At 44.1% G+C, this 66,434-nt stretch overlaps 1 long non-coding RNA gene across 1 annotated transcript; it reads left to right on the top strand.

The window, feature by feature from the left end:
* The first annotated feature begins 16,874 nt into the window (after positions 1–16,874).
* On the top strand, positions 16,875–34,295 carry LOC138752516 (uncharacterized). The gene is made up of 3 exons (XR_011350717.1): positions 16,875–16,954; positions 30,002–30,134; positions 33,123–34,295. It is a non-coding gene; the product is annotated as an uncharacterized lncRNA (long non-coding RNA).
* The last annotated feature ends 32,139 nt before the right edge of the window (positions 34,296–66,434 follow it).

Raw genomic sequence — 66,434 nt, 5'->3', positions numbered from 1 at the left:
TGCAGATACAATAAAGGTGTAGAAACCCATTACGAACAGCTCTGGATTCAAGCCCAGGTCACTAACACTGTAATAGCGTTGAGCTAATCGCTGCTGTTACAAGCCCAGAGGACCCCAAAACCCTGGAGCAATAGAAATTCACCAAGACAAATGGTTACTTAAACAAAAGTTGTTATTAATTATCTTTAAACATGAAAATAGAATCAAATTTTAACTTATCTCTATTGACTTAACCCTCTTCTAATTATAAGCGCACGTGGATGTAACGTGTATGTAAGTTCAGAAAAGTTATTTGGTTCACAGTCAAACCTCACTTCTCATTTCTCCAAGTTCACTGGTTACAGGCAAATCTTATGCTGTGCACAGAATTTAATATTTATTAAGTTCATCAGGCTTTGGTGCTTGAAAGGTAAATGGTTATTGCTCAGGAAGGTTCTTATCGATTTTCAGAGAGAGATGTGTTGTTCCACGACATGTCTTGCTGACAAAACTTGCCCCCTTCAGGGTTCTCCAGATGATGACCACTTTCTTTCAGGTCACCACAGAGTTCCCTTTTGTTTCCCTTATTCCAAATAAAACATTAGACAGCCAATCCTCTCCTCTTGCATGAACCACAAGGGCTTTGACCAGGTCGTCTTCCAAAAGGGGGCTTTCCATAAACTTCCTGTTCCAGTCCCAGCTGCTGTCTGCTGGCTGTAAAACTGTACAAGTGATCGCTGTGTGTGTGTCTCTCTCTCTGAGAGAAAGCCTGTTTTACTCTCTCTGCTTGCAAAACCACATGACACTCTTACAACAGCAAGTCCAACAAGCTCTCTCATCTGTTACCTTTTGTCAACAACAATCCATTAGTCAAGTCACTTGAGCATTCTCCAAAGCTCTTACAAAAGCTGTCTAGCATTGGGCAGATCTCCAGTATTTCAAATAAGATCTGTTTTAAAGTGTTTATATGTAACCTACTCTAACAAACCTTTCCCAACTTATCTCCCAAAAACATATCTACATATTCTGTCACACTTTGTTAACCATGTCGCATGGTGCGGCCACATTGTAATCGTTCCATAGGCCGTCCTCTCCTAATAGAGGGAGGGAGATGGTTCAGGTGAAGGAGGGAGTTTAAAAAAACAAGGTAATATCACAATGTGGGTAATAATAAATAGGATGTGACAAGATGGAGAGAATAGGGTCAATGTGTGGAGAGCCAATAAAATGGCCAATGGATGCACAGACCGTACACATCAGATAAATTAGTGGCACAAACATGAACAAATCCTTGGTCTAATGACCATTATAAAAAATATGACGGCAAAAGATGCAAATATTACATAAGGGCAGCATGGATTTCATAGTGGTTAGCGCGACACCGTCCAGCACCAGAGACCAGGTTTTGAATCCAGTGCTGGGGGTTTCCTCGAGGTGCTCCTGGTTCCTCCCACTGTTCACAATGTACTAGGGGGTAGGTCAATTGGCTCTGATTGGGCGGCACAGACTCATGGGCCGAAAGGGCCTGTTATCATGCTGTATATCTAAATATAAATTTCAAATGACATTGTTCTCAAAGAGGAGCAGGAAGGAAAATGATTGTGTGAGATACCTCTGCAGTTGATAATCGTATATCTGAAGGTGCGAGGAAGGATCTGAGCTAAAATTAAAGCAGCAATCAGTTTCTGTATGACAGGCATAAAATTGGTTGGAGTAGTGGGCAGATCCCCACTCCAAGCAGAAGCTCTGCTACTTATCAAACAAGGACTAGAAGACCATGTTGAAAAACATAAGGCTGTCATGGCTGAAATGAATCATGTCCACCCAACACGAGGGTGAACCAGTAACTGACATTTTTGAATCTCTCACGCTGCTTTAAGGGGACGGCCCACTTCCTGTCTGGGCCGCGTTGGTCTAAGGGAGTGACGTCAGCGCGTTGCGGAGTCACTGCCTGCCCAACAACGTGAAACCAAGAAGTGGTGACCTCTCCCCAGCAATGTGCGTCGCCAAGCATGGGCTTCTCCTGAGAAGGGAAGGGGGACCCGCGCCACCTTGTTCCAACCAAACAGGACGGCATTTTTGCCTGTCTAACTGCAAAGTCGCTCAGCCCACTACATTGTCGGTAACTTTATGCAGGCTGGGTAAACCAAATTGGCAACGGTAGCCCTAAGAATGAGCCCAAGGGATGTGTTCAGTTGCTTATAGTGGTGGATTAAAGATTAGGCTGAAGCCTAGGAGCCCAGAAGGTGAGGGGGCCTGTCAAACAACAATAGAATTCATAGATACAACAATACAAATGTTACTTTAATGATGCCAAAGGGAACTAAGTCACAATATTAAAAGTATTTTAAAATTGGAACAACTTGTAGCTTTCAATGCTCCTTTCGATTGGCTTTCACCTATTCACTGAAATCCAAAAACAACAGGCTCGCTCAGGGTGGCGGTGCCAGTGGTTCAATGCAGGATCAATGGCCATCTTCATTACCCATAATCCCCCATGCCGCTCTGCCTGTGCCAGCACCAGGGAAACACACAAGCCTTCTATCCGTAAATTTGTAATTATAGCGTTAATTCCAACAATAACGCAGGGAAGTATAAATAACCCATATACCAGGAAATTTTATTTTCCATTCGAATACCATTGCATGGGGGTGGGGCGTAGGAGTACTGTTTATAAAATTGTTTGATCTGATTTGGCCTTCATGTATCGTGCTTCATTGAAATAAATACTGTATAAGATAAAATCCACTCAACAGTAGTGCTGCAGGTGAGCCACTGTTGGTTCAATTTCTTGGCTTCATCTGGCATTAAGGAAAGGGTAATATGGTCGTGAACGGTGATTATGGTAATTAATGTCAGCTGACTTCGACAATGGATCCATCTTCATATCAAGGATTCTGTTATCGACCAGATTCAAATGGCAGGAAATTTAATGTGTTAGTTCTTACATAAAACTGGGGCACAATTGCTATTTCAACTTGAACTTGCTCACTCTGCAAGGGCCCTCTGAATGACTGTGGCCTCTGCCCTTCTGCATTTCCCATTGGCCGCTGTCCGGTCAACCGTCAGGTGGCCGGTGGTGCACACCCGCTGTCGGGCTACGTCGCACGGTGCTTGAACAGAGCAATGGGCGGGTGAGAGGGAGGGGAAGGGGAGAAGGAGAAGCAGCGTGCGCCATTGTGATGCCCTCCAGTACTGTCACGGCTCGGAGTGGTGCCACCGCTCGGAAGCAAGGAAGATGTGTAAGGGCCGTGGCATTAGGGGCGCTGCTGGGCTCTCGGGGCAGTGGAGCCACGGTGGCTGTGGCGTTGCACCGTTCGGCATTGATTGGTCCGGAAACAGTGGCACTCGAGAGGCATCTGCAGGTACAGCCTGGGGAAGAGGGTCAGCAGGGACAAGGTGGGGGGAGAGGGGGAGTAGGTGGCTGAGTTGGGGTGGAGAGGGAATTGGTGCATTGGGAGATTCCTGCAGCATTGAGACCTTGACTTGTATTGTTGAGCTGGTAAAGCTATTTAAAAGATGGTGTCAGATGTTTGGACAGGGATGCAATTTCATTGCTGGCCACAGGCACTATTTCTTGTAGATACACCACTGGGTTGGAGTGCATGGGCCCACGGATGTCCCCCAACCCTGGGGGGCCTTACTAAAGCTCAGTCTAGGGGCCTGGGTGGTAGTTAATCCACCACTGGCTTCATAGAATGACACACTTTGGATATTACACCCACACTTATCTAAGACACTTTCATTTCATTTTACTGTATATTACACAACAGTACAATACATTCTCCTGTGAGCCCAATAAGCTTAGAGGAAATATATCAAGCACTCATGCCCACAGGTTGCCAACAGCCTACCTGGCCCACAACCCCGGCCAGACCCAGGTCTTGCAGCACACATTCCAGACGAGGAAGAGAGGCAGATGACAGATCATCAAAAGTTCCGAACAATTGGAGTTTTACTGTATTTTAGACACAACTACGTGCAATAAATCAGTAAACTAACTCAGGAGAGAGCAATAACAAGGAACAAAAGTTACGTCCAGTTTTGGAGAGACAGTCGAGACTTCAATAAACACATCGACGTTGGCAGGAGCGGCTGAAGTAGACTGGGAAATTAGTTTGACCAGTACAATGTTGGATAGGAAGTGGCTCACAGTTCAAATTTCTCAATAACTATACTTCCCATTGAGAAATGGAAACTCCATGAAAAAAGTGATCTATTTATGACTGATTATAGAACCTAAACATGATTTTAAACCAAGTAAAAGGTTTCTAAAGCTTTGAAGAACAAATGCAGTTTGACAATTGGGATAATTTTTAAAATAGGATAGGGATGCGTGGATAGTGCAATGTTATCCGGGGTGGGGGGGGTGGGGTTTATAGGTCAATTGGGTGGCACAGGCTTGTGGCCCAGAAGGGTCTGTTACCGTGCTGCATGTCTAAACTAAACTAAAAATTAATAAAGAGGAGGGCGATGAAATATCAGGGTAAACTGATAATAAATGTCAAGTTGAATTTTAGACACATACATACATAACAGGCCATTTCAGCCCGACGATCCATGCTGCCCAAATAACCTACAACCTCCAGTATGTTTTTGAACAGTGAGAGAGAACCAGAGCCCCCAGCGAAAACCCATGCAGATACGGGGAGTACGTGCAAACTCCTTACAGATAGCATGGGATTCCAACCCTGGTCCCGATCGCTGGCGCTGTAAAGACGATGTGCTCACCACTTCACCCAGCGTGCGAATTGTCAGGGCTTTGACAGGTATGGTAAATTGAGCTGGCACACAGGGATTGATGATGGGGAGTAAGGAAGAGATGGTGAACAAGTATTTTGTATCTCTCCTCATTGTCCCAATGGAAGCCAACATGAGATGCGGAGAGAGGGGTGAATTTGATGCCAGCTTTGTAGGTGACCCTTCACATTCTCATGGAGAAAGGCAGCGCTGCTGTAATGGCAGTACTGCCGCTGGTGTGGACCCAGGGAGCAGGGAGCGGAGGCATAGTGTTCCCACGGGGTCCAACCTCCCAGTTCGACAGCTCATACAGGATTTAAAAGGCCTGTTAAAGGAGCCGAAGGTAGTTTTATTGAAAATCCCATACCCACGGGGTCTGTGCCCAAAACAGCAGTGCCTATGATCGGCTGTGCTCACGAGGAGTTGTACTCCAGGGAAGTGGGGGACCACACCACCGCCTGCCCCCCACCCACTGTCTGAGAGGGAGAAGCAGAGGAGATGACCCATGGGACACTGACCACAGCGTCAGACCAGTGGCAGGTTGAAGGACGCACACAGGTGGAGGGGTGCTGGTGACATGAGGCAAGGCTGCTGGAGACTGTGGTCCAGGGGCTTGCAGCTGGCAGCGAACTGCTGGAGACTGGCTCGAAACTGGCTAAAGGGCTTTCAGGCATCGGAACCAGGAGGGCGCTGAAGGGTTCCTAATCGTATTGGAGGTTCGCATCTGGAACCCCGATGGTTTGGACTGGGCTCTGTGAAGCTGCGGAAGCGCTGAAGGCGAATCCACGGACACTGACTCTGGGGGGGGGGGGGGGGAGGGGGACTCTCTTTCTCTGATTGTAAGAGGTGCTTCAGCCCATTTCAGCTGACGGTGAATCTGTCTGCCTTACAGCAGGCAAAAGAAAATCTTGTGTAATCTGGCACTGGTTTTATTACATGACAATAAATGGAATCGTGGACATTCATTCCTGCACAAAAGTGGCCAGTTAAATGTCAAATTCACCCCAACCATGACACGACATCCACTGGTGGAGATCTGGCAATACTGGCAGAATCCAGCCCATTGTATGATTGTGCAATGAAAGCCCTGAAGTCTGGTGTGTCAGCTGTTGCCGTCGTGTCTCTGAATGCCAATGAGGAAAGGTACCATTGGACCCCCAGCAGGTTCTCAGCATTGCTGATCCCCTGATCTAGGGAACTTGCTCCACGGAACAGGAACTCGCTCACCCCTTTCTTGATGGCAACACAATATGAACTCATCAAACCCAAGTGGAAATAGTCCATTCAGTGCCCCAAGCCTTCTTCACTATTTAATATGGAGGACCTGGGAAAAAAATTGTTTGGCACAGACTAGAAGGGCCGAATGGGCCTATTCCTGTGCTGTAATGTTGTATGCTTCTATATGTGTGATTCTCTACCCTCATCTACCACTGCATTAACAAATTAGCAAGACACCACTTTCACCCTCAATTGACAAAGTTCCAAATACAACTCTCTACGAGTCCACATTTCACCACATTTCCGGATGATCCCTCATTATTAAACATTGACTCCTCCAATTCAAGACTCTCCCACGACGAAAATTTCTTCACTTCTGCCTTGTAAAGACCTCAGAGAATCTTTCACATAGTTTTGTTCCAAGAAAATTGCGAGCAACTTTTCTGAAATCAAAAGAAAATGGATTCATTGTACAATACAGGCTTCATTTAAAGAATTTACTGTGGATTCACGATAAATCCTTCTCTTTGTGAACAAAGAACACCACAGCACAGTGTAGGCCCTTCAGCCCTCAATGTTATGCCGACCCATATATTCCTTTAGAAAAGTATTTAACCCACCCCACTCCATAACTCTCTATTTTTCTTCATCCAGGTGCCTGTCTAAGAGTTTCTTAAATGCCCCTAATGTTTCAGCCTCCACAACCACCCCTGCAAGACATTCCAGGCTCCCACAACTCTCTATGTAAAAAACGTACCCCTGATGTCTCCCCTAAACTTGCTTCCCTTCACTTTGTCCACATGTCCTCTGGTGTTTGCTGATCTTGCCCTGAGAAACAGTTGCTGGTTGTCCACATAATCTATGCCTCTCATAATCTCTATTAAGTCTCCTCTCATCCTTCTACACTCCAAAGAGAAAAGTTCCAGTTTCATTAACCTTGCCTCATAAAACTTATTTTCCAATCCAGGCAGCAACCTGGTAAATCTCCTCTGCACCATTTATATAGCTTCCACATCATTCCTATAATGAGGTGACTAAAACTGAACACAATGTGATCTTACCAGAGATTTGTCGAGTTGCAATATGACCTCTCTACTCTTTCACTCAATCCCACTTTTAATGAAGCTCAGCCTCCCACAGACCTTCTTAACTATCCTATCAATCCATGCAGTGACCTTGAGGGATTATGGATTTGTACCCCAAAGTCCCTCTGTTCATCCATACTCATAAGTAATTGACCATTAACTCTGTTCTCAGCCTTCTGATTTGTTCTTCCAAAATGCATTGCCTCACACTTATGAATTGAATTCCATCTGCCATTTTTCTGCCCAAATCTGCATCCTGTCTATATCCTCTTGAAACCTACAACAACCTTCAGCTCTATCCACAACTCCTCCACCTTCGTGTCATCCACATCTTTCCACGTCTTCGACCAGGTCATTTATAACAAAATCACAAAGTGCAGGGGTCCCAGCATAGAGCCTTGCGGCGCTCCACTCTTCACCGACTTCCAGGCAGAATACTTTCCGTCCACTACTCTCTGCTTTCTTCCTGCAAGCCAATTTTCTATCCACACAGCCAAGGTTCCACTAATCCTCATGACTTTCTGGATGAGTTTCTTGTGGCGGACCTTGTCAAATGCCTTGCTAAAATCCATGTAGACCACATCTACAGCCCTACCATCACCAAGGTCTTTTGTTACCTTCTCAAAAAATTCAATTAGGCTCGTGAGGCACGACCTTCCCTTTACAAACGCATGCTGGATCTCCTTGAGTAGACTGGACTTCTCCAATTTCTCATAGATCTTTTTCTTAAGAATCCTCTCCAATAGTTTCCACACCACTGATTTAAGATTCTATCATTCCCGGGATTCTCCCTATGACCTTTTTTTAAATAAGAGGACTATATTTGTCATTTTCCCATCCTCCTGCACCTCCCCTGCCGCTGAAGAGGATTCAAAGATCACAGCTACTTCCCCAGCTATCTCTTCTCTCACTTCCCACAGCAACTTGGGGTATATCGCATCTGGCCCTGGACACTTATCAAACTTGACATTGTCTCTTCCTTAACCTCCACATTGTCCAGCACACAGGCCTGTTCAATTCCAACCTCACCCTGATAAATAATTTAGGACCTCCCCAACCCCCTCCGCTCCAGGCACATGTTGCCTCCTTTATCCTTTAGCAGCCCCATCTTCATTCTCATTATCCTTTTGTTCTTCACATACACATAGAATGCCTTGGGGTTCTCCTTAATCCTACTTGCCATGTTCTTCTCATGCCCCATTTGAGCTCTCTTAAGTTCTTTCTTAAGCTCCTTCCTGGCTACCAAATATTTCTCATGAGCCCTTCCTGTTTCCTATTTCTTATATCTAACATATCCTTCCTTCTTCCTCTTGATGAACTGCTTCACCTGTTTCATCAGCCAAGGTTCCCTTTTCCTACCATCTTTGCCTTGTTCCAGTGGGACAAACCTATCTTGAACCCAGTACGTGGTCCCTAAATTTCCTCCACATTACTTCTGTGCTTTCACCCTTCCAACTTACTCCTGCCTCATAATTAGCCCTTCTCCAGTTAAGCACGTTCCCATTTTGTCTGTTTTTATCCATGCTGAAGCTAAGGGAGTTGTGGTCACTCTCACCAAAATGCTCCCCCTCTAAGAGGATCACCACCTGACTGGTTCATTCCCCAGTACCAGATCTAGTCTGGTCTCTCCTCTCATCGGCCAGTCCACATACTGTGTCAGGAATCCTTCTTGAATGCACCTGACAAATTCAGCCCCATCTTATCCCTCTTGCGGTCAGGAGGTGCCGGTCAATATTAGGAAAGTTGAAATCACCCTGTATTTCTCACACCATTCCAAAATGTGCCTGCTGATCTGCTCTTCGGTGTCCCGAGGACTATTTGGGGGCCTATAGACTAGTCCCAGCACAGTGATAGCTCCCTTCCTATTTCTGACTTCCACCCACACTGGCTCCCTCTGCAGCCTCTTCCATTTGGAATCACTCACCAGGTCAAGGGAAAGGGAAACATTCAATGTTTGTTTCTGAACCATTAACTGTTTCTTTCTCCACAGATACTGCCTGTCCTGCAGAGTGTTTCCAGCATTTACTGTTTTAATTTCTCATTAACTATAATTAATAAGCAGTCAGCAAACAAAGAGGAAGGACCCTGACTTGTGTAATAAATTACACATACAGCAAATTACTCAAAAGAGTAACATTGTTTTAAAAGTCTCTTCCATTCATATCTATGTCCTCAGGTACAGCTGCCACACTTCAACAAATATGACACACTTACTTCTGAAGTTATAAATAATCTTCTCCAGCGGAATGAATCTCTGTACTCCATCGTGTAATACTAAGTTGAGATTTGGACTTCCATGCAACCGCGATACACCCAGGCTACCGAGAAAGCGACCTTCACAAATTGAATTTGGTGTTTGGATGATCTAAACTGTACTTCACTGGGTCGTATGGAAACTCTCCATTTGCAATTTATTTATGATATTCCCCCAGGTTTACCCAGAAGGATCTCACCTTCGTTCATAGCCAGGTGGAGTGGATAAATGTTCCAACCTCAACACCGCATCTGAAACAGGGATTCAAAATTTCTGATTTTGTTTTATGTAATTATTGCAGTGTGAGGTAACAAATGATGCCGGAGATTGTACCAGCAAGTATCTGGCATTGATCATCTCTGTCATGCTGTTCAGATCTTAAGAAGAAAAAAAATTAGGATACAAACCATCCTGACAAATAAAAGACTGAATTAAGATTATGGTACAGACAGCATGTGCTTTAATTTTTAGCTTTTAATTTAAGTTATTTTTTTCCTTTTATAGTTTGTTTAATATCTGGGGAAGGGGGAAAATATTTTTATGATATTATTATAATATATATTTTAAATGATATTGTGTGATAAGAAAATGTCATGTTGTTTATATATATATATTTGATTGAGTCTTTAAAATAAAATATTTTTTAAAATCTCTGCCATTTCCTTAGTCCCAATCGTTAATACCCTTCTGGCAACTTCTAATTCAGAATCAGAATCAGAATTTATTGTCATTAACATGTCACAGAATTTGTTGGTTTGTAGCAGCTTCTCGGGCCTAACATTTCTATCAACCACATTTCAAAATAAATAAAAGCAGTGCAAGAAAAAGGCAAAGACAAAAGTAAGACGGGAGCTCTGGTTCATTTCCTTCAGGAACCCGATGGCGGAGGGGAAGTAGCTGCCCTTGTGCAGCTAAGTGCCCGTCCAATGGTAGCAGAGTGAAGAGGGCAAGGCCTCTTCCATAAGGATAGAGGCTGCTTTCTTAAGACACCAACTCTTGTAGATGTTCTCGATGGAGTGAAGCCTGGTGCCTGCGATGTCGCTGGCCAAGTTAACAACCCTCTGGAGTTTTTTTCCTGATAGTGATGCAACCAGACAAAATGCTCTCCACCTGTAGAAGCTTTGGAGACAAACCAAATCTTCTCACAAAGTACAGCCTCTGGCGAGTCTTATTCGAGATTACATCGACGTGGATGCTCCAGAACAGAGATGTTGACACAATCAACTAACAGTTACTTTTATTCTTCACTTCAATTTTGTATTCCAACCATCTGATTTATAACTCTTTATCTATTCTCATTCTCAATTAAAATTAATTTGTTTCATTAACCAGTGTGGAGTTAAAGTACACAGTGTTCTGATTTAATCCAAGCACTGACTCTAAATCACAGACAAGATTAAACCCCATATTTATCACCAGCGAACCAACATGTCTTTTCTCTTGCTGAAGAGCCACATACTAAATATTTGAGAGTGGGTGAATCCAAAGGGGCAAAGCTGTGAATTAGTTTTGCTTCTCACAAAAGGAAGCCTTCTTCATAATGTACAATTCATTTGCAAAGAAAATTACCTCCCTAATTTGAGGACTATTTCTGCTTCCACAGTTAAGATTCAATCATTCCCAGGATTCTCCCTATGATCTTTTTTAAACAAGAGGACTATATTTGTCATTCTCCCATCCTCCTGCACCTCCCCTGCGGCTGAAGAGGATTCAAAGATCACGGATATTCTTGTTTATTTTAATTGAGGGTATTCATAATTTTTATATAAACATGTTTGCATGGGAACAGGAGGGATTGTGAGGGTAGAAATGAGTGAGATCCAGTAGCTGGAGCTGAGACTGCGATGGATAGAAATTGCCAGACAGGGAATCTTCAAGGCAGAGAATATACTTGATATTAATCAGGAATATTCTCATTAATATTAATATTTTCAGTAATATTAATTAGTGAGCTTAGCCCACAGTTTTACTCACTCTCCACCCATGACTGTGAGGCCAGGCACAACTCAAATGCCAACTACGAATTTGCCGATGACACCACAGATGGTGGTGGACTCGCAGACGGCAATGAGGAGGGAGATAGATCAGCTCGTTGAGTGGTGTCATGACACTGGCCTTGTGCTCAACATTATCAAAACCCGGGAGCTGATGGTGGACTTCAGGAGAAAGTCAGGGGAACACGACCCAGTCCTCATCAAGGGGTCAGCAGTGGAGAGGGGCAAAAACTTCAAATTCCTGGGTGTCAGCATCTCCAAGGATCTGTCCTGGAGCCTCTATGTCGATGCAATCACATATAACCCTGGTTTCCCGCCTAAATGCAGAACCCTTCTGAAGACAACTGTGAGACCCTACCCTTAGTTAGAACCTAATAAACGCATTTATTCTCCCTCCAGTCGTGAGAGCATTTATTCGCGCTGCAATTTTATTAGCTTATTGGAAGTGCTACTCAAGCCATGTTTGCTTCATAGAATCAGACTTTTTTTTAAATTTATTTTTCACACTATGAACCATATTAACCAAAATACACACAAACATTTCCCTCTTAAATATACACAGTGGCATTTTCTCTCCTTTTGTCCCCTCCCTTCCCTTCATCCTTCCCACCCCCCTCCAAAGCCATTAAACATTCAACATATCTTTGGCTTGGCTTCGCGGACGAAGATTTATGGAGGGGGTAAAAAGTCCACGTCAGCTGCAGGCTCGTTTGTGGCTGACCAGTCCGATGCGGGACAGGCAGACACGATTGCAGCGGTTGCAAGGGAAAATTGGTTGGTTGGGGTTGGGTGTTGGGTTTTTCCTCCTTTGCCTTTTGTCAGTGAGGTGGGCTCTGCGGTCTTCTTCAAAGGAGGCTGCTGCCCGCCAAACTGTGAGGCGCCAAGATGCACGGTTTGAGGCGTTATCAGCCCACTGGCGGTGGTCAATGTGGCAGGCACCAAGAGATTTCTTTAGGCAGTCCTTGTACCTTTTCTTTGGTGCACCTCTGTCACGGTGGCCAGTGGAGAGCTCGCCATATAATACGATCTTGGGAAGGCGATGGTCCTCCATTCTGGAGACGTGACCCATCCAGCGCAGCTGGATCTTCAGCAGCGTGGACTCGATGCTGTCGACCTCTGCCATCTCGAGTACCTCGACGTTAGGGGTGTGAGCGCTCCAATGGATGTTGAGGATGGAGCGGAGACAACGCTGGTGGAAGCGTTCTAGGAGCCGTAGGTGGTGCCGGTAGAGGACCCATGATTCGGAGCCGAACAGGAGTGTGGGTATGACAACAGCTCTGTATACGCTACCAACATATACAATACAATAAAACCATTAAACTATGTCATCACACAATGAAAATAAACAAGAAAAATGTGTCATCTACTTTTACACACTGGATCAAGTCATTTTGTCTTCTTATCATTTTAGGGGTGAAGATCCGTGGTAAGCACTCTCTGTTATGTTCCATGTACGATTCCTAAATTTGTTCAAATAATGTGACTTTATTTTTTAAATTATATGTTATTTTTTCCAATGGAATACATTTATTCATTTCCATGTACCATTGCTGTACTGTCAGGCTTTCTTCCGATTTCCAAGTTGACATTATACATTTTTTTGCTACAGCTAAGGCTATCATAATAAATCTTTTTTGTGCTTCATCCAGTTTGAGGCCTAATTCTTTACTTCTTATATTACTTAGAAGAAAGATCTCTGGATTTTTTGATATGTTGTTTTTTTGTGATTCTATTAAATACCTGATTTAGATCTTCCAAAAACTTTTTCACTTTCTCACACACCCAAATTGCATGTACTGTTGTTCCCGTTTCCTTCTTACAGCAAAAACATCTATCTGATAATGTTGGGTCCCATTTATTTAACTTTTGGGGTGTGATATATAACCTGTGTAACCAATTATACTGTATCATGTGCAACCTTGTGTTTATTATATTTTCATAATTTCAAAGCATAACTTTTTCCATGTTTCATTTTTTATCTTTATGTTTAAATCTTTTTCCCACTTTTGTTTGGGTTTATAGCTTATTTCATCATTTTCCTTCTCTTGCAGCTTGATGTACATGTTCGTTATAAATCTTTTAATTATCATTGTTTCTGTTATCACATATTCAAAGGTGCTTCCTTCTGGTAATCTCAGTCTGTTTCCCAATTTATCCTTTAAGTAGGCTTTCAGTTGATGGTATGCAAACATTGTACCATAAGTTATTCTATATTTGTATTTCATTTGTTCAAATGTTAATAAATTATTTCCCAAAAAACAATTTTCTATTCTTTTAATTCATTTTCTCTCCCATTCTCTAAAGGAAAGGTTATCTATTATGAAAGGGATTAGTTGATTTTGCATCAATAATAATTTTGGTAGTTGGTAATTTGTTTTTTTTTCCTTTCTACGTGAATCATCTTCCATATGTTGAGTAAATGATGCAATTCTGGTGAGCTTTTATATTGTACCAGCTTTTCATCCCACTTATAAAGTATATGTTCCGGTACCTTCTCCCCTATTTTATCTAGTTCTATCTTAGTCCAGTCTGGTTTTTCCCTTGTCTGATAAAAATCTGATAAATACCTTAATTGTGCTACTCTATAATAATTTTTTTAATTTGGTAACTGCAAACCACCTTGGTTGTACCATTCTGTTAATTTATCTAACGCTTTCCTCAGTTTCCCCCCTTTCCATAAAAATTTCCTTATTATTCTCTTTAGTTCATTAAAGAATTTCTCTGTTAAGGGAATTGGTAATGATTGAAATAAGTATTGTATCCTTGGGAAGACATTCATTTTGTGATTTTATTAAATACCTGATTTAGACCTTGGGAAGTCACGTGATGGAGTAGTGACCGGTAAGAAAATACCAGCCATCTCCAGAAAAGTTAAAAAAAAGCAAAGCCACAAACACAGAAACCATAACAATTTAAAATAAAAGTGTGGAGAAAATGGCAGCAAAGAAAGAAAAACCAAAAATAACGGGAAGAAAAGAAGAAAGAAAGATGTCAGAAGAGAAAGGTGAAGGCCTTACCTGTACGAGGAAGCCCGCCGTGGAGAGAGAAGCCTGCTCCCTGAGGTCAGTGGAAACCCGAACGCAGGACTACAAAGATGGCTCACGAAGCCAAACAAAAATGCGCGAATCCTCGCACATGCACGATGCACAAGACAAAAGCAACACCGACGGGAGGGGGGGACCAGCTGAGGAGTAAATCTCCACAGCTGAAACAGACAAGTATAACACGACAGCAAGAGGAAAACATAGAAAATAACGAGAACAAGAAGGAAGAGAATAAAAATAGGAAATCAAAGAAACAACAGATGACCAACCCAGAGGAAGAAGACCAACACCAAGACACCTTTAATAAAATTAATAAAACAAAAATACCCAACAAAATAAAACAAACAACCCAACAAGAAGATCAGAAGAGACAGAGGTGAAGGACACAGATCCTGGAGTGGACCCAGAAGAAGAGGAGGGAGAACATAGAGAAATGGAAGATGAAGGGAAGGGCAAGTACATGGGAAGACATTCATTTTAATCCAATTTACCCTCATGTTAGTGGTCATTCTTTCCAATGTTCTAAGTCTTCCTGCAATTTCTTTATTAGTGGCTGATAATTTAATTTGTACAGGTGGCTTAAATTATTATCTAACCTAATACCTAGGCATCGGATTGCTTGTGTTTGCCATTTAAATGGTGAGCCTTTTTTAAATTCTGTATAATCCACATTACTCATTGGCATCGCTTCACTTTTATTTGTGTTGATCTTGTACCCTGATATTTCTCCATATTCCTTCAATTACTTATGTAGTTCTTTTATTGATATTTCTGCTCCACTGATCCTCTCCACTTTCTTCCCGTGACTGTGTGAGTTTTCCTCTGGGCATCTAATTTCTTCCCATGTGCCAAAGATGTGTTGAATTGACCATTGTAAATTGCCCCTTGGGTGTGTGTGAGTTGTAGAATGTCGGAGGATTTGATGGGAATGTGGTAAAACAACTTGGGCCGATGGGACTGTTTCCCTGATGTAGAACTCTATGACTTGCTATTTAAATGTGGTAAGTGGAAAGAGTAGCCTGGTCAGTTGGATTATTATCTTCATGGCTCCAATAGATCAGTAGTTAGAGCACTGGTCTTGTAAACCAGGGGTCATGTTTGTTCCTCGCTGGGACCTCATTTCTGTGAGGGGTGCTTGACAAAGCGACGACCCTGTCTTCCTTACGGTTAAATGCCCCTAATGTTTCAGACTCCACCACCACCCCCGACAAGACAATCCAGGCTCCCATAACTCTCTGTGTAAAATACTTACCCCTGATGTCTCCCCTAAATTAGCCTCCCTTCACTTTGTCCACATATCCTCTGGTGTTTGCTGATCCTGCCCTGGGAAACAGGCACTGGCTGTCCACCCTATCTATTCCTCTCATAATCTTGGAGACTTCTATTAAGTCTCCTCTCATCTTTCTACACTCCAAAGAGAAAAGTCCCAGCTCTGCTAACCTTGCCTCTAAAATTTATTTTCCGTTCCAGGCAACATCCTGGTAAATCTCCTCTGCATCATCTCCATGGCTTCCATGTCCTTCCCATAATAAGGTTACCAGAAATGAACACAATTCTCCAAGTGTGGTCTCACCAGAGATTTGTAGAGTTGAAACATGACCTCTCTACTCCTTCACTCAATCCCCCCTATTAATGAACCCCAGAATTCCACAGGCTTCCTTAACTATCCCATCAACCTGCGCGGTGACCTTGAGGTGTATGGATTTGGACCCCAAGGTCATAAGTGATCAACCATTAACCCTGTACTCAGCCTTCTGGCTTGTCCTTCCAAAATCCATCTGCTCATAGTTGTGTATTTCTTTCGTGTCTCTTCTTAGGATTTATTGCTCCTTTTTCAGCCATTCATTGGTGTTTTCTAACATCATTTTATTTAATCTAACATTTTAGCTACAGATGACTAACTCTTCCCCCCCCCCTCCCCCCTACTCCCAGAGTTTGGTTTTGTATCAGAATGTACAATTGCTGACAATATGAAGCATTCTTGATGATGTCTGCTGCTCTCCGTCAGCAATGTTCCCTGTCGATGTTCTCAATGGTGGGGAGGCTTTTTCCTGTGATATCCTTGCCTGTGTCTATTACCTTTTTCAGGGCTTTACACTCAGGGATATTGGTGTCCCCACACCAGACTGTGATACAGCTGGTCACCGTAGTTTCCACCACACCTCTGTAGAAATTTGCCAGGGTTTCTGGTGTCAAATGAAACCTCCGCAAACTCCTGAGGAAGTAGAGGCACTGAGGTGCTCTCTTCATGAAGGAGAAAAGGAAATCATTCTTTTCAAATATCTGTTTTCCTATAATAGTGAGCAAACAGTCGTGGGCAGATAGAGTGGTACTCCATGTGGTCAGACCAGATCAGGCAGTGAATGATTAAGCCAACAGTTCCAATGACTCTCTGACCTTTGGTCAAGAGAGGTGAAATGAGGGGACCAGTGATGGTGAAAGAGTCAGTGTTATGAAAAGGAGGGCATCGACATTGAAGATGAGTGATGTGGTTAAGCAGTTTGATATCTGTAGATATGGTATAAAAGGTGGACATGCCAGGGCAGTTGTAGAAGGAAACAGGTGGTGCAAGGGAGAAGGGGAATGTGAGTTACTGTTCATACAAGCAGAAGGTTGGAAATGGACCTCCTAGAGATTGAGGTGAGGGTAGCAACTGAGTCATGAAATTCAAGGCTGTAGTTGCAGGTATTTTGCGTGTTGTCGTGTTGCAGCTCCACTGATCCTCTCCAGTTTTCTAGACTGTGTGAGTTTTCCTCCGGGCATCTAATTTCTTCCCATGTGCCAAAGGTGTGTTGAATTGGCCACTGTAATTTGTCCCTTGGGTGTGTGTGAGTTGTAGAATGTCAGGGGATTTGATGGGAATGTGGTAGAATAACATAGGGCAGGTAACTGTGCAATCTCGATATTGGGTCTATCTACAATGCTTTATCCTTGATTCATGTTCGTATGGATTAAGCAACACACCTCTAATGCTATTTGTAGTCAAGATTATTGTCATCTGAGTGTACAAGTACAACCCAAAGAAACAGCGTTTTCGGTTCTCGGTGCAACGCACAACAAGACTTAACACACATATAGTCAAACAATACGTGTGAAAGTATTCATATATACAAATAAATATTGTTTCATAAATATGAGAGTCTCGGACGGTTAGTGTGAGTAGTTCCTTTGGTCGTTCGGCATTCGTACTACCCGTGGGAGGAAGCTGTTCCTCAGCCTGGTGGGGCTGGCTCTGATGCTCCTGGATCTCTTTACTGACGGGAGCAGCTGAAAGATGCAGGGTCAAATAGGATCCTCAATCATTTTGCATGACCTCTTCAGACAGTGATCCTGGTAGATCATGTCAATGGGAGGGGGGGGGGGGAGGGGGGGTAGAGAGGAGTCTGCCACTTTTACAAATGTTTTTAGTATTGCTGTTTTTAAGTATGTGCAGAATTCTCAAACACTGGGCTTCCCACTAGGAATATAAATGAAGAGGATTAGATGCCTTTACAATATCAGCCAGCGTACTTTATCCTGCTGGGGTTTTAAATTCATCTATCACCTTTTGGATGTGGCATTTTAAAAGCTATTTTTATGTAATTTGTTAACTTTCCCTTGGGTGCACCTTCCTGGGGTACCTCAGAACTCTCAGTTTTATAGCTGAATGACTAAAAATTCCAAATGTAAAAAAGTTTAAACATGAACTTAATCTGACATCGGACCCAACTCCAAGATCAAAATCAGAATCAGAATTTACTGTCATGAACATCTCATGGAATTTGTTGTTTGGTGGCAGCTTCTCAGACCAAACATTGACAGCGTATAAACCACCTTACAAAACAAAAATAGTGCAAGAGGAAGAAAAAGACACTTTTTCTCTGTGTCTATGTGTAGCGCGAATAAAAGCTCTCACAACTGAAGCTAATAAAATGCTTTTATTAGCATAGCTGAGGATAGGATCTCACAGTGGTCTTTGGAAGGGTTCTGAGTTGAGGCGAGGAACCAGGGTTAGATGTGAGCAGCTGGGGGCGGGGCCAGCCATCAGCACAACCCACTACCAGTGAATCCCAGTTCACTGCATTCATCCCTTCCCGTAGAATTTAGGGTCTGTGAATGAAGCCAGAGAGCATGGGTTCAGAAAAAAAGGTTGAAAAATATACAATAATTTATAAATTAAGAGATTTAAGCAGTCCAGGGGTCTCGAGAACCTGGTGGAGTTCCTTAGCACTGTGGGGGGGGGGGTTGGATTCCTTGGGTCTCCTGATCCCCTTGTGAGGGAGGAGAGAGGCGGGTAGGGTCTCCGGCACAATGGTGGAGGGAGGGTGCACTTTCCTTCTGAACAAGATCCCCTGAATCCCTGACTGGGTGCGGCAAGAATGAGCTCCATGGCTCGCAGGGCACTTCCACTGGGTGCCAGGACCCTGATGGAGACGATGTCCTCCCTGCCATCCGGGTATCCCACATTGGCGTACGTGGGATTGGCGTGGATCAGTTTCACCCTTCCCACCAGGGGGTTGGTCTTGCTTCTCCTCACGTGCTTCCTGAGAAGGACTGGACCAGGAGAAGTGAACCAGGATGGGAGTGTTGTTCCCGATGCCAAACTTATTTCGAAGTTGAATAGGAGCTCGTGAGGAGTAGCTTTGGTTGCGGTACATAGTTGCAACTGGATGAAGTGGAGCGCCATAGGGAGGATTTCCTGCCAGCGTGAGTCTGGAAGACCTTTTGACTTCAGGGCCAGTTTGACAGCCTTCCAGACCATGGTATTCTCCTTTTCAACCTGTCTGTTTCCCTGGGGGTTGTAGCTAGTAGACCTGCTGGATGCGATGCCCCTCGCCAGCAGGTACTGACGTAGCTCATCACTCATAAAGGATGAGCCCCGGTCACTATGAATATCGCCGGGATACCTGAGTCTAGGGCCTTCATGACTGATGAAGTGGACGTGTCTGAACATGGAATGGCAAACAGGAAGCGGGAGTACTCGTCAATGTAGAGACCACAGTTGGCCGGTGTGTGCAGAGGCACAGCTTCCTCGGGATAAGGCAGCTGGAGGGTCATTAAGGCCTCCTGGCTGATAGGCAATGTTATAATTGTAGGTGGAAAGCTCGATCCTCCACCTAGCAATTTTGTCATATTTGATTTTGCCCTTCTTGACATAATTAAACATGAATGCGACTGAGTGCTGGTCAGTGAGGAGTGTCAATTTCCTACCAGCCAGGTAATGTATCCAATGCCTTACGTTTTCTACAATGGCTTGTGCCTCCTTTTCTACAGATGGGTTCCAGAGCTCGTGGCCTTAGAATGTCTGAGAAGAAAACGCAATCAGCTTTCCCGTCTGGTTGAGATTAGCAGCCAATGCTATATCCAGAAGTGTTGTTTTCCTCTTGGAAAGGTACATTCTCATCCATGATGTGCATGGCGGCTTTTGTAATGTGGTTCTGGAGATACTTAAAAGCCATTTGGGCTTCAACCAAGACTAGAAAATTGGTGGCTTTTAAGAGAGGGAGAAACTTATCAGCGTATTGAGGAATCCACTGGGTGTAATATGAGAAAATCCCCAGGCATCTCCTCAAAGCCTTTTTGGTCCCAGGAATGGGGCGCATCCTATCGGGATCAAGGCCAATGATGCCGTCCTCCACCACATAGCCAAGGATAGCCAGACGTTTAATCCTAAACACGCAATTTTCAGAGTTATAAGTGAGCTTCAGGGCTTTTGCCGCGTGGAGAAATCTCTGGAGGTTGGAGACATGGTCTTCCAAGGTGTGGCCACAGATGGTGATGTTATTGAGGTAGGGGAAGGTAACCTTCAACCCAGACTCATCCACCATTCTGTCCATCTGCCTCTGGAAGATAGAAACTCCATTAGTGATATCGAAAGGGATACTCCAAAATTGATAGAGACGACCGTTAGCCTAAAGTGCCCTATAAGGACGGTCCTCAGAACAGATTGGCAGCTGGCGATAGGTAGCTTTCAGGTCGATGGTTGAATAGACCCGATACTGCACGATATCGTTCATCATGTCTGAAATTCGAGGGAGGGGGTAAGCGTCCAGGAGTGTGTTAATAGTTTGGCTATAGTCAATTACTAGCCTGGATTTGTTTTCCCCTTTTACCATTATCACTTGTGCTCTCCACAGGCTGGTGCTAGGTTCGATGATACCTTTGTCAAGCAGACACTGTGTCTCAGACTTTATGAAATCTCGGTCTGCTATGCTGCATCTCCTGCTCTTGGTAGCAATGGGCTTGCAGTCTGCGGACAGATTCAGGAAGAGAGGGGAGGGGTCTATATTCAATGTGGAGAGGCTGCATATGGGTTCTGATTTTAGGGGCCTTCCATTCTGAACCATTATAGGAGAGAAGGGACCAGAATACTCCAAGGTCACATTTTTAAGGTGACACAGGAAGTCCAGACCCAATAACACCGGAGCACACAAATGATCGTACATAAAGGCGAAATTTACAGAAATTCCCCCATTCAAATGATTGATGTACTATATAATATTCCTGAACATGTATAGAAAGCAAATGAGATGCGAGGAATATGCGAGGAATATTGGAAGGATACATCTTTAGGTTGTATTCTTGCAGGGTGAGTCACGTGATGGAGTAGTGGCTGGCAGGAGAATACCAGCCCTCTCCAGAAAAGAAATAAGGTGAAGAAAATACAAAGTTCAAGAAACACAAAACATAACAAATAGAAAATAAATTTGAGGAGAAAAGAAAGAAAATGGCACCCAAGAAGGAAAAAGTAAAAACAATGGGAAAAAAGAAGAAAAAACACCAGAAGAGAAAGGAGAAGGCCTTACCTGCATGAAGAAACAGGGAGCCATCGTGGAGAAAAGAGCCCATTCCCCAAGGTTGGTGATAACCCCGTAGAGTCACAACCACCCAACCGCTGGACGCAAAAATGGCTCTCTGATCCAAACAAAAGCGCGCGACTTTAGCTCACTAAGGAAAAAGAGAACATCGACGGGAAGGGGACCCAGCTGAGGAGCGAGCGAACACAGTGCGACCAGCTGAGGAATGCCCGACACCAGGACTTTCAGCTGGAAGAAGAGGAAAGCAACAGGAAAGGGAGTGATAGGAAAGAAGAACAGCAACTGGAGGCCCAACAGATGACAAGCCCAGAAGAAGAGGATCAACAGCAAGAAGCCAAGCAAGAAAAAGCCCAGCAAAGTGAGACAAGCAATTCAACAAGAAAGTCAGAAGAGACACAGATACAAGGAAGAGAAGTAGAAGACACAAACCCAGTTGCAGACACAGAAGAAGAGGAAGAAGAAGACCAAGTTCTGCACAGAGAAATAGAAGGTAAAATAGATGGACAGTATATAGATTTTTAAAAATTTCAAGAACAAATGAGAGCATTAAAAGAATGGTTGTCATTAGAATTCAGTGAAATGAAAAGTACAGAAGAAAAAGTGAGTAGATTAGAGCTGGTCATGACAGAAATAGGGAAAAGATTAGAAAATGTGGAAGAACGAGAAACGGCTGTAGAAATGGAAGTGAATGATTTAAGAAGAAAATTGGAAGAAAGTGACAAAGCTAGAGTCACAAGAGTTGTTAGCTCAGAAAATGGATATAATGGAAAACTATAGTAGGTGAAACAACATAAAGATTGTGGGCCTAAAAGAAGATGAAGAAGGCACAAATATGAAAGAATTTATAAAAGAATGGATCCCAAAACTCCTGGGAATGTCATAAATACAGGAAGGAATGGCAATAGAAAAGGCACACAGAACACTAGCCCCGAAACCACAAACACAGCAAAAACCAAGATCCGTTTTAGTAAAATTTCTGAGATATACGACAAGAGAAAATATACTGGAGAGGGCAAGGAATAAAATTAGAGAAGACAATAAACCATTGGAATACAAGGGTCAAAAAATAATTTTTTACCCAGACATAAGTTTTGAACTTTTAAAGAAGAGGAAGGAGTTTAATACAGCAAAATCAATCCTATGGAATAAAGTTTATAAATTTATGTAAAGATATCCAGCTGTGCTTAAAATATTTATCCCGGAGGAGCTAAACAGACTGTTCTCGGATCCAGAGGAAGCATGAGAATTTGCAGAATGCCTGCAGGACAGAAGGAGAGATGATGTAACAAGAACAAAGAACTATGACAAAATATATATAAAGATGTAAAAATAATGTATAAGTAAGAACTAAAGAAGGGAAAGAGAAGGGAAGAAAGGAAGTAAGGGGAAAAAAAGGTGAGCTTTGTTATATGTGAAGATAAAAGTGTTTTCTGGGGAGGTTGGATGGGAGAGAATAACCCTCACTGCGAAATCAGTTGATGCTTGCGAGGTGGTTCGCAATTCAAATGGAGAGGGGAGTTGTTGTTGCCCGGCAAGGGACAAGGGGCAACTCAGAGAGGGGGGGGACATTTGGGGTTAAGGGAATTTTAGATGTGGGAGTTGTTGAAGTATTTTATGTTTTAAAAGTGTTGTCATACATTGAGTTCAAAAAGTGAAAACTGAAGGATGAAAATGGGAAAAAGGTGGTGGTGAGGAAGCGGAAATGAGGTGTAAACAGAATATGAGATGGCCATGTTTAACTATATGACTATAAATATTAATGGAATACATAACCAAATTAAATGAAAAAGGCTATTAAATTTCTTGAAAAAAGAAAAAATAGACATAGCATTTGTGCATCTAACTGACGTGGAACATAACATATTAAAAAGACACTGGGTAGGGCATGTAACAGCAGCATCATATAATTCAAAAGCCAGAAGTGTAGCTATATTAGTCAATAAAAATATACCAATCAAAATAGAGGAGGAAATAATAGATCCAGCAGGGAGGTATATAAAGATAAGGTGTCAGATATATTCAGAATTCTAGAATTTGATCATTATATATGCACCTAATGAAGAAGATCAAAAGTTTATGCAAGATATTTTTTTGAAGATTGTAGATAAGCAGGGGAATATATTGATAGGAGGGGACTTTAACCTTAATTTGGATCTAATGTTGGATGAACTGGACAAAAAACTAGCAGAAATAATAAAATGGCCACATTTATGGTTAAATCAATGCAGGAAATGAAACTTATGGATATATGGAGGAGGCAGCACCCAAGGGAGAAGGAAATATTCATATTATTCAAGTAGGCATAAAACATACTCAAGGATTGATATGTTTTTGTTGTCGGCCCATATTCAAGGGAGAGTTAGAAAAACTGAGTATAAAGCTAGATTACAATCTGATCATTCACCCCTGTTATTAGCAATAGAACTGGGGGACATCGCACCAAGAACATATAGATGGAGGTTAAACTATAAAAGATAAAAGACAGGAATTTAGAGAATTTATTGAATGCCAAGTTAAAATGTACTTTGAAACAAATACAGAATCAGTGAAAGACAAATTTATATTATGGGATACAATGAAAGCCTTCGTTAGAGGGCAGATAATAAGTTATGTAACTAAGATGAAAAAGGACTACAATCGGGAAATAGAACAGTTGGAAAGGGAGATAGTAAGTACAGAAAAGGAACTAGAAACGAGGGATGATATAACAAAAAGAAGAGAATTGGCAGACAAAAAAAAATAAGAAACATTACAAACGTACAAGGTGGAGAAGAACATAATGAAAATAAAGCAAAAATATTATGAGCTAGGAGAAAAAACACACAAAATATTAGCCTGGGAACTTAAAACAGAACAAGCTAAAAGAATTGTATTGGCATCAAGGAAAAATGACAAACAAATTACATATAATCCAATGGAGATTAATAAACTTTAAGGAATTTTATGAACAATTATACCAAACTGAGAACGAGGGGAAAGATGATAAAATGGAAGAGTTTTTAACTAAAATTGAACTGCTGAAATTAAAAGAAGAGGAACAAAACAAACTGATAAAACCATTTGAAATAGAGGGAGTACAGGATATATTAAAAATGCTGCCGAACAATAAAACACCAGGAGAGGATGGAATCCAATAGAATTCTGGAAGTAATGAACCAGATAGAAGAAACACAAAACTTGCCACATTCATGTTAGACAGCAGAAATTACAGTAATACCAAAGACTGGGAAGGATCCACTAAAACCAGCATCATATAGACCAATATCTCTACTTAATTCAGATTATAAGATAATAGTAAAATTATTATCAAACAGATTGGCCGACTGTGTACCAAAAATAGTAAAACAAGATCAAACTGGATTTATTAAGAAAAGACGAACAGCGGATAATGTCTGTAAATGTATTAATTTAATTCATAGAGTTCAAGGAAATAAGATGCCAACAGTGGCTGTTGCTTTAAACGCAGAAAAAGCCTTTAACAAGGTAGAATGGAATTATTTATTCAAAGTATTACAGAGGTTCAATCTACCAGAAAAATATATTAATTGGATTAAAGCGTTATATAAGGGACCATTGGCGAAGGTGACAGTAAATGGATATGTATTGAACCAATTTAAATTAAGTAGGTCAACTTGGCAGGGATGTCCACTATCTCCCTCACTGTTCACTTTAGCAATAGAACCATTGGCAGAACTGATAAGAACTGAAAATAAAATAAAAGGGATAAAAATAAAGGAGGAGTATTTGCAGATAGCATCATAGTATACTTAACAGAACCAGAAATATCAATAAAAGAAATACATAAAAAATTGAAGGAATATGGAGAAATATCAGGGTACTAGATCAATGCAAATAAAAGTGAAGCAATGCCATTGAGTAATCCACAGCTGACCAAGTTGTCGACCAAAACTAGTCTCGATTGCTTACAGAGTTGCAGAATTTAACAGCAATGCATTTCCCAACTTGCTCATGGTATAAAACATGGATTTAATGACTCCTCATTTCTAGTAAGTAGATCTTCTATCTGTTTTCCACTATAATAGACAGAATTGGAAGGAAACCAAGGGTCCAAAAGTGCCAAAGAACCTGAAGTCATTGCATCTAATGAAGAAAATGGTGGGGAAATTAGAGGGATAACAACTGATGTCTTCTGGACCTGGTAGATCCTGATCCAAAGTCTAAAAGAATTATCTGCTGGGGCTACTGGATGCCTTAGATTCAAGATTATTTTATTGCCTTGTAATTAAACAGAAAATGTGATATTACATGTAATTTTCTTTAGTCGACCGTAAGGTAGACAAAGATATGCTTTCAGCAGAAATTGCCCAGTGCCCCTTTCAGCCAGAGAAAGAGAAGCAAAAGTGTGTCCCCTTCGGCCCATGGCTTCACCTCCAGCACTCCTGCAGCCTCCACAGCCACACAACCTTCGGTCCCAACCATCAGCAACTCGAGACCCAGTTGCACACACCTCTGACTTGACCAGGAAGTCACCATCAGCCTCTTGCGTCCCGGTTCCGATATGTGGTACCCCTTCAGCCAGTCTCGAGCCAGTCCCCTGGAGTTCACAGCCATTTGACTGCAGTTGCCAGCAGCCCACGTCTCAAATCACCAACAGCCCATATCCTGTGGGTTCTTCAGCCTCAAAGCTCCTCACTGCTCCAAGGATCTGTCCTGAAGCCTCCATGTTGATGTAATCGCGAAGAAGGCTCGCCAGTGGCTATACTCTGCAAGGTGCTTGAGGAGATTCGGTAGGTCACTGAAGACTCTCAAAAAACTTCTACAGGTATACCATGGAGAGCATTCTGGCTGGTTGCATCACTGTCTGGTATGGAGAGACCAACAAGAATAAACTCCAGAGGGTTGTTAACTCGGCCTGCAACATCATAGGTACCAGACATCGACATGAGGCGATGTCTTAAAAAGAGCAGCCTCTATCCTCAAAGATCCCCACCACCCAGGCCATGCCCTCATCACTCTGCTACCATCAGGGAAAAGGTACAGGAGCCAAAAGACGAGCACTCAGCGGCACAAGGACAGCGTCTTCCCCACCACCATCAGATTTAATAAATCAAAGACACTGCCTTATTTTTCATGCACTACTATTTTAATTTCTTTAATATATTAGTTGTAAGATGGTTATAATATGAAGGTTTCCCCCATGATGCTGCCACAAAACACTTGACATGTTCATGACAATAAATTCTGATTCTGATTCTGCTCCACCCCCAAGATCATGGATCGTCTCCTTGGCTTCTCCAGAATTCTACATTGTTCCAGAAAATAAAGGGATAAAAGCTGCTCTCACTGCTATTAAGGAAGGCCAGAAATTATGGCAACTAATGACCAGAATACAAAGCAAAATAGGTGCAGGAAATGTTGTAAATGCTCAAACAAGATTTGTGCAGCAATTACATTTGTTGATAGAAATTGCTGGAATCTGTTATTCAGGATACGTTCACTGAACACATAAAATGCACAATATAATTTCACAGAGTCAAGACGATTCTTCTGAAAGGGAAATGATAATCGGCATGGCTGCAAGTTTTTTTGAGGTTTATATTACCAGGGTGAACAATGTTCAGGTCATGCAAGTTACTTGGATTTTCAAAATAGCAATGAGGTAAAAATATTTGCTCCAGAAAGGGGAGGCCAACTTCTTAATTTTTAATTTTTAATTTAGTCACACAGCACGGTAACAGGCCATTTCGGCCCACGAGGGTGGCACAGACTCATCGGCTGAAATGATCTGTTGCCATGCTATATATCTAAATTAAAAACTAAAATTTTGCACACCCCTGTTTAAGGGATTGAGAACAAGGTTTTAGCATTAAAGAACCAGAAAGGAAAAGAAAGTTGTAATAAATCAGTGTTTTCAGCTTTGCAGTGAAATGTTGCCGCAAGCAGGGCAGTTCACAATTTACACCAAGAAGCCAGATGGGAAGGCAAAGCACAAGGGGGAAAGTCTCCAATAACAGAGAGAGAAAAAAATAAAGCAGGAGAGGCTGGAATCCAAACCAATGGGAGAAATGCTGGTAGAGCTCAGCCAGCCAAGCAGCCTGAATGAAAAGAGAATCTAGTCAATGTCTCGGGTCAGAACAGGCCAAAAGGGTGGAGGTTTTACTGTGGAACTGAGGGAAGGAGTAAGCAAAAGAGCAGATGGAGATCGGTTCAGACAGATCAGATGATCAGGAACACGAGCACTGACTGTTAGTGAAGCATTTTATAGCAAGGGGCAGTAGAGACATGGGAAATTATTAAAGAATCTGGACAATCAAATCCTCCCACCTCCCCACCTTCATCTGTCCCCTCTGAGCCCTTTCATGTCCCGTTCTCTTTTATGTCTGCTATCGCCCCTTCCCGCTTTCGTCTTGAAAAATGGCCCCAATCCAAATGCTGACTTCACAATAGTGATATATCTATGGATATAAGTTTTTAAATGTGAATTTTAAACTTAGATATACAGCACGGTAAGAACCCCCTCGTCCCATGAGCCGGTTCCGCCCAACTAGACCCAATTGACTTGCAACCCCTATACGTTTTGAAAGGTGAGAGGAAACTGGAGCCCCCAGAGGAAACCCACACAGACCTGGGGAGCATGTATAAATTCCTTCAAGACGGTGCTGGATTCGAACCAGATGCTGACTCTGTGCTGTTGCCTGACCAACAGATATCCTCTGGCTTCCCGTTGTTTGCTTAAGATTCCAGCTTTGGCACCTCTTTGGAAATGTTCATATGAGATGGAGGTCCCGTGGACTGAGTGCAGATGTTCTGCAAAGTAATTACCCAGTTGTGTGAAACAGCGATGGCGTCGCCCAGGATGAAAAGCTGATTGAGTAAGGGATTGCTTAAGGTGGTATGTTTGAAAACAACTGTTTTAATCATTCCTAATTGCCTCATTATGTGCATGGATTCAGAACTCCAAAGGAAATGGGCCTATGACAATTTTTCTCAAGCAAAATAGTTCATTAACAATTGGGTCTAGAGCAGTGATTCTCAACCTTCCCTTCCCACTCACATCCCACCTTAAGCAATCCCTTACTCATCACAGAGCACCGATGGCATAGGGATTACTTAAAGTGGGATGTGAGTGGAAAGAAAAAGGTTGAGAATCACTGAAGTAGGTGTAGAGTATTTGGAGTTTCAGGAGGTCTTTGACAAGGTGCCATACATGAGGTTACTTAACAAAGTAAGAGCCCATGGTCTAACAGGAAACAGACTACCATGGGTAGACCATTGGCTGATTGGCAGGAAGCAGGGAATCTGAATACAGGGATCATATTCTGATTGGCTGCCAGTTGCTAGTAGTGTTCCACAGGGGTCAGTGTTGGGGCCGATTCTTTTTATGTTGTCTTTAATTATTTGGATTATGGAACGAATGGCCAAGTTTGCAGATGATATGAAGGTAGGTGAAGGAGCAGGTAGTGATGAGGTAACAGGGAGGCTGCAGTAGACAGAGAAGCGGCAAATGAAATATAATGTCAGAGAGTGTACGGTCCTGCACTTCGGTAGAAAAAAATAAACAGAGTGGATTATTTTTTAAATGGGGACTAAATTGAAAATACACAGCTGCAAAGGGACCTAGGAGCCCTTGTGCAGGATAGTCTGAGGGTAAACTTGCAGGTTGAGACAATGGTGAAGAAGGCAGGTGCAATACTTGCATTCATTTCAAGAGGAATAGAATATAAGAGCAGGGATGCGATGTTGAGGTTTTATAAAATGCTGGTGAGATCTCACTTAGAGGAGTGTGAACAGTTTTGGGTCTTCATTTAAGAAAAGATGTGCTGGTGTTGGCCAGGGATCAAATGAGTTTCACTCGGAAGCTCTGGGAATAAAAGGGTTTTCATATGAGGAGTGTTTGACAGCTTGTTGGAATTTAGGAGAATGAGGGGGATCTCATGGAAACATGTGTGGTGGTACACCACTGGCCTACTGCAGGGGGCAACCTCTGTACCTGCAGAAGAGCACAGGGACAAGACAACACCAGGCCGGCTGTCAATCAGCCGACCTGAATGGACCAAGTCCCACCCAGTTGGCTGTCAATGACCCTCGGGGATATAAACCAGAACCGTCTCTTCGAAGACGCTCTCAGAGCTCACAACAGCATTCCTCACAGCTAGCTGTATGGAAGTTTATGTCGAATAGAGCCTGTTGAACAGACTTTATGTTTTGTGTGTTTGCTTCTGTTCGATAGCACACCACAACATTTCAAGGGCCTGGGCAGAGTATAAAGGTAATTTCCCACGATGGGAGAGTCCAAGACAAGAGGGCACAACTTCAGTATTGAAGGGTGACCACTTCGAACAGAAATACAAAGGAATTTCTTCAGCCAGAGGGAACTTGTTGCCACGGGCGGTTGTGGAGGCCAGGTCAAAGGGTGCATTTAAGAGAGAAATTGATTAGCCAGAGCATCAAAAGGTTATGGGAGAATGGCAGCCAGTGGGAAAATGGGTCAGCTCGCGATTAAATGGCAGCGCAGAGTCGATGGGCTGAATAGCCTGTTTCTACACTGATGTATTATGGTCTTGTGATAGTACAGCTTCTATCACCAATGTGTATATGTACAGATTGTAGTGTAGCATGACTGTGATTGGCTGAGAGCGTAGCCACACCTACTGGCAGGTCTTAAAGGATTGCTCCTAGCCAGACCAGGTCATTCTGGATTGGTCGACCTATCTGTGATATACTCCAGTCTTTTAGTTAATAAAAGCCTTGGTTTTGATCAACAAATCTTTGGTTCTTTTGACGCGCTCTACAGGTCTTAAATCAGTAGAGTAAAAAGAGAGTTTGATTTTACTTAGGCAGATACGGGAAAGGAGCATCGTAATAGATTTAAGAGTAAAAAGGAAGAAAATATCAAGTATCACTGTGTTTGTCTATTTTCTATTTGTAGAGTCAGAAGAGATGGCTGAGGTCCTAAATAAATAATGCTCATCTGCTTTTAACTTGGAGAAGATCATGGAAGCAATGCATTCAGGGAAAGAAAGAGCGGTATCTTGAATTATATCCATTTCAGAGAAGAGGAGGTGAGGTTTGTGTTAACGTGTATAAAGGTGGATAAATTCCCAGGACCTGATGAATGTGTCCTTGACCATCATGGGAGGCTCGGAAAGAAACTGCAGGGGCCCTTGCAGAGATGCCAATATGATCTCTGGCCACGGGTGAGGTATGGGAAGGATGTGGGCCGGTGGTGGGATCCCGTTGCAGCTTATGGAAATGGCAAAGGATGATGTGCAGACAGTAAAGGCTGGGAGGATGACCAGGGGAGCCATAGCAAAGAAGAAAGTACCTTTCAGAAGGACATTTCAGATATTCTAGAGTGGAAAGCCTCATCTCGGGGACAAATGCAGCAGAGACAAATTCAAAGATAGGTTGACTTGCACAGCAGATGTGAAATGTACAAAGTAAGCTGCCCATGGAACTGGTTCCTGGGGTACAACATTGGATTTTAATGACACGTTATTGATGATTATTGGCCCAGCCTCTTCCTGCAACACTTCACAGTCGCAAAGAAACCTCTGGAAATCTGAGATTTCCTTCCAGGAGGCAGCCCCACATAGTAACATGTCACACTACTGTAATGTCATTCTGTGCCAAGCTTTACCCTCTGAAGCTGGGTTTCAACCCAAACCGTTTCCTTCCATGGATGCTGTCTTACTTGCTGGCTTCATCCAGCTGCCTGTGTTATTCTCTGGATTCCATCTCCATCTTCATGGTATTCCCTTACATGGTCTAAGGAAGGATTAGGAATCTGCAAGGACCTATCTGAATCTGCAAGGACCTATCTGAATATCATGCAGTGTTCGGAACTGTTGTTTTACTAGTCCGAAGGCAGAGAATTTAGCCGCAGAGGCTTTAAGAGGTTCCAATGAGGAGAACAAAGTGGGAATAAGGGGTTTTGGCACTCACTAGGTACAAATATTTCATAGATCATTCATGTAGGTGCCTTGCCATTCAGCGTGGGCCATCATGTCACTCCATCCATCACCATCTCTGGCCCTGCGAAGCGCAGTTGTCACCTCCCCTGCTCTCCTTCGGTGAAGGCTCCATCTTTGAGCTGAGACCATCGTCGTGATTGTACGGGGAAAAATACTGGCATGGTTTCCCGTTGTCTTCTTCAGTTGCAGTGGATGGGTCACCCTGGCCATTGATCATCAGGTTGAGACGATGGTGAAGAAGGCAGGTGCAATACTTGCATTCATTTCAAGAGGAATAGAATATAAGAGCAGGGATGCGATGTTGAGGTTTTATAAAAACACTGGTGAGACCTCACTTGTAGGAGTGTGAACAGTTTTGGGACTTCATTTAAGAAAAGATGTGCTGGTGTTGGCCAGGGATCAAATGAGTTTCACTCGGAAGCTCTGGGAATAAAAAGGTTTTCATATGAGGAGTGTTTGACAGCTTGTTAGAATTTAGGAGAATGAGGGAGATCTCATGGAAACATGTGTGGTGGTACACCACTGGCCTACTGCAGGGGGCAACCTCTATACCTGCAGAAGAGCACAGGGACAAGACAACACCAGGCTGGCTGTCAATCAGCCGACCTGAATGGAAGCAATACATTTTTAGTTTTACCACCATAAATTCCAATTTGCAGAAACTGCTTGTACAAACCATCTGTAATCCATGGCTTTGCATGACCCTGATTGGGAGGCTAAACAGGTCCCACCCCTTGCCCAAGGGTGACCTGTGGTTATCAGACAGGAGGACCGCCTTCCACTTCCTTTAGCTGAGCAATTGCTGAAATTTCGTAGATATCAATGCAGAAATTAGAGCTGGATCTCTCCGGAGGGGGTCAAAACTTTAACCTGCAAACAATACCATTGGCCAAGGGGGTTGCTCGAGCACTGTTAATATCGGTTGAAGGTGCAACATGCATTAACCAGAAAGATGGAAGTCTCACAACACTAGCTCATCTGGCCAGGTGAATTCATAGAGGTCTGCAAGATTCTGAGTCTTAGATAGGATGAACGGCCAGCACCTGTTTCCCAGGGCAGGATCAGCAAACACCAGAGGACATGAGTACAAAGTGAAGGGATGGAAGTTTAGGGAGACATTAGGGGCAAGTTTTTTTTAACACAGAGAGTAGTGGGTGCCTTGAATGCCTTGCCAGGGTTGGTGGTGGAGGCTGGAACATTAGGGGCATTTAAGTGACAGGCACGGAGATGGAAGAAAGAGGGTAATGAGGTAGGAAGGGTTTAGTTTTTTTTTGGTAAGACTATATACAGGAATGTCTGCACAGCAACTGAGGGCTGAATGGCCTGTAACATGCTGCAGTGCTTTATGTTCTATATAACCAAGCCCATTGAACAGAGTATAAGACATACAGTTGCACTGAAATGTGATGGTTTAGCATCTGGCAGATCGGAGTACTCACCTGGGAGTGGATGGGAGAGGGGACCGTCGGGGGACGGGAGATTTGGGGCTGGCAGGTGGGGACATCGGGTCCAGAGTGTAAACAAAATGTAAAACCAGAGATGGGGTCCAGTCTGTGGGCCAAGTGTGTGACTGCAGGCAGAGTCAGGGTCCAGAGCAGGTGTCAATGGTCATTTCTCCCATCATTTGGAGGTGACGTTTGCAGTAGATTTTCTCAGCCTTGGTAACACTGGCACAGAAGGCACTGTCCAACCTCCTTAGACTTTAACAGAACAGCTCAGTATGTACGTGTGTGTGTGTGTGTGTGTGTGTGTGTGTGTGTGTGTGTGTGTGTGTGTGTGTGTGTGTGTGTGTGTGTGTGTGTGTGTGTGTGTGTGTGTGTGTGAGAGTGAGAGAGAATGCGTAAATGTGTGTGGGGGTTTGTGTGTGTGGGTGGGTGTAAGAGAACGTGTATATCTGTGTGTGTGTATATGTGTGAGTGTGTATATATGTTTATGTGTGTGTAAGAGAATGCATATATCTGCTTGTGTGTGTATATGTGTGAGTGTGTGTCTGTGTGAGTGTGTGTGTATGTGCGTGCACGCATGCACGAGTACGCTTTCTTATTTTATTCCCTTGTTTCCTTGTTTTCCCTTCAGCTCACAGCAAGTGAATCCAAAATCCTCAGCTCAACACTTTACAGCTGGAACACTGAATTTCTCAGCGCCTGCCAATGTAAAACTAAACACACACAAAAAAAAACCGTACTCTCTGTACCTTATCTGTGCGTGTGTTGGAGGTCATGTGTAAGAGAGCACACACAAGAAGCTTCCTGCTGCTGGAGACATAATGAAGAGGCTGTGTGTTTTCAGCGGGAGGCTGAGGTGGGCTCGCTGTCGCTGCTGCATTTGCCAATGCCCGGTGCTGGGGCCTGGTGGAGACTAAATTTTTCAACCCTGTTGGTATTGGAAGGTTGACACGTTCACATCGTCTGAGAAAGGCAGCTCTCGCTGCCTCTAATTGCTCGCTCAGGGCTCCCAGCCTGCTGGTTTTCCTGCATAGATCCCTGCAGAAACTTCTTGTCCTTTTCATTTCAATTACCTTTACTATTATAGATTTTTTTTAAAAAAAACACCTGTTTGGCTGCAGCAAGGAAGAATGTTGGTTCAAGATTCCAGATTGTCATGTAATAAAACAAGTGTAATATTACATGAAATTTGTTTTAATCTGCTGTAAGGCAAACAGATTCGCCTTCAGCAAAAGTTACTGGCCGCCCTTTACAGTCAGAAAAAGGGAAACAAAAGAGTTTCCCCCCCCCACCCCCCACCCCACTCCCAACTGTCCATGGTCTCGCCTCCTGCGCTCCCACAGCCTCTGCAGCCACAAAGACTTCAGCCCAAAGCATCAGCAGCCCGAGCTCCAGATCCAGACCTCCGACCCGATCAGGAAGCCCTCAGCGCCCTCTCGAATCTGGTTCCAGTACCCCTTCAGCTAGTTTTGAGTCAGTCTCCAACAATCTGCAGCCTGGTGTGAGTCCTTTAGCTGCAGTCGCCAGTGGTCCACGGGCAGCCTGCGTGGGTTCCTCGCCTCGAGCCAGTTGGCAGCAACCCACAGATCCTCTCACTCATCCGTGGTCACCATCCCAGGGTTTGACTCCCCTGCTTCTCCTCAAACAGGCGGGGGGTCTCCCCGTTTTATGGTGCCCTGCACCAGTCCTCTGCTTCCCTGGAGCATGCACCCTTCAGAGGTGATGCCGAACACAGGCACCACCATCTTAGGCCCAGGCACCGTGGTTGAAGTTTTTTAAAATAAATTTTAGTGTACTTGTACATTCAGGATTACTTTGTCATGTAATAATACACAATATTTGTCAACTTTTTCCTGTATTAATGGCACACAAAGAGGTGTCCCTAACATTGCCTGACAGGAAGAGAAAGAGAAGCAGGAGAGAGGCCCTTCAGAGACACGTGTGTGTCCGTGGATTTGCCTGCAGCACTTCAACATCCTCTGTCACTACACAGACTCCTGTTCAACCATTGGAGAATTTAGGTCACAATAATCTCATTGTCATATTATCAAAGAGCAGCAGCTAGGGGTTTTGGTGTAGCCAGATGGGTGGACTTTCCGGAATGTTGGAAGCTACCCTATTAAAAGTGAAACAAGTTTTTTTTTACATCACACGCTAGTAGAGTAAACTTTCCTGTGGAAAAAAAACCCACAGAAATGCTGGAGGTCATTCAGCATCCATAGGAGGTAACGATATCCGGCCAACAGTTCAGGCCTGAGCCTTTCTTCAAGGTGCGCCGTGGAGAGCATTCTGGCTGGTCGCATCACTGCCTGGTACGGGGGTGCCAGCGCTCAGGACAAGAATGAACTCCAGAGGGTTGTCGACTCGGCCTGCAACATCACGGGCACCAGCCTCCACTCCATCAAGGACGTGAACAAGAAGCAGTGTCTTAAAAAAAGCAGCCTCTATCCTTAACGACCCCCACCCTCTTCACTCTACACGTACATTAGCCTGAAGACGAGTGCTGAGTGATACAAGGACAGCTTCTTCCCCTCTGCCATCTGATTTCTGAATGAGCAATGAAGCACAGACACTGCCTTAATTTGTCTTTTTCTTTCTCGTGCATTTTTTGTTTATTTTGTAAGGTGGTTATATAAAGGTTTGCCCTGTGAAGATGCCGCAAAACAACAAATTTTGTGACATATTCATGACAATAAATTCTGATTATCACTCTCCTTCATATCACAGGGTCCAAATCTTTTCCAAGCCACACCCTAGGCTTTTCTTCACTAGAGAGTCCCAGTGGTGCACAAAGGAAACTCACTGCCATATTCTCATATTCTGAAGGCCAATTACGGAGGAGTCTGGCCTTCCCAGTGAAACTCGTGAACAGAAGAACCAAAAGGCAACTTCACTGCTGAACACTGAGGTAACCAACCAGGAAGAATGAACTTAAGTTCATTGGGAGAATAATTCAAAGGCCGTTGAGAAATGAAATACTCAAGTTGTGGAGGGTGTCTGGAACTCACTGCCTGTAAGGCATATAGAGAGAGAAAATGTCATCTCACATAGAATCAGTGCAAGTCGGCCACATCACCTCCTCCTCGCTAGCCATCAACACATGAACCCCTGCTCTATTCCCTTGACACTCACAATTGCAAGGCCTAGTTTGGCATCAATGCAATCTGTAGATTCGCTGGTAACACCACCACTGTTGCCTGAATAGCACGCAATGATGATTCAGAATATAGAATGGAAATCGAAACTCTGGCTGAGTGGTGCCAAGCAACAATCTTTGCCCTCAGACAGCTCCAAGAAAAGTGCAGAGAACAAAACAAAGGACTCTACATCACCTTTGTTGACCTCACCAAAGCCTTCGACACCGTGAGCAGGAAAGGGCTTTGGCAAATACTAGAGCGCATCGGATGTCCCCCAAAGTTCCTCAACATGATTATCCAACTGCACGAAAACCAACAAGGTCGGGTCAGATACAGCAATGAGCTCTCTGAACCCTTCTCCATTAACAATGGCGTGAAGCAAGGCTGTGTTCTCGCACCAACCCTCTTTTCAATCTTCTTCAGCATGATGCTGAACCAAGCCATGAAAGACCCCAACAATGAAGACGCTGTTTACATCCGGTACCGCACGGATGGCAGTCTCTTCAATCTGAGGCGCCTGCAAGCTCACACCAAGACACAAGAGAAACTTGTCCGTGAACTACTCTTTGCAGACGATGCCGCTTTAGTTGCCCATTCAGAGCCAGCTCTTCAGCGCTTGACGTCCTGCTTTGCGGAAACTGCCAAAATGTTTGGCCTGGAAGTCAGCCTGAAGAAAACTGAGGTCCTCCATCAGCCAGCTCCCCACCATGACTACCAGCCCCCCCACATCTCCATCGGGCACACAAAACTCAAAACGGTCAACCAGTTTACCTATCTCGGCTGCACCATTTCATCAGATGCAAGGATCGACAATGAGATAGACAACAGACTCGCCAAGGCAAATAGCGCCTTTGGAAGACTACACAAAAGAGTCTGGAAAAACAACCAACTGAAAAACCTCACAAAGATAAGCGTATACAGAGCCGTTGTCATACCCACACTCCTGTTCGGCTCCGAATCATGGGTCCTCTACCGGCATCACCTACGGCTCCTAGAACGCTTCCACCAGCGTTGTCTCCGCTCCATCCTCAACATCCATTGGAGCGCTTTCATCCCTAACGTCGAAGTACTCGAGATGGCAGAGGTCGACAGCATCGAGTCCACGCTGCTGAAGATCCAGCTGCGCTGGGTGGGTCATGTCTCCAGAATGGAGGACCATCGCCTTCCCAAGATCGTGTTATATGGCGAGCTCTCCACTGGCCACCGTGACAGAGGTGCACCAAAGAAGAGGTACAAGGACTGCCTAAAGAAATCTCTTGGTGCCTGCCACATTGACCACCGCCAGTGGGCTGATATCGCCTCAAACCGTGCATCTTGGCGCCTCACAGTTTGGCGGGCAGCAACCTCCTTTGAAGAAGACCGCAGAGCCCACCTCACTGACAAAAGGCAAAGTAGGAAAAACCCAACACCCAACCCCAACCAACCAATTTTCCCCTGCAGCCGCTGCAACCGTGTCTGCCTGTCCCGCATCGGACTTGTCAGCCACAAACGAGCCTGGAGCTGACGTGGACTTTTACCCTCTCCATAAATCTTCGTCCGCGAAGCCAAGCCAAAGAATTGCTGATTTTAGGAAGGGAACGCTGTTGTGTTGGGGAGAGTATGAGGTTCGGTGGATTCGCAGAGAGACAAGTCTGGCCACAAGTGTTACAATCACATGTAACTTTAATTAACACCGGGAGAACGTTAAACGGTACTCGATTACTATTTCACTTAAACAACGATATCGGCAATCACATCAGACCTAGGTTGGAATCCAACAATAGTGAACCTGAACTCGACATGCTCACACATTTGAGTACACACACTACAAATAGGGACTCTTAAACACACCCAGTTCCCTGTACCAATGGGGATGCAGCTCTCTGCAAGTATTGATCTCTCACAATACTACGGCTCAGCTTCAGAGTAGCGCACACCTTACCCGTGACCCTTCCAACGATGTCCACAGTAGCGACCTGGCATGGATCGGTGTCTAAAGCTTGGACCATGAGATAGAGAGAAAGGATGTGCTGTGCATTGGCATTATATAGAGTGCTAATCTGTGCTTCTAGCTAATAACACTTGATGATTTAAATTGGCCAATGGTAAGGTGTGCACTAATGGGTGGCTGGACTCTGACCTTGATTGACAGGTGATGTGACTTCTGAATAAGTTTCAGACAGGGAGAATACATGACCACCCACAATACACAATTCCAGACAGGCCACATTTACTCCACACACAACAGGTATCAAGCACCCATCTTTATTGACAGAATAATGGTAAAGAGGGTGAGTATCTTGAAGTTCCTAGGAGTTCACATATTGAAGGAACTCTCCTCGAGCCAGGATATCAAAGCACCCATGAAGAAAGCATAGTAATGCCTTTACTTTCCAAGAAGTCTGAGGAGGTTTGGCATCTTGTCACAGGTGCCCTGTGGACAGTATTCCAACGGTGTTCAACATGGCCTGGCATGGAAACTCGAGTGCCCAGGAATGCAGAAGGCTGCAGAATCCTGGATGGCAAGATCCATGCATTCATAGACACAAAAATCCCATCCAGTGTGGACATCGATGTGAGATGCTGCCTCAAACATTATAAAGGGCCCCTATCTCCCTGGTCACTACCTCTTAAACATTCTAAAGGGCTTCTATCACCCTGGTCAATACCTGTCAAACATCATTAAAGGGCCCCTATCACCCTGGTCACTACCTCTTAAACATCCTAAAGGGCCCCTATCACCCTGGTCACTACCTCTCAAACCATAAAGGGCCCCAATCACCCTTGTGAAAAATGATTGAAACTGATTAAACTCGCACCATTCTGTGAAAAGTGATGGAATGTAAAGTATGTAGATTAGAGCTTGAGAGTTGACAGTACTAGCTAGTGGGCCCCTTCTTAACTTGAGCCCCAAGGATGCAAAGATCTCATTCAGGCTGGTACAGTGACCTAAAGTAGTCTATAGCTCGTTCTGCACTTGCTTAATAGAGACATGAATATTAACTTAGATGCCCCTAAGGAAGGAATGAACTAATTAACATAACATGCGATGTATGAAGAGGGAGGAAGTGAGTGATACCTGGATTGATGGAAGGGAGAAGGAGAATGTTGTAATGTTTTGGGATTCTGATTGGAAGAAGGTAAATGAAGGTGGGGTGATGTTGAGCGCAGGACTGTACAAAGGAGTGATGATTCTGAACCTCCAGTCTGTCTCCAGACCAGGGACACCCAAATCTTCAGACTTGAAATAAAGCTGAACCTGTTCTCCAAGATTTTGTCTCCAGAGTAGTGATTGTGAGCACTTTATATTTCACAAGCTTGGGGACTCGTCCGGGATCCTCAATTCCCACCACTTGGCGTCTGGCTATTGAAGAACGAGAAGGTGCACCCCACTGATTCCAGTGGTCTCCGATTTCCTCGCTTGCCGTCAGTGGTTTGAGCAAGTGATATCTGGACAGGAGACTCTTGAGAACAGGACCAAGGGAAGCTCCAGTAGAGGGAGTGGAACAGAAGAAGGGACTCCAGTAGGAGGAGAGGTTCGGTCGGGGCAACTCTCGTGCACAAGACCCAGGTAAGAAAAATTGACTATTTAGTACATGGGCCACCGGGATTCTGTCAGGAGTGAATGATCTGACAGGGATATGGGTGATAAGAGTACCCGAGAGAATTGGCATTCTGCCCAATAGTCTGTTAGGGCAGATGTTAGGAAACTGGGGACAGGGAAGAACCCAGGGAAAGACTAAGGAAATTATGATAAAGTTTTGTTATTACAAATGGCCTCAGACTCCATTTCTGGGGTCTTCGGTTTGGTGGCCCTGACTGGGGTCAGATGAAGATTGGATGTGTCAGAAATTAAATTTATTCGTAAATGAAAGAAGCCCTCCAGACCCGGAGGAGTCAGATTATGCATCGTGTTGGATCCGAGTAACTGAATTGTTTAAGGTTGCTGTGAAAAAATGAGGAGGAAGACGTACCTCCCTGGGATCCTTTGAAGCACCTGCCCCCGCCGTATGACAGTCAGAGGGGAGGGGAGAATCACCAGGATGCTGGTGATATCCCTCCCAAAGAACACCAACAGGTGAGAGAGTCCAGTGTAAGGGTATAGGCCTGTGCTCCGGAGCTGGAGGAGGCAGGACAGAAGACCTCGGACAGGCAGGAAAAACATGAGAAAAAGAGAAACAGACCTGTAAAAGGGTTGGGTCGGATACAAAGGAATTGGGGAGTTAGATTCACTAGACCACAATTAAAGGTATCAGGAGTTGGGGGGGAGAGTCATGAAGACCCCTCTGATCAAATGGGTCTGTGTGAAGTATCAAGACAGGGAGGCAATTGAAGATCTGATTTTGGTTCCTCAAGCTGGGGTGAATCTGATGGGACAAGATCTGCAAATTAGACTAGAAGGTGGTACCACTCCAGTGGAAGGACGTAAAATGGTGAAATTGTACCCGTTGAGGGAAAAGGATATCCAGGACATTGGGGACTGTGTCTGGGCTGGAGAGGGAAACAGGGGAGGACTGCAAATAACCCCACTCAAAATAACCCTAAAGAAAGGGTTCCAGCCAGTACGAATGAAACAATAAAAGTCTGAACCCTTCACAGTTCCTGTATTCGTCAAGAGAAGATAAAAAACCAGAGGACTCAGGGCACGACTGTAGCGAGGTGGTCGAGCTGCATATGAAAAGTCGAGATGACTTAGAAGAGGAGCCCCTCTCAGAAGGAGAGGCTGCCAGTAAATAGTTCCTCAAAAACACTTTTGGTGGTTCATAGATGGATCGTCAAGCTGTATAGATGGGAAGAGATACAGTGGATATGCTATCGTTGATGGAGTTACTGGAACCGAAGTGGAAACTGGGCGTCTGACGGGCAGCTGGTCTACTCAGTACTGCAAGTTGTATGCCCTAATGAGAGCCCTGGAACTGTTAGAAGGGCAGGAAGATACCATATATACAGATTTGAAATATGCGTTTGAAGTGGTACACACATTTAGGAAAATTTGGAAAGATTTGATAACTGCAAGAGGAAAAGAATTGGCTCATGAGCAACTAATTGAAAAGACTTTAGAAGCATTAATTAAACCAGAAAGAATTGCCATAGTACATGTACCAGGACATCAGAAGGGGAACTTACTGATAGCTATTCTCAGAATTCAGACAGCCCCACGACAAGACATTAGAATATCCCCTTACGAGATGTTATTTGGACTCCCATATTTGGGGCAGGTAGAAGGAATACCTCCAGTCGAAAGTAATGATGTGCTTTTAAGGAACTATTTACTGACAGTCTCTCGTTCTCTTGCAGATTTAAAAGCTAAGGGTCTGCTGGCACAGAGCCCTCCTCTGGATTTCCCTATCCACTCTGTGAATGCTGGTGACTGGGTCCTGATCAAATCGTGGAAAGAAGAAAAGCTTCAGCCCCGGTGGAACGGACCATATCTAGTACTGTTGACCACAGAAACAGCAGTCCGAACGAGGAAAAGGGGTGGACACATGCTTCAAGAATAAAGGGACCATTGGACCCACCACCAGCCACAGAAGGAAGGAAAGAGGAGTAAAAAGGGACGGAGAAGAAAACTACAATAATGAAACTTACGCTTACTATTTCAATTTGTACTTATACATATCATAGCTTTACATGTTTAACCTAAAAATTCTTTTATCTCTCTATGTACTAATTAAGCTAAGAACCAAAATCAAACAGATTGTTGGGTATGTGCGAAAATACCACACCATGGCAAGTCAGGAGTCCCCTTAGTAGCAGTCCCTCTCTCCCTACACAAATTATTTGATATATATGCCTTGCCCAGCAACAGTGATCCAACCACTGAAGGTAAACACAAAGGGTGGTCTATACGACCAAAACCAACAAAGTCACCAACTACTCAGTCTGGAGAGTTGCTTCCTTTTGAGGAACCAACTAGGAGTTTCCAATTGCATGCAGAATTGGACCGTCACACGACTGTGAATCCCACAGCCTGTAAATGGCACATATTGGGTGTGTGGACGTAAATTTATTCATGGTTACCCGGGGAAAAGGAATGTTGGAATTGGACAAAAAGGTTTAAAATGACCCGTACACCTAAAGGTTGGAGTGGATGTTGTTATCTGGAATACTTAATTCCCCATGTCCGTGTTCTTAACCAGCTACCTGTACTAGTCTTGTCCCATGGGCAAAGCAAAAGAAGGGTGACTGGAGGGGACCGTCTCATGTGGATGTTTTTCCCGACATATGGAGCCGCATGAGCTGGTTTTGAGATTCAAGATGAACTAGCAAATGATACGGACCTGGCGCTTGGGGAATTCCAATCCCAAGTCCGGGTAATAAATACAGAAATGGACGCCAGTCCTCCAAAAATGCATGGCCCTTGATTTTATTTTAGCAGAGAGAGGGAAGACTTGTGCTTTAATTGGCTCTGAATGTTGCACATACAAACTGGATGAATCAGCTAAAATATCGGACTTGGCAGTCCATATTAAAAAGTATAGAGAGAAGATCCGGGAGGCTAGAGACAAATATAAAAAAGGAGGTGTATGGGGTGATTGGACATGGGGAGATTGGAGGCCATGGGTAATGCACCTTGCTATATATGGTTTAATGATTCTATTGGGCTTAGTTATTGGATTATCCATCCTACGATGTATTATGACGAGATTAATTTGCTCAGCCACAGGAGCGAAGCAGATGGTATTAAAAAACCCCATGGCAGATGAACAACGACAAATTCAACTCATGTTACAACAATTTGAGGAAACAAAAGGTGAACAATAATGCAGTTTAATCAGAAATACATGGTAAAGAGAAAGGAGGAATTGTGAAAAATGGTTAAAAGTGATTAAACTCGCACCATTCTGTGAAAAGTGATGGAATGCAAAGTATGTAGATTAGAGCTAGAGAGTTGACAGTACTAGCTAGTGGGCTCCTTCTTAATTCGAGCCCCAAGGATGCAAGGATCTCGTTCAGGCTGGTACAGTGACCTAAGGAAGTCTACAGCTAGTACTGTGCTTGCTTAATAGAGACATGAATATTAACTTAGACACCGCTAAGGAGGGAATGAACTAATTAACATTGCATGTGAAGAGGGTGGAACTGAGTGATACTTGGATTGATGGAAAGGAGAAGGAGAATGTTGTAATGTATTGGGATTCTGATTGGAAGAAGGTAAATGAAGGTGGGGTGATGTTGAGCGTGGGACTGTATAAAAGAGTGATGATTCTGAACCTCCAGTGTGTCTCCAGACCAGGGACACGTGACACTGCAGACTCGAAATAAAGCTGAACCTCTTCTCCAAGACTTTGTCTCCAGAGTATTAAACATAGAAACATAGAAGATAGGAGCAAGAGTAGGTCATTTGGCCCTTCGAGCCTGCTCCGCCATTCAATGAGATCATGGTTGATCTTAAAGTTCAGTATCCCGTCCCCGCCTTCTCTCCGCCACCCCTAATTCCCTTATACTGAAGAAATATATCTAATTCCCTCTTAAATATATTCAATGAACCTGGCTCTACTGCTCTCTGTGGCAATGAATTCCACAGATTCACCACCCTCCTCATCATCTCAGTTCTAAATGGTTTGCCTATTATCCTCAAACCATGGTTCTGAACTCCCCCACCATTGGAAACATCCCTTCCGCATCAATTCTGTCTAGTCCTGCCAGAATTTTATATGTCTCTATGAGATCCCCTCTCAATCTTCTAAACTCCAGCGAGTACAATCCCAAATTGCACAATCTTTCCTCATGTTATTCCTGCCATTCCAGGTATCAGCCTGGTGAATCGCCTTTGCACTCCCTCCATTGCAAGAACATCCTTCCTCAGATAAGGTGACCAAAACTACACACGATACTCCAGGTGTGGTCTCACGAAGGCCCTGTACAGCTGCAGTAAGGTATCCTTATTCCTATACTCAAACCCTCTTGATATGAAGGCCAACATACCATTTGCCTTTTTAACCGCCTGCTGTACCTGCATGCTCGCCTTCAGTGACTGGTGCACAAGAACCCCTAGGTCTCTCTGCACTTCCCCATCTCCCAATCTATTGCCATTCAAATAGTAATCTGCCCTCCAGTCTATATTACCAAAGTGGATAACCTCACATTAATCCACATTGTAGTGCATTTGCCATGTATCTGCCCAGTCCCCCAATTTATCCAAATCACACTGGAGTTTCCTGACCCCCTCTTCAGTGCACACAACCCTTCCTAGCTTAGTGTTGTCTGCAAATTTGGAGCTATTACATCCAATCCCCTCATCTAGATCATTAATGTAAATTGTGAACATCTGGGGTCCCAGTACAGATCCCTGTGGCACCCCATTGGTCACCGCCTGCCACTCAGAAAACGAGCCGTTTATCCCAACTCTCTGTCATCTATCTGCCAGCCAGTTCTCAATCCACATCAATACCTTGCCCCCAATCCCATGAGCCTTGATTTTGCATGCCAGTCGTTTATGTGGAACCTTATCGAAGGAGTTTTGGAAGTCCAGGTACACCACATCCACTGGCTCTCCCCCATCTATTTTACCTGACACCATCTCAAAGAATTCCAATAGATTTGTCAAGCACGATTTACTTTTTGTAAATCCATGTTGACTCTGTCCGATCCCTTCTCTGCTAGTCATATGATCCGCTATTACATCCTTAATAATGGATTCCATCATTTTGCCCAATACTAATGTAATGCTCACCGGCCTAAGATTCCCCACTTTTTTTTATAAATAGTGGGGTAACATTAGCTACCCTCCAATCCTTGGGTACTGATCTTAAGGCCATTGAGTTCTGGAAAATAATTCTTAAAGCATCTGCTATCTGAATGTCTACTTCCTTGATTGTGAACAGCTTATATTTCACACCCTGGTCAATACATCTCAAACATCATAAAGGGCCCCTATTACCCTGGTCACTAACTCTAAAACTATAAAGGGCCCCTATCTCCCTGGCCACTACATCTTAAACATCCTAAAGGGCCCCAATCACCCTGGTCACTAACTCTAAAACTATAAAGGGCCCCTATCTCCCTGGCCACTACATCTCAAACATCCTAAAGGGCCCCAATCACCCTGGTCAATACCACTTAAACATCCTAAAGGGCCCCAGTCACCCTGGTCACTACCCCTTAAACATCCTAAAGGACCCCAATCACCCTGGTCACTACCTCTTAAACATCCTAAAGGGCCCCAATCACCCTGGTCACTACCTCTTAAACATCCTAAAGGGCCCCTAACACCCTGGTCAATACATCTCAAACATCATAAAGGGCCCCTATCACCTTGGTCAATAACTCTCAAACATCTTAAAGGTTTCATATCTCCCTGGTCACTACCTCTCAAACCATAAACAGCCCCTATCACCCTGGTCAATACCTCTTTAACATCCTAAAGTGCCCCTATCTCCCTTGTCACTACCTCTCAAACATCCTAAAGGGCCCCTATCCCCTAGTCACTAGCTCTTCTCGCTGCTACTTTCAAGATACAGAAAGCAGAAAACTAAACTCAGAAAAAGGTTTTTTCTAACTGCTACCAGGCTCGCAAATCTCCCCATGCTACCTTTACCATATCTATAAACTAATCTGAGATCATCGAAGGATCTGCATTTGCCTATCCATTTGTCTTTATTCCTTTTTTCTGTTTTGCCATATTGCAGTAATTTATTTTACTCAACAGTAGTTAATGTTTCTGCAGGTAGAATTTTAGTTCATCTGTACATGGTACTCGTGTGTATGACCATAAACTCTCATCTCATTGTAGCGCGATCAATAACCACAAGCGGACACAAAGCAAGTGATTAAAGGCTTTAATATCCTGAATCATCCAGCACATAACTACATGCTTCTGGCCTGGATCCAAGGCTGGTATTGAGAGAGGAGACTAGGACTTTCAGCCTTCAATGGGATACTATGGGGAGGAGTTACCAGGGCGGAGGCGGGCCAGCCTGAGCAGTCCAGTGAGGTACCCCACCTGCATTACCATGTTCCACCACACACAACAGATCCATGAAGTGGCGCATAGAAACAATGAGGCAATTGGCTTCTTCCTGGGCGATACATTTCTTCTGAGCTTCAGTGCAGTGGATAACCAATAAAGTGGAAAGAGTGGGTTCTTTAGACTGAAACTGGGGGTCTGAGAGTTGATGTAATTTCTTAAAATTTGAGGAAACCTAAGCCAGAATAAAACCAATTGTCAGAGTCTTGGAGCAGTAAATGGGTCATTTTACGACAATTTCAGCACGTACTTTTCCTGACAGAAACTCTTGGGTGTGGAATTCAACTGGATGATTAATGGAACCGAAAAGCAACGGAATGAAATAAGATGAGATAATTTACTTTCCACACCTGAAAATATTTTGTGATTCACATAAAACTGACTTTGAGTGAGTCAAAGATTCCAAGAAAGGTCAGTGACCTGAGGCACTAATTTTGCTCCTGTCTCCAGAAATGCTGTCTGATCTGCTGAGTGTTTCAACCTCTTCTGTTTATACTTGAGATTTCCTGCAGTATTTTGTTTTGCTCTTTGCCCTCAGTCAAGTCTTACGAGCATAGATTTCTCCAAAGAAATAAATAGTGAGTTTTTTGAGGGCAGCCACATTTACATACTGATATTTACCTACTCAAGCTCTCTGCATCTGGTTGCCAAGTCTCTAAGTCACCTGCGTAGAACTAATCCTGGGAAACGTGTGGAAGTTATCTGAGGATGTAACCCATTGAGCTTTCCCCTCTCCCTCTCACTCACTGCTCCTTCTGTGCCTTCCTTCCCCACAACAGCAGAGCTGAGATTTTTAAAAAACCTGTCTCACAGAACATTGAAACTATAAGGCCACACCTCTTTCTCTGATAGAACTCTCCCACAGCTTAAGGAAGCCATTGACATAAAGGATTGCAAAACTAGTTTAAATTGATTTTAATTTTTTAAACATGCAAGCTTTAAATTTAGACCTCCAGCACGGTAACAGACCATTTCGGCCCAGGAGCCCGTGCCGCCCAATTCCGCCCAATTGGCCTACAATTCCTGGTACATTTTGAAATGTGGGAGGAAACCGGAGCCCCCGGGGAAAACCTAAACAGGCACGGGGAGAACGTACTAACTTCTTACAGGCAGCATGGGGATTCGAGCCTTGGTCCCAATCACTGGCGCTGTAACAGCATTGCGTTAACCGCTACGCTAATCGTGTTGCTTATTTCTCGACATGGAAGATTGGAGAACCTGTGAAAGCCTTTCTATTGAAGTCTCAAGCAAGAAATTTTTTTGAAAAAAGCTAATTTTCTCAGCATAATGCCAATGAACTCATTCCAAACCTCATTACCAAATGTAACAGGTTATTTATGGGGGTAGCTCAAGTAGAATTTGTTCTGTATTTTTTTTTACACTAAACATTCCTGCTGTACTGACACTAAATGCTATTGCACTTTCTAAGCCCACAGCCTTTACCATCCAAGCAATGAAGCAACAGCAACATGGGAATGCCGACATGTATATATTCCCTTCCAGGTCACACACCATCCAGATGGAGATACATTGCCGATCATTTACCATCACCAGGTCTAAATCTGAGAGCTCCTTCCTCCACAACACTGAGCATTACCACAGTACAAGAAGTAAGCTATTGTTTTATCGCCCACTCCTCAAAACTAAGCAAATAAAATGTGGTGAAGCACGGTTGGTGTAGTGGTTAGCGCAATGCTGTTACAGTGCCAGTGATCAGGACCGGGGTTCAAATCCCATGCCGTCTGTAAGGAGTTTGTACGTTCTCCCCATTTCTGCTTGGGTTTTCCCTGGTGCCTCCAGTTTCCTCCCACCGTTCAAAACATACAGAGGGTGTAGGTTAATTGGGTGTAAATTGGGCGGCATGGATAGATTTGAAAAATTTGATGAAATGGATTACCTCCCCTTGCTTAAAAAAGTTGAGGAAGACTTAAATAAATGGATAACTCTTCCAATAACTTAGATCAGAAGAGTTAACTGTATTAAAATGAATATACTTCCACCCATACAATACCTCTTTCAGGCCCTTCCAATACCATCACCACAGAAGTTTTTTCAAAATTTGAATAAGTTCATCCTGACATAAATCAGACCAGTTCTTATCCTAATACTCAAGTCTGATTCCCACCTTTGTTTTGATTTATATAACCCCCGTTCAGGAGTACCTGACTGAAGTAAGGAATACATTGCAGATGTAAACTTTCTTGTGTTCCCATTTCAAATCAGAATCTCCATGGTAATATCATGGCCAGTTCTAATTCATCTCTGAAAAAAAAAGTTTTTAATTGAAAGTAACAGAAGATTGTATTATTAAGAATATTGCATTTATTTTTTAACTGTTCAAATGACATTTGTGGCCCTTGCAGATAACAATCTTCCACATACCTGATCACTTATCAGGACCATGTATGTCGAATTTTATTTTCCATTGTTAAAGGAATTAATCTATTTTATGTCAAGAACATTTTTGGAGATATTTTTTCCTTTTGATCTAATTAAGTTATTCAATTTGTACTAAAATTTTCAAAATATGCTTTGTTAAAGGTGCTTCCTTTCTTCCAGAAATATATAAAATCTTCCACTACTCTCTGACAACTTTGTGCAGTTCAATTTCGACCCATGAAGGCTGATCTCTTCCATCAAAGAGGGAAGTGACAAATTTCATCTGGGCCACCCAATAGTAATATTTAAAATTTGGGAGTTGAAAATTTTTCCATGGAGACTCTGGCTAACTTATCTGTCCAAAGAAACTTCCTAATTAACTTATTCAAACTTTGAAAATAACTTCTGTGGTGATGGTATTGGAAGAGTCTGAAAGAGGTATTGTATGAGCAGAAGTATATTCATTTTAATACAGTTGTCGGAAGTGTTATCCATTTATTTAAGTCTTCCTCAACTTTTTTAAGCAAGGGAGGTCATTCATTTTCAAATCTATCAATTCTTGTCTTAAAAATGTTTCCTGGGGTCACCTCCACTGCTTCCATGGGCAGAGAATTCCATTGACTCACCACTACCTGGGAAAAGCAGTTCCTCCTCACCTCCATCTTAAATCTACTACCCTGAATCCTGAGGCTTTATGGCCTAGTTCTCATCTCACCTACCAGTGGAAAAATCTTACCTAACACTACCTTATCTACAGTCCGGTTCGAGAGTGATACAGTCCAGGTTCAGGAGTGATGTCTCTGTAGATTTTAACCCAGGCATTCTGATTCAGTGAGTTGAATGAGAGCAAACTGAGTCAAGCACTTAAGTGTATCCTCTAAAAGCTGTGAGGGTGACCATCTCAGAAATGGAACATTTAAGGTCAAATTAGTTGTCTGGAGCATTGTAATATTTGAGATTTGGATTTCACTGAAGTCTTAATTTGGTATTGGGACAGGATGCTTCTTTCCAAATATTTACTTTCAAAATATCCTGGCCCCGCAATGAAATCCACTTGTGGCTGTCATCATGTTCCCTCTGGAAGATGGACAGTGATAATAGTACCCCCTTACCAGTCACGATGAGGGAGGCTCTATTCATAGATACAGTTGCAACATACTGAATCATACAAAAGCCAACAGGGTTATCTCAACACTCCCCTGTCACTGAGCCACCAGCTAAGGTTTTCATTACATTTGCAAAGTAAACTTTAAATCCTGGCATGTGGTAATGCCGAAAATTCCCAGAAGGCATCTGAAATTTTCAATCTCAAGATTAAATATTTTGAAATACAAATCTATTTGTCCATGCTGTGACTGGACACTTTGATGAATCCACTGATTTAGAATATTTGTTTGTGTTTATAGTTAGTCAAATACCAAAAAATATTCGACTTTCAGAAACAGAACGTTTAAATAAACAGCGTTTTCACAGAGGTGGCTGTGATTTGTACATTGCTTGCATTGTTCAATGCCTCTGCTCCTGTTTGTACGTCTCACTGACAACCATCTTTGCTGATATGCACAGGGGAGACCAGTGGCAAACTGGTCTGAAAAACTGATCATTCTCTGCTCTGGCACCGAGGACTGAATCCGTGTCAGACAAACAGGATGAAAGTCTCCTCACTTCCCCTTGCTGCCATCGTCCTGACTGAGGCGAGACTGAGGACAGTCTCACAGAAGGCTCGGCTCCGCTGCGGAGAATTCACCACAATTCAATAACACATTGCTGCCACTCCCAGCTATTCAAAATCTCGACCTTGACATTTTCTGTAGCCTTTTGGGAACATGGGTTACTGTCACATACAGGAGATCTAAAAATCCCCTTGCAAATGCATCATGGGTGTAAAGGTTTGGTGTGACTACATCTGATGGATTTTATATACATTATTTGTAAGATTTTCCAGTTATTTATATCCAGTTTTACAGCATGTACGGTTCTCCATGGCAGAGACGTACTGTATCGAGCTTGCAGCTTATCAGTTGTGAAGTTAAACCCTACCAGAAAGTGGCTCGGAAGGTTGTTGGCAAACCAGGCTGGGTTTCCCAATCTCCTTCAATGTCACTCCACGCTGATGTGGTTGAGCTTTAATGTAACTTATGAGTAAATATTAGTTTGCTTGTGATTCCACATCCCAAGAACAAATAATAGGAAAACACTAGCCAGTCCCCATGACACCAGCACAGAGTGGTTCCACAATGAACATGAGTGTCCTAATATGAGGAAAATAAGTAGCATCACATTTGTTCTTACACCCAAGAATTTTGCTTTCTAATGTATTTCTCTCTCACTCTCTCTCCTTTTTCTTCTACTTCCTTTCCCTCTTTCCCCATCTTACTCTCTCCTCTCGCTCTCTTTCTCTTTGCCCTTTCCTTCCCACTGTGCCTTCTCTCTCCTCCCTCTCTGCACCCCCCCCCCCCTCTCACATACGCATTCACTGGTTCCAGCCCCAGTGTTGGTTGGCTTCTAGTTTGAAGATGAGAAAGCAAAGTTCAGCAAATGATGTCCCTTCAGACAGTACACCAAATCAGCGCACTATCGGAAAATGAGCTGGTGTGTGACCCAGTCAGTCATTCATCTCAAAACTATAATTGATCATCTGCTTATTCAGGTCCGTTACTTGCTTTACAATCTGCTGGAGGAGCTCAGTGGTCAGGCAGCATCCATGGGTAAAAACAATCAACCAACATTTCAGTTCAGTCCCCTTTGTCAAGACATCATTTTTATCTTGGTCTTGATAAAGGTCGAAACCCGAAACATTGACTGACCATTTATACCCATGGAGGCTTGTGGACGCAGCCCAGGACATCCCAGGTAGAACCCTCCCAACCATCGACAAGATCTTCAGGGAATGCTGCCGTCGGAGGGCAGCAGCCATCATCAAGGATCCACACTTCCCAGCAACACCCTCTGTTCTCACTGCTGCCATCAGGAAAGAGGTCTCGGTGCCATAAGACTCGCACCACCAGGTTCAGGAACAGCTGCTCCCCCTCCACCATCAGATTCCTCAACGACAAACTCAATCAGGGACTCATTTGAGGACTCTTACTTTTGAATACTATTGCTTTTTTTCTCTCTGTATTACAGTCAGTTTGTCTATGTTTCTTATTCACTTACATGAGTATTCTACTACCAATAAATGGTTATTCTGCCTCACCCGCAGGTAAAAGAATCTCAGGGTTGCATGTGGTGTTATGTATGAGGTCTGACAATAAATTTAACTTTGAACATTGAACTTTGACCCGCTGAGTTCCTCCAGCACCTATATTTCTCTGTTTACTTTCTAATTTAATTTTTTTCTTAATTGAGACGTTCAGCCCAGTAACAGGTCATTTCGGCCCATAAGTCCAAGACACCCAATTTACACCCAATTAACCTAAAACCCCCGGTACGTTTCGAACGACGGGAGGAACCTGGAGCCCCTGGGGAAAACCCATGCAAACACAGGAGAACGTACAAACGCCCCACAGACAGCGCGGGATTCAAACCCCGGTCCCGATCTCTGGCGCAGTAAAGGGGTGGCGCTATCTGCCACGCCAACCGTGCAGCCCCAGGTGCATAGTGACTCTACCTCGGCAGTGATCTACCCTGAACTGCCTTGAAAATGGGCTACACTGCTGTGTCCAAATACAAGTAACTGGTTTCCATTTGGTAAAACCCCTTCCTCAAACTTGTATGTTCCGTGAGTTTGCGCATCAAGTGAAGAGAGCAAATGTTGGATTGTGTTGCTTCTCATGACCAAATGCCTTATATTCTCAGACACGGCTGACGTGAGGCAAGTTGTCTTTCTTCTCTGTTCTTTACTCCTTCATGTAGAGTGCTGCATGGCTCTCATGTCCTCATTACCTCTCCTCTCTTCCACCTCCCCATCCTCCTCCCTAAACTTATCCTGTGATGGTGTGGGCAGAAGAAAGAGCATTGTCAGCAGAATTTAAATAATTATTAACTCTGAATACAGGAAAATCCCCAATATCCGGAATTCAAACAACCCCCAAGGAACTGGCAAGAAGTTAGAGGAAATAAATAATAGATATTAAAGTTTTAAATTGTAACCGTTAATGTTCTCCAAAACATCTTGGTGAAGATGGGAGTAAACACTCAGCCAGCGGAGTGCCCGCCCACAGCAGGCGTTTGAATAAAATGTCAATGAAATTGTGGTTGAATAAAATGGCGGCATCCAGGATGAAGAGCTGGACAATGCTGATCGCTATTGGGGCAACTCTCCCAAAGCGTCTCCCTCTTCCATCCTGGGAAGAGTCTTTATCAGTATATTATTAAGTACATTAGTAAGGCTTTACCTGTAAACTTGGGGGAGGGGAGGGTTAAGTATGATGGCAGCATGGTTAGTGCAATGCTGTTACAGTGCCAGTGACTGGGGTTCAGATTTAAAATTATTTTTTTAAGTTACGGGAATTGTCTGATTAAAGTGAACTTTACATACTTAAGGACCACAGAGCTAAGTTTTTTTTGCAAATTACTTTACAGTTTGCACTGCCTTTTTTATTTCAACCTGCTTATTTTTAATGCAGGTGTTGTAAGAGTGAGTCTCAGGCAACAGGAAAAATCTCAGATCTGGTATCCACGATCCTTGTAGGTGCCGGATTCCGGGGATTTGACTGTGCGAAGCATTGGGGACAAGAAGGAACCCTTTGAACCATTCCACCATTGCTCAGAGTTATGGTTGCATGAATGGATTTATGGCAATTATTAACAAACCACTCCATGTACTTACTTTTGGTAACGACCTGTCTCCACAGGGCAGCATTCTCACTCCACTGACATTATTTACTCAAGTAGCTGGAATGGGAAGCACGCACTCTGTCCTATAGGTGAGAACACTGACCCTTCTGACAGAAACAAGGCGCTAGAACTTATAATGGTGCTGACACGGCCGATGGATCAAAGATTAGTGTAGCGTTCAGCAGAACTCTGTGGCAGCACCCAGCAACCTGGAAGGAGTTTCTATGGTCTCCCCATGATCTGTATGGGTTTGTTCTCTGGGTGCTCCAGTTTCCTCCCACCCTCCAAAGTATAAGGGGCGTATACGGCTGTAATTAGGGTTTCATGGCTTCTACTGCGTTGCAAATAAATTTAAATTAATTTATAAACTAACTCTGTTAGTGAAAGGCACTTAAACTATGAGGACTCAGAGTTGTGTTGTTAGATTTCCCTGGATGGTGACACATTGGAACTACGATGGTCTGGTTCACCACAGCATTCAGGATTGACATGTAACCCAGGATGTGCATTGAAGCCATTTTTCAAAGGGACATACCATAATAGAAGCAATTCTCTTCTGACTATGGAGCAGCCTGCATCTGAATGAATGGTTGCAATGATGGGAACAATGTGGAAAGGGTCTCCAAGGAGTACCTTCTTCATGAAGATGGAGAAGCTTCAGGGCTACAGCCAGGTGCTTCTGACAGAAAGTTTCCAAAGAAGGCTTGAAAGTTTCCAAAGAAGCTCCAGGCTTGCCGCGTCTGATCTTCCTTTTGCTCTGGGCACTGTGTTTTGGGTAAATGCTGGAGGAAGTCAGCCGGACTCACAGCATCCATAGGAGGTGAAGTTATATTATTGACATTTCAGACTTGAGCCCTTCTTTAAGGTATAAGCAAAGAACTGGAAAGCGTCAGAATGAAAACTGGACTGGCAGGGGGTGGAGTCCAGACAAACACCAAAAAAAGGAGATAATTGGATAAGAGGAAGGGTGAGAACTGATATTGACTCTGTGAATGGAGACAGAGAGAAAAGGGAAGGAAAAGAAAGACAGTGGGGAAAAGATGACAGCGAGAAGAAGAAAGGGTGGGGTTTACGGAAACCGGAGAAGTCGATGTTAATGCCATCCAGTTGGAGGGTTCCCAGACAGAAGATGAGGTGTTGTTCCTGCAATTTGTGGGTGGTCTCAGTCTGGCAGTGCATGAGACCATGACGACAAGGAAATGGGACAGGGAATTGAAATGGTCGGCCACTGGGAAATCCACGCTATTGCGGCGAACCAAGCCGAGGTGCTCAACAAAACGATCTCCCAGACTATGCCAGGTCTCTCCGATGTAGAGAAGACCACAATGGGAGCACCTGATGCAGTAGATGACCCCCGCAGTCCCCAATGCAGCAGTGAGAAGCAAACTGTAAGATGTGGCAGAGATCAGCCGACTGCAATGGTCCTCAGGCCAGGAAGCTGTGGAGAAAACAGTCCAGATACATGTGTGAGGCCTGGTCTGGGGTTGCAGAAGGTTTCTGTGTGAGTGTTGGCCCTTTAGAATAAATAGTTTCAGGGAAATGGGGCGAGCAAACCTGGCTGTTTGCTGAGTAAACACGGAGCGTCCTTTTGCAGACCGGTGAGGTTGAAAATCACACTGCAGACACATTCTGTATGCTACACTGCTCTTGGTGTCCTATGGGGGAATTTTACACTGGAAAATGAGGCCAGGCTAAACAAAATTCCCACCAAAACATTGTGAGTGGAATTTCCCGGTGAACTGAGAAACACCCAGAAATGGGGCATTATCACCCACCTCAGGCTATGCCCACTTTCAATTGCACAGATTTGCTTTTGGGAATGGACTTGGGACCAGCGCTTCCAACGATTGTGAAAAGTAAGTGAAAAACCTTTCACATCATCACACATTTGGAAGGTAATTTAATAACAGCTCCCATTAAAGCTATCTATTGTAGGTGTGCACTGTAAACATGTGCCAATCGTCTCTGCAACTGGGCCATGGATGGATTTAACGCATGCAATTCTGTACTTTGAACATGCAAGCCACAAGGTTAAATATTCCCCAAATTCTTGCTCGAAGATTCAAGTCCCCTCATGTCTGGATGCTTAACACTGCTGTATAGTACTGTATAGTACTGGCTCCACGAAGCCAAGCCAAAGAGAAGAGTATTGGTGGAGTGTGGAACCATCAGAGAAGTCATCATTCAGATGGTACTTTAAAGTAAGGTCCATCTTTCCCTCAGCACTGTCGGTTCAAGAGCTCTCCCGACCAATTCCAAATGAACAGGCCCTGGGATGTTGCTTCACACAAACTCTCTGTTCTTTTGGATTTAAAAGAGTGGATTCACCTCAGAATTTCTCAACTCATGAGACTGTGGACACAAAATTTTAGATTTATTGACAGAGTACATACATGACACCCTGAGATTCTTTTACCTGTGGGCAAAACAGAATTACCACTTGTTGGTTGTACAAAAAACATTGTATTCAACATTAGCATGTAAATAATAAAAATGTAAACAATGTGTCTGTAATGCAATGAGAAAAAAATCAATAAAGTGCACAAGTAAGAGTCCTTAAATGAGTCCCTGATTGAGTTTGTCTTTGAGGAGTCTGATGGTGGAGGGGGTCAGCTGTTCCTGAACCTGGTGGGGTGAGTCTTGTGGCACTGATACCTTTTTCCTGATGGTAGCAGCGAGAACAGAGTGTATGCTGGGTGGTGTGGGTCCTTTGTTATGAGCCAAGAGGATCCCAAAACACAGCAGCAATAGATATTCACCAAGAAAAATGGTTATTTAACCAAAAGGTGCTTTTGATTATCTTTAAAGATGAAAATAGAATCACTATTGACATCTTAACCTAACTTAACCCCCTTCTAATTCTAAGCGCAAGTGTATGTAACATGTGTGTAAGTTCAGAAGAGTGCTTTGGTTCACAGTCCAATCTCACTTCTCATTCCTTCAAGTTCACTGGTTGCAGTCAATTCTTATACTATGCATAGAATTTAACATTTATAAAGTTCACCAGGCTTTGGGGCTTGAAAAGTAAATGGATACTGCTCAGGAAGGTTCTTGTGGGTTTTCAGAGAGAGATTTGTTGTTCCTTTTTAATCAGCCACTCCAGGGCCTTGCTGATGAAACTTGCCCCCTTCAGGGTTCTCCAGATGATCACCTCTTTCTTTCAGGTCACCACAGAGTTCCTTTTTGTTTCCCTTATTCCAAGTGAAACATTAGACAGCCAGTCCTCTCTTCTTTCATGAACCACAAGGGCTTTGACCAGGCTGAACAAAGCACTGTGCCCACTACCTATTGCAGGTCTTTACTTCAAGTGCATTGGTGTCCCCATACCAGATCGTGATGCAGCCGGTCAGCACACTTTCCACCACACCTCTGTAGAAATTTGCCAGGGTTTCCACATGAATGGGGCATCATAGACATAAGCCCATCTTTTTGACCCAGATATAGTTGTGGGAGAGCAGAGGTCGACGAGTCACAATGCTGTGGGTAAATGCACATGCCTTTTAGAACCAAGGTAGCTGTTGATCATTCTGTTGAGTCTGCCACAGAGCTGGTAACTGAGAGGCCAGGAGAGGAAAAGCAAACCATCAGCACCAACCACAAAGAAAACAGACTGTCTGGGAGTGTGGCCTCGTTAACACGACCCAACTGCCTCAGAAAATCTGTAGGTCTCAGGCAGTACCTTGGATGATCGGCAAAGATGTAAAATATTACAAGCAATCTCTGGAAAAGTTATTTCCGAACATACTTCTGGTATTGTCTGTTCAAAATTGACATGTGCTGAATTATCTAATGGCATCCAATCATTTTACAGAGCTTAGGTTAAGCAACTAGCAAACTATTAGAGTTTGACTTATTCCTTGTAAAGTCTCCATAAGCCCTGTAGTATTTACCAAGATTTTTAGTCACTGGTCTTTGACTCAATGTCCACTTTGTCTGATTGCTCGCCTGTTGGAGCACCTTAGGTTGAGTGTGTGCTGACACCAGATTGCACTGCTCGAATGGGGCATCATAATATTTTTACTGCGTGTGGTGCATGAGGTGCAGGGGTTGAGATACCTGAAATGGTGCTTCGGCGAGTTCTGGGTATCTCTGGGGCTCTCTGAGACGCCTCCTCCACATGCCCCTCCTGCTCTTCAGCTGATCCCTGCCCTGTCGTGGTTCAAGTCTGTGTCTTTGTGCGGCATTGGACACTTCCTGGTGATACCACCACCCTGCTCGTGGGTGCCTCGGGCCCTTTCTTCAGATTGCCAGTGGTCAGTTCCATTTAAAGTGGCAAATGGCTCCCTTTGGGAGTTTGCTGTCTATGAGTATACATGGGACACACACTGGAGTCATCAGCCAGTTGCCCAGTGGCCATCTACCTGCCTGGTGTCGAGGGGGCAGATCTCTCTCACTTTCTGCACAGGGGGCAATTGAGAAGCAGTGTCTTTCAATGTTGCATGTGCTCCCAATGCACAGCTCAGAGACCTCCCATGCTCACAAAGCCACAGGCTGCTGGACCCTGACAGGAGAAAATAAGGAGCCATTGTTCCAGTTGAAGCTCAAGTTTATTGCCAGAAACACAGGGACCGAGGTTGCTGTGAATCAAGAACATCTGCAAATGCTGCAATTGTAGGATATACACAAAAAGGCTCCATATATAACCTGCGTTTTGGGCCTGAGCTCTTCGTCAGGGTAGGAAGAGGTTGTTTCCCGAGAAGGCCAGTGGACATCTCATACATCGTACAACAGTGCAAAGGTAGAAAAGAGAAGAGGCAGAGAGAGAGAGAGAGATCAGTTGGTACAGAGCCAAGGCAAGATGTTTGAGGCTCATTCGGGAATATAATAATGGTGGGAACAAGACTGTCTTTGAATCTGGTGGCGAGTGGCCTCGAAATCTGTGGTGACCCTCCTGTGGAATTGTACAAACCAACATCCTGAGCTGAGACGAAGTCCGACACCTGATGCAGCCATTCTGACGCCAGCGACCATGCTGCCTTGAAGAGCAGGTTTCAATGTAGCCGGCCTTTTGAAGCAGGGTCTCCCATGTTGTTCTTTGCTGAGGTCCATGTAGAAGCTGTTCCCTGAAAACTATAAGTAGGTAAGGTCTCCAGTCAAGAGCCTCTCATCTTCCAATGGTTTGTCAAACTCAACAAGTCCTCCACTCCGTACAGTCCATGGTTTACTCTTCCATTTTTACCAATCGTTCCCCATCTCCCAGCCACTTCCCATGTGACATCTGTCCCTTAACCTCTTCTCTGCCCCATCTGAAGGCCTCGTATCATCTTCCAACTGAAGCAGCAGCTAGCCGGCACCGTTTAATTTAGTTGACTTGTGGTCCATTCTACAATGGAGAGACAAATGCAGATTAGAAAACTGCTTTGCAGAAAACCTCTCTTAAGTTAGGAAGGGTAATCCTGAGTTTCCACTATAATTCATCATCCCACTCCCTTCGCTGTCCTCGGGCTGTGCCAACAAAACTCAATGCAAGGTTAAGGAACAGCACCTTATCTTCTGACTGGGTCCAAGACAGACCTTCAGGATTCAACATTGAATTCAACATTTTGAGATCATCAGTCTTTACATCTCAGATTGCGGAAACTACTGTCTCATCTCTCTGGAATTTCAGATTTAATTCATCTCCTCCTGAAAACACCTCCTCTGGCAAATCTTCACCTTTCTCAGCTAACCCCAGTACTTCCCTCAGTCAATCACTCCTTGACCCCATAGATTCTATTCCCACCAACACTAACTCTCTCTGTGTATCACACCTCCCCACCAACTCTCTGAGCAATACAATGGGGAGGTGGGCGCCACAGGGGATTAAGGGTGTTCTCACTGGTGATGATCATATTATAACACTGGACAACAAAGGTTTTGCTTCCTGACACTTTTGGGTGTATTTTATAGATTTTGGGCTGGTGATCAAGAAAATTACCTTAAAAATTCCTATCACGTACAATTTTTAAAGGTAAAATGGCAGACCAGTTGGTGTAGCAGTTAGCACAATGCCAGTGATTGGGACTTGGGTTTGAATCCCACACTGTCTGTAAGGAATTTGTATGTTCTCCCTGTGCCTGCATAGGTTTCCCCGAGGGTCTCTGGTTTCCTCCTACCATTTAAAATGTAGGTTAATTGGGTATAATTGGGCCGTTAAACGTGTGGACTGAAAGGGCCTGTTACTATCAAAATTAAAAATTTTTAAAAAAACTTATTCTGTGATTTCCTGTCATATTTTAAGTCTACACCCATATTGGCACAAAGCAAACTGTTCTGGTCAGTCCAAACATGCCTGGGCTTACACTCAGCACTGGAGCTATGCAAATGTTATCTTAGGCCTGGGCATGCTTAGTCAGGATATAAAAGCAGCTCACATGTACAGATGCTGTGCATTACATTGATCAGGACTGAACACATGTTGATGCACATGTTCTTCAGCCAATAGCATAATGAGTGTACTTATCAATAGCATTATCGTCTTCAAGAAGATTCAATGCAGCATACAATGTCACAACATTGTATTACACCTGCGGTGAGAATACACAATGCTAAATACAATAAGAGTTCATTTACTGTTTCTCCTCCTTCTTAAGTGACATGGCAAATCTTTGAGTTCAGTTTGAAGTTGTCTAATTATGATGCACAATTTCTTTTCAGGAAGTGAACCTTTTGGAAAAAAGTTGTGGCCCGGTATAATTTGAATGCGTAAATAAAGTGTGAGTGAAATACCGTAACATTGTAGTCGTGAACTTTCTTAGTCTTCTTCTTTTTTTTCTTTTTTTTCTTTGGCTTGGCTTCGCGGACGAAGATTTATGGAGGGGGTAAAAAGTCCACGTCAGCTGCAGGCTCGCTTGTGGCTGACAAGTCCGATGCGGGACAGGCAGACACGATTGCAGCGGTTGCAAGGGAAAATTGGTTGGTTGGGGTTGGGTGTTGGGTTTTTCCTCCTTTGCCTTTTGTCAGTGAGGTGGGCTCTGCGGTCTTCTTCAAAGGAGGTTGCTGCCCGCCAAACTGTGAGGCGCCAAGATGCACGGTTTGAGGCGATATCAGCCCACTGGCGGTGGTCAATGTGGCAGGCACCAAGAGATTTCTTTAGGCAGTCCTTGTACCTTTTCTTTGGTGCACCTCTGTCACGGTGGCCAGTGGAGAGCTCGCCATATAACACGATCTTGGGAAGGCGATGGTCCTCCATTCTGGAGACGTGACCCATCCAGCGCAGCTGGATCTTCAGCAGCGTGGACTCGATGCTGTCGACCTCTGCCATCTCGAGTACTTCGACGTTAGGTGTGTAAGCGCTCCAATGGATGTTGAGGATGGAGCGGAGACAACGCTGGTGGAAGCGTTCTAGGAGCCGTAGGTGGTGCCGGTAGAGGACCCATGATTCGGAGCCGAACAGGAGTGTGGGTATGACAACGGCTCTGTATACGCTTATCTTTGTGAGGTTTTTCAGTTGGTTGTTTTTCCAGACTCTTTTGTGTAGTCTTCCAAAGGCGCTATTTGCCTTGGCGAGTCTGTTGTCTATCTCATTGTCGATCCTTGCATCTGATGAAATGGTGCAGCCGAGATAGGTAAACTGGTTGACCGTTTTGAGTTTTGTGTGCCCGATGGAGATGTGGGGGGGATGGTAGACATGGTGGGGAGCTGGCTGATGGAGGACCTCAGTTTTCTTCAGGCTGACTTCCAGGCCAAACATTTTGGCAGTTTCCGCAAAGCAGGACGTCAAGCGCTGAAGAGCTGGCTCTGAATGGGCAACTAAAGCGGCATCATCTGCAAAGAGTAGTTCACGGACAAGTTTCTCTTGTGTCTTGGTGTGAGCTTGCAGGCGCCTCAGATTGAAGAGACTGCCATCCGTGCGGTACCGGATGTAAACAGCGTCTTCATTGTTGGGGTCTTTCATGGCTTGGTTCAGCATCATGCTGAAGAAGATTGAAAAGAGGGTTGGTGCGAGAACACAGCCTTGCTTCACGCCATTGTTAATGGAGAAGGGTTCAGAGAGCTCATTGCTGTATCTGACCCGACCTTGTTGGTTTTCGTGCAGTTGGATAATCATGTTGAGGAACTTTGGGGGACATCCGATGCGCTCTAGTATTTGCCAAAGCCCTTTCCTGCTCACGGTGTCGAAGGCTTTGGTGAGGTCAACAAAGGTGATGTAGAGTCCTTTGTTTTGTTCTCTGCACTTTTCTTGGAGCTGTCTGAGGGCAAAGACCATGTCAGTGGTTCCTCTGTTTGCGCGAAAGCCGCACTGTGATTCTGGGAGAATATTCTCGGCGACACTAGGTATTATTCTATTTAGTAGAATCCTAGCGAAGATTTTGCCTGCAATGGAGAGCAACGTGATTCCCCTGTAGTTTGAGCAGTCTGATTTCTCGCCTTTGTTTTTGTACAGGGTGATGATGGTGGCATCACGAAGATCCTGAGGCAGTTTACCTTGGTCCCAACAAAGCTTGAAAAACTCATGCAGTTTGGCATGCAGAGTTTTGCCGCCAGCCTTCCAGACTTCTGGGGGGATTCCATCCATACCTGCTGCTTTGCCACTTTTCAGTTGTTCGATTGCCTTATATGTCTCATCCAGGGTGGGAACCTCATCCAGCTCTAGCCTTAGGGGCTGTTGAGGGAGCTGGAGCAGGGCGGAATCTTGGACTGAGCGGTTGGCACTGAAAAGAGATTGGAAGTGTTCTGACCATCGGTTGAGGATGGAGATCTTGTCGCTGAGGAGGACTTTGCCGTCTGAACTGCGCAGCGGGCTTTGGACTTGGGGTGAGGGGCCGTACACAGCCTTTAGAGCCTCGTAGAAACCCCTGAAGTCGCCAATGTCCGCGCTGAGCTGGGATTACTTTCTTAGTAATCACTGAATAAACCACATTTGTAAAAGGGGAGAAAAAAAATGTCCAATGTCAAATAATTTCAAAGTTTACTTTTTGCATCTCTGGCAATTTGTGTTTCTCACTCCACAGATGCTAACTGGTGAGCTGAGTATTCCTGTCGTTCACTGTTTTCATTTTAGATTTTCTTAAAAATTAAAGTAATGATGTGTTTAGGGACATTACACCCACAATTTACTCAATGCTGGAGAAAAATGTGGATCTTAATTTGTTTTGTAAGGGATTGTGAACAGTTTGTAGACACAGGAAAAGTTGTACTTGTCTTGACCATTCTTATGTATTTGTTGTAGAATGGACCCACAATATTGAAGACTGTAATTACCTATCTCACTTGATGTCGTAGTGTCTCTAGGGATGAGATGCATGTTGTGTTCAGAAAGATGAACCATTGTTAGTGTTTGGTTGGCAGCCAGAAGATCTGGTTTTCCGTGATCTTGCAGCAAATCTGGGAAATCAGAGAATTTCTTCATTTTAAATCCCAAAACACTCAACAGGTCAAGTGTGTGGGGGGGGTCTGCGGCAATAGAAACAGATTCAATGCTTCAGGTCCTTGACCTTCCACCACAGACCCAGTTTTGGATGAAAATGTAGAGGAAGGGCCAGTAAGTTTGCAGATGATACAAAGGTCTGAGGAGTCATGGATGGTGTCGAATGTTGTCGTAGGTTATGACAGGATGTAGAGTTGGGTGGGAAAGTGGCAGATGGAGTTCAATCCAGATATGTGTGCTCACAAATAAGAAACGACAGAAGAGAGAGCCAAAAGGAGAAATAAAATCTCTAATGTTCCTCTCCCACTGCATCAAATGGGCCATTCGCAAATCGACAGAGGGTGGAGTTGTAGCAAGAGGTGAAGGAAGAATTGCCTAGAACATGGACTTCAATGATACCCAGATCCAAATGGATGATGATTCTGGCCGTCAATTGGAACTTTCAGGATCAATAACTTTTGGGTAAAGGTCAAACAGGAATTGGAGTGAAACACAAAAGTTTGGAGATGCTGAGATTGTAGTGAAAACACACAAAATTGCTGGAGGAACTCACAGCGTCCATAGGATTTATTACTGATGTTTCAACCCTTAAGTTTAAGCAAAAACCAGGCAAGCACCTTAATTAATTAAAAACTTAATTAAAGATTCAGGGGGAAGAACAGGAAGGGGAGGAATACAGAAAAGTGGATATGATGAGGAAAGGTGAAGATTGATTTTGGCTCAGTGAAAGGACACAGAGGGAAAAGGGAAGGAAGAGAAAGAGAGAGAGAGAGAGAGAGAGAGCTGGGGGAAAGGTGACAGGGGGATGAAAATGGGGGGAGGGTTTTGTTGTAGCGAAAGCTGGGGAAGTCATGTTCATGCCATCTGTTTGGAGGGTGCCCAGACGGAAGATGAGGTGTTGTTCCTAAAATTTGCAGGTGGTGTCTGTCTAGCAGTGCATGAGACCAAGCAGGTTTGGAGCCAATTTTAGGTACTTAGAAGCCTCAATCTTAATGAATGGCAGACTAAGCCTGAGGAGTCAAATTACCACAGGATTCTAAGCAAGAAAGTCCACAGACGCCGGGTTGAGGGTAATGCAGAAATGTGTTGGAGAAACTCAGCAGGTTATGCAGGGGACAGAGGAAGAGAAAGGTGTTTCGTCAGGAGTCTGAACCACATGATTCTCAAAGCTTTCTTATCAAAGAATAGTGAATCCATGGATTTCTTGGCCCAAGGCCACCTCATTAAACATCGAGTTTTGCGTAGTGGGGGAATGAAGGATTCTGGTGAACAGATAAATGGATGGAGCTGAATCGATGCCCAGATCAGCCATGATCTTATTAACTCAATGGGCCGGATGGTGATATCCCCCTCTGTTTCTTATCATTTTCATGGCGCATTAACATTGAGCATTCTGGGGCGCAAGTTGTCTGAACGCATTCACGAGCATCGTTTGTCTTTCTGTCACAGTGTGACATTGGAACAGCTGACCCATAGCTGAAGTAATAGAGTCAGGTTTTAAAGAGCATTTTAGGAAAGCAAGGGGAGAAGCGGTGGAGAGCCCCGAGGGGGCAGGGTTGGATTTCCAAAATACAGCTGAAAGACCAGCCATCAGCTGAGGGTCAATTAGACTTCATAGGACAACAGGATGACAATGGATGGAGTTGAAAATGAAGGGGGGGGGTTGCCCAGGCCATGGAGGGAATTGAAAATGAGGGGGCTTTCAAAATGAGGAGATCCGTTTTGTGGTTACAGGATGGAAGACTCCACGTACTGTTAGATGAACAGCTTTTTTTTTAGATATTTTTATTCACCAATTCCAATAATACTTTCAGTCTATCTGAGCACATATTATCATGTCAAATTAAAACATTATCACTTATGTCCATGATACCGTCGAGCCCGTGGGGAGCCCACTGTTCCCCAAAACCCTTGAAGGTGCCCAGGAGCACTAAATGCTGCTTCTCCAAGGAGATTCAGGCACGCAGCTAACCGTGGAAGAGGGACAGGTGCTCTGAGCTGAACGCTCAACTGCCCGTTGCTTGGACCGTTGGGTGGCCATCTTGGCCAGGCCCAAAACCAGTCTGATGAGGCCATCCCTCGGCCGACCATCCCCCCTCCGTACCGGCTGCCCAGGAGCCGGGGGGGGGGGGTGGTGGTGGAGGGGTGTCCTGAAATGCAGCCAAAAACTAAGGAGCAGCTCCTTCAGTTACACGAACTTAGATCAGCTGCTGCTGTGACCAAGATTTATAGCTGCAGCAGAGTTGTCCTCACTTGGTTACCAGAGCAAGCACTGCCATCTACTGACCATTTTCATAGCACTGGCTGGACAAGCTCACAATATGTGGTCCTCTGTTAATTGAAGCCTGGAGGGGATTGCAGACCAGGGGTGGTGTTGGGGAGGGTTAGGGTTAGGGTTCACACAAACAGGGATTGTAGCTGAGTGTCCTCCAATCTTGAGGAGATACACAAGATCAGAGTCCTGTGGGAGTATGGAGTGTCATGTGACCCCCCTTTGGCAAGGAATCCCGTTGGAAGCCACTGCATCTGCCAATCAAGGTCACGACCACCCACAGGGAGCACACACCTTTCCATTGACCCCCTTTGAAGGAATCCATGCCCCGCCATAGCTTCTTTAATCCCCTACCCTATTTTGAGCATACCTGAGCTGGCCCCCACTAGCCAGCTGGGGTATAAATGCCAACAGATGGAGCAGCTGGGTCTCTTTTTCCCTGAGGACAAACCCAAGCTCCACCCCAGGACACAAGCCAGGCAATGTGGAGAGTCAATTACAAGGTGTGTGCCAGAAGGAGTTTGGGAAGATTAATGTGGTGCACACATGCAAATCAACCCTGTCATTTCTTCCTTTCTGACTAACTGAGGTGCTGTACCTGCAACAGGTCGAAGGGTGGCAGGTACATGGGGCATCTTTCTGCTAGATTCAATAGATTGCAGTGTGTAATGATTGTCAGTACTGTTGTTCTGTCCAATGTAAAGATTTTGCATGCGTCTTGTCTGAGTTTGTGTGTGTGTGTGTGTGTGTGTGTGTGTGTGTGTGTGTGTGTGTGTGTGTGTGTGTGTGTGTGTGTGTTGTGGGTGTGTGTGCGCGATCCCTGTTGCAACGTTTCTTCCATGGGCAAATAAAGATCTTTGTCACCATCAACTTGTGGTCAGACTCATTGCTTCTCGTATCTGCTAAATGCGTTTCTCACTGTACTGACAATAACCACACCAGCAGTGCGAGTATAAGACAGCTTTAATAAACTAATATGTACACTAAGAGGTCTTGTCTCTCTGCAAGACAAACCTGGAAGACTAGACTGTAGCTCTGGACTGCTTTATATACAAGGTCACCGGGATAACCCCTGGTGACCTAGTGGTGGAATTACATATCACCACATTCACGCCCTCTTAAAAAATTGTTATGCCCCCCCTACCCCCTGTCCTCCTTCCCTTGTTTGTAAGTTCATAAGTACAAAATTTCTTGTGGCTTCCATTGCCTTCTGGACCTCCTCGGTAGTGGTATGGGGTGGGGAGTGTGATCTGCCTTTCGGCCTTTCTTGGTGGAAGTGTGGGAGTGGGAAGTACTGGTTGGTCATGTGGCCGTGTGGGCTGGGGATCCTCTTGTATGGGATTAGGACCTGCCATCAAATCTAGGGTGGTGATATTTTGTGGGCCGGGCGTACCCATGGTCCTGATTTCCGGGGGTGGGTGGTATAGTCCTCTGGGGTGACTCGATGGACGACTGTTCTAGTGACTGCTGCTGCGCTCCTTGTTGATCAGTAGACATCTGTGTTTCCTCCGCGTTGTTCACACATCTGGCCGGCGTAAGATCCCTGGTGGCCACCGAGTCTTCTCTTCTATCTGGGAATGTGACGAAGGTGTACTGAAGGTTCGCGTGCCTCAACTCCACTTGATCCACCACCAGGTCCGCTTTGTGGGGTCTGCAGTGCTTCCGGAGGAGAACAGGTCCCGGTGTCATCATCCATTTAGGCAGCACTGGGCCCGTCGTGGCTTTCCTTGTGAAAGAAAAGATACGGTCATGTGGGGTCATGTTAGTGGCAGTTCACAGCAAAGAACGTATAGAGTGTAGGGCTTCTGGCAACACTTCTTGTCATCTAGTAACAGGCAGGTCTTTTGCTTTTAAGGTCAAGAGGTCCGTTTTCCAGATAGTGGCATTTTCCCTTTCGACTTGTCCATTCACCCTGGAATTGTAACTTGTAGCGCGGCTGGTAGTAATCCCTCTCTCGTGCAGGTACTGCTGTACTTCTGTGTTCATGAATGCAGCTCCCCTGTCTGTGTGTATGTAGTTCGAGTACCCAAATATGCTGAAGATGGGTTGGAGGCATTTTATAACAGTGACTGCAGATA

Source organism: Narcine bancroftii, chromosome 2, assembly GCF_036971445.1.
Source record: "Narcine bancroftii isolate sNarBan1 chromosome 2, sNarBan1.hap1, whole genome shotgun sequence".
NCBI lineage: Eukaryota > Metazoa > Chordata > Chondrichthyes > Torpediniformes > Narcinidae > Narcine > Narcine bancroftii.
Note: the sequence above shows the minus strand (reverse complement) of the source record. Positions and strands in the feature narration are given on the sequence as shown.